This window comes from Pseudopipra pipra, chromosome 22 (genome assembly GCF_036250125.1).
Source record: "Pseudopipra pipra isolate bDixPip1 chromosome 22, bDixPip1.hap1, whole genome shotgun sequence".
NCBI classification, from domain to species: Eukaryota; Metazoa; Chordata; class Aves; order Passeriformes; family Pipridae; genus Pseudopipra; species Pseudopipra pipra.
The window spans coordinates 3,915,030-3,969,581 of NC_087570.1; the positions used below are offsets into that span (position 1 = coordinate 3,915,030).

At 44.1% G+C, this 54,552-nt stretch overlaps 2 protein-coding genes across 7 annotated transcripts; both read right to left on the reverse strand.

Moving 5' to 3' along the window:
* Positions 1-7,010: 7,010 nt before the first annotated feature.
* On the reverse strand, positions 7,011-19,873 carry CTNNBIP1 (catenin beta interacting protein 1). The gene is made up of 3 exons (XM_064678529.1): positions 19,762-19,873; positions 19,214-19,304; positions 7,011-8,677 (listed from the first exon to the last, which is right to left on the reverse strand). The coding sequence occupies exons 1-3, from the start codon at positions 19,855-19,857 to the stop codon at positions 8,619-8,621; spliced, it is 246 nt and encodes an 81-aa protein (XP_064534599.1). The 5' UTR covers positions 19,858-19,873; the 3' UTR covers positions 7,011-8,618.
* A 3,096-nt stretch (positions 19,874-22,969) lies between these two features.
* LZIC (leucine zipper and CTNNBIP1 domain containing) lies at positions 22,970-54,119 on the reverse strand. 6 transcript variants are annotated; one of them, XM_064678522.1, is made up of 8 exons: positions 54,021-54,119; positions 53,215-53,358; positions 52,511-52,646; positions 51,398-51,496; positions 50,652-50,747; positions 48,797-48,878; positions 43,224-43,299; positions 42,694-42,821 (listed from the first exon to the last, which is right to left on the reverse strand). In XM_064678522.1, exons 2-8 carry the CDS (start codon positions 53,313-53,315, stop codon positions 42,800-42,802), a joined length of 612 nt encoding a protein of 203 aa, XP_064534592.1. In that variant the 5' UTR covers positions 53,316-53,358; positions 54,021-54,119; the 3' UTR covers positions 42,694-42,799. The 6 variants fall into 6 exon arrangements, with proteins under 6 accessions (XP_064534597.1, XP_064534592.1, XP_064534593.1 ...); XM_064678523.1 differs by lacking the exon at positions 54,021-54,119 and adding an exon at positions 53,473-53,804; XM_064678526.1 differs by lacking the exons at positions 42,694-42,821; positions 43,224-43,299 and adding an exon at positions 44,004-47,427 and having other exon boundaries at positions 54,021-54,117.
* Positions 54,120-54,552: the final 433 nt, after the last annotated feature.

Genomic DNA, 54,552 nt, shown 5'->3' on the forward strand with positions numbered 1-54,552 from the left:
GCAGCTGGAATTCCAGAGGCTCTGCAGCGACTGAGGAGTCCTCAAACTGAGCAAGATGCACAGAAGCTTGTCTGTCTGCAACTGAGTAAACAGGATAAACCTCTCCCATTCGTTAAAGCCATGATTTATGTACAAGATTATCATATGCCATTCTACAGTCCTAATCCTAGACCTTGAAGTAGCAGCACAGATTAGAGCTTCTGACTGTTTTCTAAAGTAATGTCACTAGTAACCAGTGAGACATCTCAGACAGAAGAGATGCCTAAGAAATGAAGGAGAAAAACACCTTAAATATCTGTAGAATAGCCTTTTTTTTTTCTTTGGAGTGAAAGGCACACATCACACACTAGATATGCACGAGAGAATTCAGCGTTAGAACATTTTCATACCCTTTTCCCTCAAGCATCTCTGCTCCCTTTGCTGCCCAGCTCTCATTCTGCCTGACAGCTCCTTAATCACAGTATCTGTGTCACACACATAAAATATTATTTAACCTCCAGCACAGAGGAAAATGCATTTATAACCTACTGGGTTTTCCCCTTTAATCTCTTTCTTTTTCCCTTTACTGCTCCCCCCTCTTTTTAGTAGCTCTAAGCAAGAATGGTGCTAACAACCTTCACAAAGACTTACTCAGGTCCAGACAGAACCAACTCTCTGCACTCTGTCAAGACAGGAGACTAAAAGAAACAACACACATGACCTCTTCTTTCTACCCAGGTGGCAGAACACACTCTCCATCAGATCACTAAAGCAGTGTGGCCTCTCCTGCAAAGATGTCAGTAAATGTCATTTTAGAATTACAGAACCAATTTAAGCTCAACTCAGCCATGACCTAATCCTGCAGATTGAATGTTGCTTATGATCCCTCAGTGATATCTAACAGTACTTGTGTTTCAAAGGTATTTTTGTGGCTTTGCTCTGCAGCAACCTGACACAGCTGAATTTCTTGTTCCTTCTGTCTGAGCAGAATTCAAGGTGTTGACTTTGAGCTGTGAGCACTACCAGGTCTGGGATCTTACTATGCCAAAGATCTCGTTCTCTGTGATCCATCTCACCAGTACTTAAGGTGCTGCTCCTGACAAATTCTCTATTTAAAACTCCAAGAACAGAGGAGAGGATGTTCTCTGCAGAAGGGTATGAGCTGGGAATCTTTGCATACACAGTGCCCAGACTACTATTTACTAGAGCAGCTCTGCTGGTTGTGGTGTCTGCAAAACCCTTAGGAAGCCTTTCCTGTTTGTTAGTGGGATGTAGTTCATTTAAACACTTCTCAGTTACCCAGGTCAGAAGGAGGGAAGCAAGACAATGGCATGGCAAGTAAAAAGATTTCATTTAAATTCCTGCACTGCTCCAATCCTCTGACATCTACACTTTGCTACATTTAGAGAGAAAGCAAACAAAAAAAATCAGGTAAAAATGCTCCCGTGGCTCCACCAGCCAGGGTGAGTCCACATGCCCCATTTAGTTTCAGGAGACTGTGACCTCGAGGTCAAGGTCAGACTAAAACAAAAGGCCCCACAGTAGGCACATATGGTGTGAGCAGCTCAGCATGTACAGAACCAGCACATGGCACAGCTCCTTTTAGAGGGAGGCTCTGAAGTCTGGTGCTGCTGGCGAGGCAAGGCAAAAGCTTAAGATTCTGTCTGGTTTAATTACCATCTTTCTGCAGGCTCAAAGAGGCTTATGAGAACACAACAGCCAGGCAGAGCTGTCCCCCTGTGCTTCCACCTACAGAAACTCATCCCTTCCTGCCCTGCCCCATCTCCCTCCTCACACCCCCCCGAGATTCAGCAGAATCAAGGCATTAAAAAACACCCCCTGAGTGCAGACTCTGCTGGGAACTGCTCTCCTTGCAGGAGCCCAGGCCTGGCTGTGCCCAGGCAGAGGCACACACTGGAGCTGCTCACATCCATCAGGACACACAGGCAGTGTCTGGCTGCTCCAGGCACTCGAGGTACAGGACAAAAGGCTGAAGGGAAATGCTTGGCTACCACTGTCCATTCCAATCACGTTCGGTGCAATCTACACCGTGCCCTGTGATTAGGAGGTCACAGGCAGAGCTGAGCAGGGATTACAGTGCACAGTCAGCAGCAGCACCACGAGCTCCTGTGTCATTCCTTCATCAGGTAACTCCCTGCACTCTCCTATTTCATGGGCCAAACGTGTGTACACAGTAATAACATCCCAAGCCGCTCTCTTCTGGAGCAGCATCCTTCCTCTGAAGGCATGGAAACCTTCCATCCCTTCACAGTTAAACAACACCAAACCCCAAAACCATCAGTGTGGCCACACTCTTACTCTACAGTTCCAGTGCCACTTCCTTGCTACTGCAGCTGAACACAGGGCTCCTGTTTGCAACCCAGGCACTATTCAGCTCTGTCTCAGTTCCAGTCACAAGTTGCTCTGCAGCCTTGGACCACAATTATGCCTTGAGCTTCTCTGAAAGAACAGACTAAGGGCAGGAAACAAGAGGAACTGCTGAGCTCCTCTGGCAGCTTAAAACAATCCCCCTCCCCCAGGTAGAACAGCAGGGTTTGGAGCCACACCCTTGGTCAGGTGAGTCTCTGCATCCAGCCTTGATGTGAATTTATATAATACATGCTCATCTCACAGAATTCCCCTCATCTGGGGAAAGGTATCTGCAGAACAGTCAACCTTGTTCCTGCCATCACTTCAAACATTGCAAGCACCAGGAGAGTACTGAGTTATGCCCTGTCTGAGTGGGAAAATTACTTTCACCTCACTGGGAAGTGGGAATGTGTTATGTGACAACACATGGGCTGTGGTGCAAACCCCACATGCTTGTACAGCTTAATGATGATTTGTGTCTCCCAAAATTTGAAATTAGCTGTGCAGAAGAGGTGTGCAGTGCAAATGAGACACGGGGAACTAACCCTCCACCTGGGGCTAAAACCCCAGCAGTTAAGCCCAGAACACTATTAAATACCCATTCAAACATAAATCTAACTGAAGAGGTCCCTAATATTGTAAGAGCCTCAACTCAGTACGCAGATGTAACCTTAGGATTCAGCTGAACCAAGTTAAGTACCAAGGTTAATCTGACATATTTCACAACCTTGGGGGGGGGGGAATAGTTGTTAACCACCTGTGTTACTCAGAGAGTGGGTAAAGGGCCTTTTTTCTCTGGGGGTGGGCAAAGAGCTCATCAGGTGTCTGTCAGAGACAGGCACAGCACATGGGGAGAGGTGCTCCAGTATCTCCAGCTCCAGCCAAGGGTCCAGCCAGGACCCTCTGCTGACCCTGGGGGGATTGCTGCACTTGTAACTGCACCAGAGAAGGGCAGCAGTAACCAGTAGCAGCTAAAAACTAAAGTATAGATGCATCAGTCCACGTCTGGGTTGGAGTTAGTGCTGTAATTGCTAAACAAAGGCTGAAAGTTTATTTCCTGCTCTCACAGGCCTCTGGTCACAGACCAGCATCAAACAGCAAGGAGAGTTAACCTGGAAAACGTCAAGGCAGCAAAAAGCTCAGAGCACAGAACATCAGAACTGCTTCATGCTGATACATGAGGCAACTTGTAAGCAGGCCAGGCTATAAAGCATCAAAAACCCCCAACTTTTTCTCCTTTCCAAAATAAACAATCCCCAAAATTGAAGTGCTTTAGGCTACAAGGGAAACCAGCCAGGTTGTTTACAAGGTACTGCAGGAATCCTGCTCAGGGCAAATCAGCTGCAGAGCAAATGAAAGCAGAGCTCAGAAGGCAGGAGGTGATCTCTTCTCTGTCTTTGGATGGGAACCCACCTCTGTCTGACAGGGAACAGATCCAAGTTCCTACTCTGGTAAGTAACAACAGTGCTGTTGTACAGCACTGCTGTACTTGTAAAACTGGGAAAAGCAGCAGTAACAGGGAGCTTGAAGGGAAACTGCAGTGCAAAGTGTCTGTAAATACAGCAAGTCCAAGGCAGGCCTGGAAGAGCCACCACGGCAGCCAGTGACCTATTTACTGACTGCTCCAGAATTCACAGATACACAGGGAACAGACTTTGCAGGATGCAAATCACTGATCACCTGAGGCTGCAAGAAAAAGTCTGTCCACCCATCACCCATCAGTGCTGTGCCTGGCTCCTGATTACAGACATCTGACATTTTAACACCCTTAAAAGCTAGTTTTGTGTGAGGCCACTTATACTGCCTAACTTTACTGAAATAAGTCATCCAGGCCTAACTGTCAGGATCTATAAGAATACTGTTAGAAATAAAACAACTGCCAGAAGATGAAATAAAACAAACCAAAAAATTTCACCTCAAAGAAATTAAGCAATAAATGTCATTTCCTGTGGATGCTGCGAGCAGGGATTTGCCCTGCACAGAACCTGCACCTCTGACTGCAGCACTGGGCAACAAACAGGTCCAGACCCACTGGATGTGGAGCAGGAGGAGGATGAGGATGATGCTGGATGTACCACACTGCTGTCAGCTGGGTTAAAAATCAGCTGCCTTCAGCAAATATCCCACCAGGCAGCAACTGTGCAGCACTTTAGTGCTCCTGTTACACCTAAAACAACTATTGTGCAGCTTTAACAAAGCTTCTTAAAAGCTCTTTATTAACAACTGAGCTTTGGAACACTTTGTTACTGGTGGGTTACAGTGAGGAAGAGATGCTACTCACTAAGGACTCTTTGTGTTGGAGACACTGAATACAACTCAAGATTTCTTAAAATTCCAGAAGCTGTTCTTCCTGCACTCCTGGTTCCTGCTGCTCCCAGTGCCCTGCAGCCTTTTGTGCTGCCAGCTCTGCCACAGTCCTTGAGGAGGCAAGAAACCAAAAGAAAGCTGAAGGACTGATCTTAAAGGAATCCAAATCATATCTTCCCCTCCCTGCCCAGGGACTCCGTATCCTTCATAAAATAATTTCTAACACATTATATATATATATGTATCTGATTCAAAGCTTTTAACCTCTGGCCCTTTTTCCCCCTTGCAATATAAATATAAAATAATATAAAACACTGGTAACTTCAGACATGGCACTGCTCTGTTCTTGTAAGGGACTCTCAATAACCATAGAAATTTATCCCACATATGACCCTGAGGTCTTATTTAGGATGATTTCTGCTACAGGTGATGGCTCTTTGCATTCCATGGGCCATTTAATCCTCAGCCTTCACCAGAACTATTTGGGCTGCTGGTGAATTAGAAACACAGACTTTATGGAACTGAACCAGATTTAATGGTAAAGCTTTAGAAACTTTCACACAGGCCACTGACCAGCCAAGAGGATACAACTTCCAGTAGCTACTTACCTTAGGGAGGAACAGGAACAAAAAATCTGAAGGGCTTATTTTATTTTCTTAGTGGTCCAAGCTTCTTCCAGGCAGTACCTCCTCCCAAAGCCTTGCTGTGCCTCCAGCTCACACATTCTGTTCCTCCAGGCTTTGTTTTAGGAGCTGGGAGAATCAAACTCAAGGTCTGTGTGAATGGTGAAGTCTCATTTTCATTTACAAGGGGCCAAGCTCAGCCACAACAAGCCACAAACAGCAACTGCTGCCCATGTGGGGAGAGAGGAGGGTTCTGGTTCAGCTCTGAACCTTCTCCTCAAGCTCTGGGAAACTGTTGGGAGAGGTCCATGATCAGCTTGGCAAGAGAAGCAGAACAACAGCACATTTTGAGTATCTAAAGGAACATGTCTCCCAAAAAGACCACCCAAAGAGTGTTTTTTGGAAGATGCCTCTGAAGCTTTTACACTCCCTTGCTGAATATGCCTGAAGCACTATTTGGTTGGTAGTGGCTACAAAGCCTTTTCTACTCACAAACACATTTCAAATTAGATCTGTGCTCCCCTCTGACCTCTAAACCACTGCAGTTCTTAGTTTTATTAGTAATGATTTGCTTGAAAAAAGGCAAAACACAAAGGCCAAGCTTGAAAAATCTGTACAAGCAACAAGCAAGTCCACCACACTCATGTTCTGTGGGGGGGTTTCTCCACCTCCCAGCTAATCCAGATTCCACAGCTGGAATGGGGATTTTGTTTTCATAGAAGAAATCAAGAAGATAAATGCTTAGAAATATAATTCAAAGGGAATGCTGGAAAGCCCTCTTTGTCACTGCTTTCTCCCTGATTTATATGTGAGTTCTTTATTATAGATCTTCAGCTCTGGTTGAAAGTTAAGGAATCACCAGTGGGGAAGGGGCAGAGCACAGATATTCTCAAGAGACTACAACTCCTCCAGTGTCTGAATTCCATATCATGTGATTATAAAAATGTTGGCTTCTTTCAGAATATCCTTCTCAACATAATTACTCAAGACCCCAAGTTTGGAGTGTCTGTGGAAGTCCTTCACAAAGGTGAAGCACTTTTTCATTGGGCAGTTCAACATTGTAATAAATCAATATGAAACAAGAGTAGCTATTAAAAACTGTATTTCTCCCCTCCCTCCCCAACAGTAACATTTTTAGTGAAAAGATTAAACCACATAAACACTTTGCTTTTCTTCTTGAAAAGATTTACCAGCTCAGGAATGCCACAGATACACATGGAGGATTCATTTTAGGCCCATCCCTTCCAGCCAGAAACACCCCCACCCCCCTAAATTAACCCTTTAAGGGCTGCCCCCCTTTGCACCAAAAGTTAACATTAAAGTGCCTCTTAGGCAACCAGGTCAAAATTTAAAGAATCTTTTGGGCTCATTCCTGGTTTATTTTAATAAAGAAATTTCTCATTCGGCCCCAATGAACAGGGGAGAGAGATTTACCTTCACATTGAACTTGACAAAGCTGCAACTGAATTAAAAGGACTGTTTTCATAAATAGATGTACAGTTGCTCTCATTACACAGGATTTATTTGCTCAAGATAATTTCCTCCTTCTGCTCACAAGTCCATTCTTCCACTTGCACACAGTCCATGGTTTTCTCCAGCTTTTCCCCTGTTTTGCTGCCAGAACAGCATCCTGTCAGCAGAACCTCCTGCCACAAAAATGGTCATGTTGTCACAGTCAGGTTCTAGAATTGTCACTGTGAGTAATTAACAACCATAGCAAAGGAACCAGGGTCAGGTGAATGGAGTTCAGCTTTAATAGATTCTGAAACATCTCAAAGTCAGTGCAACCCACAGCAAAATCCAGAAGTTTTGTAAAAACCACCTGCACACACATGAGAGAGAATGAAGTGCTTGGTTTTAGGCAGCAGTGCTAAAGACCATGTGCAGATTCCTGGACAGTCAGTGCACTTCAGGAATTCCACTGCAGGTTTTTCAGTCTGTAAATGTGTGTTTGTGTGTGTGTGTTTTAAGGCCCTGCAGCTACAAGGAGAGTAAACCTGAGAGTGTCACCTGTACACTCAGTGTTGGACAGCTTAATGCAGCTCCTGCCTCTTGGAATAGTGCCTGAAGAAAATGGGATTATCTTGGGATCCACAGCATTTCCCTATCACCAAACAGCTGCAAGGAGGCAAACCAGGTACAATTTTTCAAGCGACCAGAAACTCAGTTTATTAAACCCCAGTGCAAGCTGGATTTAAGTTAATGATCATTAATTTTTCCTAATGTGAGAGCTAGTCTTGTGCAGCAATTAAAGGGTTAAAGTGGAACTCTCTGTACTGTTTTAAACAAGTTCACATATCCTCTATACAAATTTGGCAAATTCATGTCACAGCCATAGATCTCACTCTTGCAATTCCTGCAAAACATCTACAGCTCCTCTGTCAGAAGCAAAGGGAGAAGCCACCTGAGCAGCCAGGTGTGCCAGGAGCTCATGGCACAGCCCAGGAGGGCTGGGAATCTCCATGTTCCAGCCTAAACAGGTGGATTTATTGAACCAAATCTGCTTTTCGACACATGCTCCCAAAAAGAGCTCGAGGCCACAGAGCAGCTGAGTGTGGAAAAACTGATTGCATCAGAAACACTGCAGCCAAAAGGAAATCAAAAAACATGACTCCAAAGCCAATCAAAAAAAAAAAAAACCAAAACCAAAAAACCAAAACAACCCCCCAAAAGCAAGCCTTTATATGTGTGTAGGTGTAATAAATATTGCAAAGCACATTTGTCTCCTTCCCCCCCACCCCCCTCTGCAAGTCAGTGAGTGTAAAGAAATAACCAATGCACCAAAACATCAGCTTCCTGCAATGAAAATGTTGGGAGTCAGCAAAATACCTGCAAGCCAACTGAAGGGAAAGCATTTGCATTGTCACCCAATCACAAGTTGCTTCCAGTTCTATGCAGCCAAATCAAACCCTCTTCAAGTTCACAAGTTTGACCTAAATAAGCACCACAGCATGAAAAGCTTCTTTAGAAGTAGGATGTCGAGAGAGTTTTCTTTAAAATACAAAATAAAACGTGAGATAAAAGGTTTTCCATTGGTCAAGTTTGAAAAAATTGCCTTCCTTTAGCCAACCACTGCCTGTCCCTCTGAGCCAACCAAAACCACCCCTCTGGGTCTGTCCTTAATGAACACAGCCTGGCTGAGGAGCAAAATCTGACAGGAATGGATGGCTGGGAGATGCATCCTGAGGGTTGGGCAAAGGGAAACAACATTACAAAGGAGAAGGAATACCAAGGAACAATTAGGGTGGGCAAAGGAACTTATTAATGCTCAGCCATCCTCCTCTATCTTCAGGGGTCTCACTGTCCTCTCCAGCTCTGTGTTGTTCAGGTGTCCTGTAGTTACTGCCTTCTGTCTTCTGTCTCTGATCTGGAAAATGCCATCACCACGTCCTCAGCACCTGCAACAACAAAGGGCACAGGAAAACACACCAGAATTACTTCCTTCAAAGGTGCAGTGCCCAAACTGTCACTCCAACACATCCATAAAATCCACAGGAAAGCAAAAAAGAGGAGAGAAAGAAGAGAAAGCTGCATTTTCTTTTTTTTTTGGGGGGGAGGGACTGGCATTTAAAGTCATCTAAACATTTCAGCAGTGGATTTAAAGTGCTCTTCCTTTGCAAGCCTAAGGAAATCAGTTTGGTTTTAAAGAAAACCAAGAATTCCTTGCTTTCACACATTTCTAAGAAGCAAGACTTAAAGTGTTCAGAGGATTGTCACCACAGGCATGTTGAGATACTTTTTTTTTTTGCCTTGTAAACTCCAGCACTGCATAAGAAATTTACTGAGCTTCTCTGAAGCACAAGGACCTTGACTGCTCAATAACATTTGTACTTCCCAATGCATCACTGCCCTTTTTAAGTGACATTTAGGCATTCTTTACTGTATCTTTACACAGATACTCATTACTCTTTGCTTTTAAGGAACAAAAAATTGTTTTAATAGCCCAGCTGAAAGGTTTTTTGCTATTTTTCCCCCCACTAAAAATCACTTAAACATCCTTTATAAACTAAGATGTCTTGAAAATGTTCCTAACAGAAGTGCAGTATGTTTGTCACACTGAAGGCTTTCATTTGCCCAGGAAGGAGGAGATCCAGCTTTGCTAAGCAGTGCTTTCATCCCCAGCCTGCAGAAATCTTTTTCCAGAAGAATTCAGTGCGTGGACTTCCTCAGTTATTGGATTTCTATTTTTAATGGAGGCCATCAACTCTGTGTAATCACCATCCAAACTCTTGTCCCTAAGCACAGAAAGAGGTTAATTACCTTCCCAGAACCATCTCCAAGTCTTTGCAAACCTGTGTGGCCTTTCAAGTGGGTACTGACAGCAGAAAGACCTGAATGGCTCGAGAAACACATCTGACAAAAGCTGGTAAAAACACTCCATGCTGAGCTCTCCTCCTTCCAAAAAGATGCCCCCAGATCTTCAGAAGAGAAATCTGCTCTCTGGACTTCCCAGCTCTGGAGTGTGGCCCAGCAGGCAATTAAAGGGAAATGTCTCCAGGACAATATGGAAATAAAAGTACATCACACAGCAGTGTCAAAGCAGTGGATTAAATCAGTATATTCAGTCTAGACAAGACCTGGAAAACAACCCCTGAAGGGCTGAGTGCAGTATTTTTAATTTTTCTGGTAAAAATTTGATCCCCAAGAAAGTCAGATAAAAGGAAAAGCTTTCTTTCATCTGTAGATCCTCTCACAGCATTTATCTGATTAGAAAACATGATGAATCCTCCAGTCAGTGGCCATGTAATTTCTAAAAATTATGTCCTCTCTTCAAGGGATCCCAAGTGTTTAAGGGCAACAAGGACCACTCTGACCTTCATTAACTAGTTTGGTCTGCTTGGGATAATTTTACTTAGGAAGTTTTTCTTCAAAGCTTCTCTGAAGGGATTAGGGGACAAACCAGGAAATGCCCAAAGCACCCCAGCCTGCCCATCCCAGCCAGGTAACTGCTCAGCTCCACAGAATCCTCCTACAGGGCTCTGCAAAGTTCAAATTCAACTCAGGAGGAGCATCAGCACCTAAAATTCCTCCAGCCTTTTTTACTTGAAGCATATCAAGAAGCAGATCTCAGCTTGGTGCCCCAAGCAACTTCTCCCTATACACCTGCATAAAGGGGGAAAAAAAGACTAATAAAAATTCCTCATCTGTTTTAGTTACATGGATTCCATTTCCCAGTTATCTGATCTGCTCTTTAGTTGCAATACAGCAGGAAAAGTGGCCAAAAATGGTTGTAAATTCCCCTTGCTAATGTCCTTAAAAGCTAAATCAATGCTCAGGAAATGCAGCCACACTTACTTGTATACACTTCACAATTTATTTGTTACATGTACTCAAAGGAGGAAATATTAAGGACCAAAGAGTAGTTTGTTTTTCATATGTAGGACCCTTATCTTATATAAAACTACATCAAAAACTGCTCTGATGCACCCTCCTGCCAGCACTCAGAAGCCCTGCAGTCATCTCCCTTTTCATCTCCTCCACAAACTGTTTTTTTTCCCTGATCAAAACATAAATGATATATAGCAGCAGGATCCAGCTCGGAATTAAAAAGCTGCCTCGCTGATTTTTAAAACGCACCAGAACCACCAGCCCTCTAAAAAAATAATAATAATAATAATAATTAAAAAAAAATAAAAAAAGGATTTTATTTGCCAGGATTCTGAAAAACACCTCTCTGCTGAAAGAGGAGGAACGTTTAAGAACTCAGGGGCAGATAAAGCCCAGCCCGTGGTGTGTTTTCCATGGATCCCTCTCCGGAGAGGAGGAGGCTGGAGCAGCTGGAGTCGCCTGGCAACCACAAAATCACACATGACGTCAGGCCAGCCCAGGGATGAGCTGGATTATTCAACAGATGTTGATTGTTTTCCTGGGGTCTCCCCTTTCTGGTGTCTAAATCCTTCCAAGTGCCCCCACCGTTCCCGATAATCACGCCATAAACAGGGTCTGAATTCCCGCCTGCCCCCAAATCCCAGCTCCCAGCCCCGTTCCCAGGCACAGCACAGCCCTTTCAAACACATGAGGAGCAGAAATAGCTCTGGGCACAGGGGATGCCGGGAATGCTGCCGGGAATGCTGCTGCTCAGTTTGGCTTTCACGGCCCAAACAGCCCCTGCTGGGAGCAGGGTCACCCTCAGCCCCCCCTTCCCATTCCCATTCCCATTCCCATTCCCATTCCCATTCCCTGGGCACACCTGGCACAGCCTCAACACCAGTGTCACTGTCAACGTGAACTTCTGACACTGGGACATTTCCCTCGACTTCCAATGGGAAAAGAGAAAGGAGTACAAAAAAAAATCCAGGAGCAGTGAAAAAGCCAAATTTTAAAGCCTTGTTCTGTTTGGAAGACAAAGCACAAGCACAACAAAGAACAGTGTAAAAGTATGGGAAATGCTTGAATATCTATAGGATTACTGGATTATCCTAAAGGAAGTAGAATAGTGGATGGAGAGTGGGTCTGGAATTCAAGATTTCAGCCTTTCACAGCCAGAGCAAACCACACTCAGTTTTACCACCAATGGAATTACAATGACTACAGGTTGTACCTGAATTCATGAATTCACTGCACAGGTGTTTTTTTAAACCACAGCATCATCAAAAACTGCTCCCTCTCTGATGGGTCTCCAGCACTTTATAACACAGAGCTTCCCACGTGGTACTTTTTAAATTATAAAGGGCAATCTCAATCAAGGACCAAGGCGGGTAAACAATTCGTTAAGGAAAGGTCAGGGATTGTGTTTGAAAGGAAAATCGTTGGGACAAAAGGGATTACAACTGTACTTTCTCAATGCTTGGCGCCTTTGCAACAATTCTACTTCTTACTTTCACAAATGAGCCCAGAACAGAAGAGTAAATCATGAACTAATGAAAGCTGATGGCAACACAAAGCTGGAAAGTTCTGCCAAAACGCCAGGGAGCAGTGAAACAATGCCCAGGAAGGAACAGGAGAGCAGTGAGGACCAGGGGTGGCAGAAGGGGCTTAGCTGTTCATCTCAGAAAGGAAGAAAAAGATTAGAAGTTATGGATTTCTGTGTCTCTTGGTACAGTTTTAAGCAGGATGAGTAAAGAACGGATTTTGTACCCAATTCTGGATATTTTATTTCCCGTCCCCTCCTCGGTTGCTTTTGTTATTTGGTAGAACCACCAATGTTTTCATCTGCAGGAATCACGTGCAACTCAGCATTTGCAAGAGCCTCAGGCAACTGCCTTTAAAAACACAATTTGGTCTATCATATAGAAGATAATAATATCTTCCAGGTAGACAGGTAAGTGGGTGGGTAACCCGAGGGCACAACACCCAACAGAAAACATCTTGCAGTAAAGACTCAAGCCTGTGCTCAGTTCTTTTATTCCCACATTAAAGATCAAATTTTACCCTTGGTGAGGTGATAATTTTTACACAGGGGAAGACAAACTTTGGCCAAACAACAGCAGCCACACAGAAAGTTCCTGCAGGCTGGCAGAGCTGGTGGGGCCACGGGCAGCGGGGTCAGGGAGCAGGGTGGGAATGCCATGGACACCCCCCAGTGCTCCCAACCTCCCAAAAGCCACTGAGGGAGCAGGGTTATGTCTCGAGATGTCCTGGAGCAAAAGAACCTGGGTGACATTTGTCCACAGAAACGTCCTCCACATTTCTCAGCACAAAAGCAGGTTTTGTTCCAGCCCAGTCCTACAACCCCAACTCCCCAGAGCTAAATGAAACCAAGCTAACGAGGTGCTCATTAAGCAATTCTCCAGTGCCTGTGCTCATGTACAAACACAAACACTGGCAGAGAAGGGGCTGGGGCTTCTGGGTGCTCAAAGGAAAGCAGGGATTAAAGTACCAGTGAACAGAGCTGCTCCTGCAGTCCCACTTGGCTCCAACAACGGATGTTTTCCTGCTAATCAAGTAAGATAAATGTAAAAAGCAGAGCACAGGTTATAAAGTTAAGCTGCACATTGCCAAGAGCCTGTGGCTGAGACAATAGGACGGTGAACCAGGTTTACTTTTAGCACATCCTTCACTTCCAGTAATTAATGTATAGAACAATGACGAAGGCCCACTTATACCTGACCTCCTGCACCTCCACAGCTTCTCTCTCCACAGCTGCCCCTTTTCTGGGCACACATTTCCACACTGAAATAGAGACTTACACATAAACCCAATTAAATATTCTCTGCCTTCTTTCATGAGCAAAGCATTAATTGCCACAAACTTTCAGACATGCAAATAGTTCTCCCACTTCTTCTGCCTTTCCCACTTTCCCACCCTCCTCCTTCCTAGAAATTACCAATAATTAGCTGGCAGCACATGTCCTGTCTTGGAAGGCAATAGTGCCAGTCCTACCCCACTAACTTCCAAAAAAACCCTGCTGTGATTATGTTCCCACTGCAGTTGCTGGGATTGCTGAATTCAAGAGTTCTTTTACACCACCTGGACTTCAGTCTTGGCAAGCCAAGATGAGCTGAAGGTCAAACGGTTTTGCTGCACAGCAGAGAAGACCAGAGACATCCACTGAGCTCAGTGTGTTCAACTGCTCATCAGCTCCCCTGAATTCCAGAAAATTGCACCAGGATGACTGACACTGATGCTTTCCCAGCAGGTACCTGGGAACAGGGACATCAAGCCAGGAGGACACAAGCTGGATTAAAACCACGCTGCCTTAACACAAAGGAAGATGCTGACACATCTACAGCTGCTGTTTCCAAGTGCTCTCTGAATGATAAATAGACACCTGATTTGTTTGTAGTCACCTGCAGAATTAATTAAGCCCCAAAAGCCTTTAAGAGATCAGAAGGTTTAGCCTGTTGTGAATTTTTAAAGGCTGCCAAATTAAAAAAAGAAATTCTTCACTTCCCCCAAGATCCCTGTACACACACATTCCTTCAACCACCTTCAAGCAACAACCTTCTAAACATTAACTCTTCCCTGAAATTCCCTGTGTTGGCATCCTAGTCTGGCATGCTAAAAATACACCCTGCACTGCTGAGAGGAGCAGCACATTAAAACAAGCCTCGTGCTCAACAGAATAAACCCACGCTGATGAGAAGAGCTTGATCTCCACTCCTCCAGCCCCCTCTGCCATTCCATGAGCAGGCTCCCCTCCTCACTCCACAGCCAGCCTGGGGTGGGTTTTGGTGCCCCAGCACCCAGCAGGGCACGTGTTTGCAGCTCAGCCTTGCCCTCCCTCCCCAAGGGAGCAGCTTCCTCCAAGAGCCAGCACCACACTCCTGTTGCTATAGGAACACCAGAGCTGCAATCACCCAGGTCTCAGCATAATTCCCATCTCCTGCTTCCAAACTGCACTGCTTCCATTTCCAGACCTGCCAGAGCCCAGTGCCAGCCCACCCTTCAGGAATGGAAGGAATTGGGGAACGGGAAACGTGGCTTTTATGCAGGAGATGCCCCTGAGCAGAAAACTTCCTGAGAGGTGCTTTGCTTGTCCTCAAAAACATGTGAGAAAGCCTTAATTTCACCATTTTGAGCTGGAGAAACCTAAGGAGTGTGAGCTGCCTTAGCTGTTGCTGCAATGCAGGCAAGACCAATATGTTAATATCCCAAAACAACTCCTGATTCCAGCCCCTCTCTAGCACACACACTGGTTGAACAGAGATGCCTCTGGGTTCCTCAGTTATTCCTGCTGCCCTAAAAACAAAGCAACAAACAACCCACAGATGCCAGATAAAAAGCTCCCCAAGGAAAGAAAAGCACCCTGTATTTTACACTTCCCTAAAGGTATTAACAACACTGCAGCAATGACTGAACACTAAAATGGTTATAAAAAAATGCGAGCATGGCATTAATGTCAGACTCTTGATTAATACTACATTTAAGCATTAAATATCTCATGTTGGAGTTTTATAACTGTTGTTTTAGAGTTTTATAACTGTTGTTTTAGAGTTTTATAACTGCTGTTCAAGCTTTGCTGGGTTACTGAGAGCTCATCCCCTCTGCTACCAGTTCACCTTGCAGTGGATAATAAAGTATTTTTAATACATCAGATAAGCCTTCTCTAGAGAAGACTATCAAAGTCAACACACTGAGGGACTCAGCACTTCCTGAGAGTCTGGAATACACTGAAAAGAAAGGGCAAATAGAGTTGGAATTGGAAAGAAAGGGGAAAAAAAAAGACTATTTTCAGACTGGAGTACACTTTCTGGCCATTCAAAATCCCTTCACGGATCTGTTGCTCCAATACATGTTGCAGCACTAAATGTGAAGAGTTTAGAACACAAATTAGAAAGATTTGCACTGATTTCCACTTGATATCTGCTCCAACACCTTAGAAAGGCTGGGATATATCTGATTACTACCTGATTTACATAAAGATACTCTGAATATTTGAGCTGCCTGTCAGGAAAACAAGATTCACTCCAAGAGCAGGCAATTCTTCAGGAGTGGAGGTGTTCCAGATGTAAAGGGAAATCTGTAAACACCTGAACAGATGAATTCCTTTTGAAAGCAAGATAAGAAGTAAAGAGATAAATAATATAAATTTCTTCTCTTCCAGTAAAAATAACCACAAACTCAAGGAGAGGCTTAGCCTTCAGGCTCACTTAGCAATTACAGAGGTATTCTAAGATGCTTCTTGATCAAAATTAGCCATTAACTTCCACTGCTGGCCCCTAAGACAGCAAGCAGAGTATCAGGGAGGAACTTCAAGTATCAGAGATATTGTTATTAACAGTGGCTCACTGAGGGTTTATGGCACAAGCCTGAATTCAGCAGGGACAGAGGCAACTTCTTTCTTCAAGGCACTGGCACATCCCTGCAAAAATGGACACAGAGGCTGCAGTGACTCCCTGTGGTCAAACAGGCTCTCACAGAGGACTGGTAGATCTGTATCAGAAATCCTGCTGGGCAGCACCATCCCCTGCCAAGCTCAGCAGCCTCAGGTCACTGCTGGGAGGCCACCAGCCAGCCCTTCTGAGCCAGCACTGCATGGATGCACAACAAAGAAAAGCATCAAAACTGTAAGAGAGGCTGTGAGACACTTAAAAAATTCGAGACTATCCATCTTCTATACTCTTGTCAAAAAAAAAAGCAAAAACCAAACCAAACCAATCCCAAACAACCTTCCTGTAACTCTGGAGCCAGACTCCAGCATTTTGGAGCTGAAACCTGCAGGTGCATAACAAAGCTCTCAGAGTGCTAATGGCAAGGATGTCGTTCCTTTTTTTTTGGGGGAACAAAATGAGGATGTGAAGTCAGCTCAGTGTCTTTTGTGCCTGCTGGAGAAAAGTGGCTCTAAAGATAGGTCTGGGACAAGTCAGGCTGTGGAACAAAGGGTCGTGAAACCCTCTGAGGGCCAACTCCTTGGAAGTTACTCCTTAAATAACACACCTTTTGTTGTTAAGGCAAGTTGCATTAAAAAAAAACCACAAAAATCCACAGGAGATTCAGTGGAAACAGCAGAAAAGCAGGGAAGAAAATTCCTGTGAGCAACCCTGGAGCACACGGAGCAGTCGGTGTGAGGACTCACATGGGTTTTCAGCACAAGATAATGCCATCTAGTGGAGATGGAATCTCCCTCAGGGTGGAAAACTGGACACTCCTGTGACTGTATTCCTGATTTCCAGTCATTTCACAGTGGACCCTCCCTGTGTCACCGAGCCCAGGATGCAGCAGAAGGGACAGACAGACAGACTGAGATTGCTGCTGTGGAGCCCCCACGCCCCAGAGCAAAGGGCAGCAGCAGCACTGGCTGAGAGGAACCTGGAGAGATTTCTGAGGAAATCCAAGTGCTGAGCAATAAATTGCAGCTGCAGCTTTGTCTTTCTCCGAAAGTATTTGGTTATGTTTCCTCAATTCCATTTGTACTCCATGCTTTTCTCTCCTTCATTTGGAGAGATGGCCCCTCTGAACATGAAAAGAACCAACATCCTTTCCCACTTCTCTAAATATTTAACTATTTTCTTCCTTTGTTGTTTTCCCCCCACCATCAAGAAAAATCTTAATGGTCAGGCCAACAGTTTAATTATAATTTGGGAAGACTGAAGGTAGATTGTGGGGTCAAATCTCCCAGGAAAGACATGAGAGTCTCAGATTAGATCCAAGCAAGCATCCCCAGGGAGGGCTTCACTTCCCTATGGACAAAGTTTTAAGAATCTTCAAGGACTTCATGAAAATGATGACAGAGGAATCAGTTGCCAACTGTTCAAATATGGGACAAAGACCATTTTTTGAACAGCATGTGAAGCTCTTACATTTCCTGCATTGCCTGATTAGTGAGTTGAGCAGCAGATTAAGGAACTCTTGGTCTTTCTTTCAGTAACATTTTAAAAGTCACATCAAAATTCAATTTTTTCAGTCTGCAAGGTGGGAAAAATATAATTTCACAGACAGTAAAATGAGACAGTTTAGACAGTGACTTGGATCAAGGTGTGCAGGAGCAGAGCTGTTGGAAGGACCTGTGTCCCCTGGCTGGAGTTCTCTCATCTTTGCCAAAGTGCAGGTAATTCCACGTGGATTTGCACTGAAAATGAAACTTTTTTTAAGGACAACACTGAAAAATGCCAACTGCAGCTAAGGCAAATCTCTCTTAACTGAATGTGTCTACCTCAGTTCTTGACAAGAAACTGCCAGATTTCCCCTTTACACTGGCAGGAGAGTTGAGGAATCCTGAGCCAAAACATTCAAGTGTATCTACCTCCCCCAACCCCCAGCTATGTGAGGAATGAACACACAGGCTGAAAACAGAACAGCAAGTTTGTGCAGGTTGTGTTTCTAATGCATTTCTAAATGTCTCAGATCTATATTAAGTTTCTGCTCAGCTCAGTTCTGGCATTGGAGTCTCACAATCTTCCTTCAGTAGCAAAGTGTGCATTATGAACGTGATCTGGCACCAGGCCTGGGCAGGGGAGGGAAATAAATTCAGTGAGAAACATTCAGGTCCACAAGAGATTAGTGGAACTCACAGCAGCTCCACACAGTTGTTTACCAAGACTTCTGCAAAGAATTAACAAAACCAGCACGTAGTTCATCCCCTTAATGGGAATCTAAATAAACCAAAGCAGATTTGCAAACTTATTACGTGTCTGCTGCCCCTGTCTGGGAATTAATTACGTTGTGCAAATTAAAGAAACGCAATGGGAAACAAATTCCTCCTATTGTCAATCTTTCCCTCTCACTCTGCTGAAATAGTAACATTGCACTTCACTTTCACACTCATGGAAATGTGAAAAAGCAAAGATGTTGTCAGATGATTCCATTTTATTTTGTGACAATAGAGTTATCAAGCAACTGGAGTCACAGTAACTAAATTACCACACGCCTAACACATGCTGTTGTACCTTAGAAATCTGTATTTACTTTGCATTTTATTTTGTTATGAAACTTCCAGTTTGAAGATTACAAAGAAAGTGCTTGCAAACCACCCCCAGCCTTGTTCCTTTTTAAGCACAGATGTCCAGTGTAAGAATAAATATAAAAACTCAGATGATCTACATCTTATGCAGAGGGTCTATACTGAATAGATTAAGAACTAGAGGGACCTTTGCATAACCGAATTTTCCTGCACACACAGAAAAAGAATCAAGTTATGAGATTAAAATCTATTTCTATTTAATATATTAGACAGGGTAGGAAGCTCTATACATGCATTTACAGCTCACAGGACTTTGGCCATCAGTGTTTTGAGTTATCAGGGTAGGAAGCTCTATACATGCATTTACAGCTCACAGGACTTTGGCCATCAGTGTTTTGAGTTATCATGGAGAATAAGGTGTTTAAAAATGCTCTTCTTCCTAATTAATCTCAGGTTTAATGCAGACTGACTTCACCTGTTAAAATAAAACCATCTCTTGACCAGCTCACTGTCATTCTCTCCCAAAGCCACAGTTTGCATATCCCAGATTGCAGGGGGGGTTAATGCAGAAACACAGGCACCTAAATTTGGTGTTTTATGAGACTGCCCTCACAGATTAAACAAAGCCAAGGCAAGGAAGGTCAGTACTCACCCTGGTCAATGGAGTGCTGGGGAAGTTGGCTGAGCTGGCTGTTCACCACCCCTGCGTACGTGCGCAAGAACTCCTCCTCGCTGGCCGTCAGCTGGGGGAACAGGCAGTCAGCAAAGGGGAAACCAGGACACAGCATCTCCCACTCCCCAAGAAAACATCACAGCTGCCTCTATTCTCCTTCCAGCACTTTAATCACCTGTTTTTTGTGCAGCTCTGCCCTCAGCAAACTGAGATGTTGTGAATTCGTGGGCAGACTCAAAGTCACCTTAAAACGGTCACTTTGCTTTGCTGTTTTTCCCAGTGAGGAAAAGCTTTAAATCTAAACATCTGATCATTTATCCATACATGGCAGTTTCAGGCATCACAAGTCTCATAATATTTAAGCAAAAATCAATTGTGTTTAACTGCAGATAATGGTTAAATCAACAATGGCTAAAACAATTCTGTGTAAAACCAGACCCTCACCTGCCCATCTCTACAAGCACTATCCCAGTTACTACAAAAATGTCTGGAAGGCCATAAAATATGGGCTATGAAGTGCATCTTACATTTGATCCCATCTTCCTCAGCATGAGTAGAACTCTCACTTTCTGCTGGATGTACATCTCCTCCGGACTCTTTCCGGGGACGCCCTCACGGTTCATTCCCCTCCTGCCAGCTCCTGGATTTCCTGAGGATCACAAGAAGACAAACTAAAATAGTTAGTGGGGCATAAAAGGAAGAGAAGTTTAATTTACCTGTTTTTCACCAGTTGGCAGATCACTGAATATCCTGGGAGAACAAGGAATCACATCCTTCATCGGAGAAATCCTTAAAACTGTGAACAGCTAAATCGGGCCTTACATATGCAAACGTTCACTGAGGCTGATGTTCACATCCCCAGCAGCTCATTATCTGTGGTTACCTTACTGCCTGAGCAGAAGAAGAATTCTAACAACCAGATGAAAGGTTCACCCTGACAGAAGAGACCATGGTTTAGGGTGTTTTCCATAAATAAGCACAACCAGAATGAAAACAGGATGCAGAAAGCACAGCCATCGAGCCTGCAATAGCTTAACAAAAGCTGTGTGAAATCTAAGCTCTTAAGTCTTCCTCCTCTCTGTTTTTATTTTTTCCTTTATATATCATGTAAAAAAGGCCACTGCACTTCTGTAAAAGCTACTAAAATTTATGAAATGGTTTTGGAGAGAAAGAAGAGCCAAGAAGAGCAGGCAAGGAGTAGAGTTTATCATCCTTTCTCCTATCATTTCAAACGTGAACTTTTGCTTTTTTTATTTTAATAAAAAATAATGATGTTATGGAATAAACAGCCTGTGCTATCTGAATTCTATAGCACAAAGCATGATTATACTTTGTTATGTATCTGGTCATTATTTAAGTTCCACAACAGGGTGTTTACAGAGACAAAAAAAAACAACAAACAAAACCAACAGAGATACTCTTCAGCTGCTCTTAAAAATGATCCTGAAGTTTATTAAGTCAACAATAGCAAAAACATAAACTGAAATTCAGAAAATAACACACTCAAATAACACACTTTTAGAGCAGCATCACAAACTGAACTAAACTCTTACAGGTGCTGTGGGTTGGGGAAATGTAACCCCTGCCAGGACCTGGAGGGAGATGGAGAGAGACTGTTTACAATCCTGGAGTGCCAGGACAAGGGGGAATGGCTTCCCACTGAGAGAGAGGAGGTTTAGATGGGATATAGGGAAGAAATTCTTCCCTGTGAGGGTGGGGAGGCCCTGGCACATGTTGCCCAGAGAAGCTGTGGCTGCCCCAGCCCTGGAAGTGTCCAAGGCCAGGCTGGATGGGGCTTGGAGCAACCTGGGACAGTGGAAGGTGTCCCTGCCCATGGCAGGGGGTGGAATGGGATGGTCTTTAAAGTCTTTTCCCACCCAAACCATCCTGTGATTCCATGACTGTGGATGGAGGTGTGAGCCAGCCCCTCCTGCACCACACACAGCTCACAGAAGTGGCTCCAGAGCAGGTCTCCAATTGGTTTTCATCCCCAGAACTGGGTCTGGTCCCACACCAAGCCATAAATCTGACTTCCTGAACCTCAGTAACCAAGGGAATACACTACCCAAGGCTGCCTTAGTGAAGGCTCTACCCCAGCAGGTTCAAACACTGTTTTCCCTGTAATGTTTTCCTGCAGTCATTACCAACCTCTCCCCTCACTTCATTTTCATTATGGCTTTTAAGGGAAAGTAATCTGGGTGTGGAAACAGTTTAAAATTACACATAGGCCCTCCTGAGTGAGTCAGAAGCAATGCAAACTTCAGCAGCAGCTGCTGGGATAGGCTTTGCCACCCACATTACTGAGCATGGAGATAACAGCAGTAAAAAGTGAGAAAGATCCATCACAGCCCTTCCTGAACGAGTTTCAGTGGGAAGACCTTCATGAAGCTGATTTGCTGTTGATGGTTCTGCCTGGAAACTTGCAGCCTGTACATGTGCAAGGTGATTTTTTGATTTTTTTTTGCCATAATCAGCAAACTGCTCTCTGAAGGAAGAATAAAACAATCCCCTATTTCTGTGTAGTGTCAACTCAAATAAGTAAATTGGATGATGTTACTGAGCACATACTCCACAGTGCAATTTACTGAGGATGCCACCAGTAAGACAATGAACAAAACCAGGGCAAGAGACACTAAGTTATGTTTATCCAGAGACTGATAAAAAAATAAACATTTATCAAGATAACAAGTCAGGCTGAAAGGTTGTGACTGGTTCTTAATATTATAAATATTTTTTTTTTAAAATATTGTTACTTGAAAAGGGAAGGTGCTGTACTAGTAACCAATCAACTCAGGAAAGAAAAACCATGACAGCAAAACCCTGAAATGCAGTTACACATCTGTGGTTTAAAAATGAAACAAAACATATGGGATATCAATAGGTGGCACCATCCACAAGCACCAAGAAAATGCCCTGGCTGCCCCTGTGCCAGCGAGGAAGACCCGTCCACTTCAACACTCCTCTACACATCAGACACTGTGCAGCCTGTACATGTTATTATTCATTGTTTCCCATCATAGTTATATTCCAGTTGTTTATTAATTCTCAAACTTTAAAAAGGGGGTGATGGAAATTCCTGTCTAAACCTGCTTTTTCTAAAGGAACCTTCAGCCAAAATGGATTTGTCACGAACCCACCTATTTAACAGGAAGGGTTAAGATCCTGAAGCCTGAATGCTCCACATGGTGAGCAACATGGGGGAAAAAAGCACTCAATATGGCCCAAAATATATATATAAAGAGATTAAATTAAGCTGCTTTTCATTCACCACACAATCATTTTGGTCAACAGCCTCAACCATCACAGGTCTTCATATTTGGTGACATCAGAGTGGAAAGAAAAGAGTCTTTAAACAGCACTGAGACCCCAGCATGAAAAATTTGAACATCTCTCTGCTCCTGTTACATAAAGCTTTCATAAGACAGGGTTTAGGCTGACAATAGCACCCAGCAGATATTACATCAGAGTTCCAAACCCACGTACAGAGCTGCTCCATGCCCAGACAACAACACGCTCCATCTTTACAAAGGACGGACTGAAAAATCTTATCAAAAATCTTATCAAAGTACTTCTCAGCTTTGTTTTCTCAAGAAAGCTACATTAATATGCTCTACATAACGAAACATTACTCAAGCAGCATTTCCCTGCCCCTACAATCCTTTCTGGCACGTGGATGAAGTCGTTGTTGCCCCATCCCCAACCAACAAAACCAGCAGATTTCCCTGCCAACGTACCTGCTTCTAAAAACCACAGCAGATGAGATAACCCACGTGTTCAGTCCTGATTAGTGACTGGGGCTGGGAAAAATGTATGAGGAAACTGCCCTGTGAAAACAAATGAGCAAAGCATTACAGAAATATCCACAGCTGAACCCCATAAAGACCCTTCATTCCATAAGCCCTGAAATCTCAGTCTGCTTCAGAACACGGCCTAGGTAAAACTCATACAACTGCTGCTTGTCTGGAGCCTGGAGACCCTTTTTTCTTTTTAAAGAGTAAGTTTTTAAAAATTCAAGCCATTCTTCATCTGCAGGATTTCCACCCTGACCATACCAATGACGTTCCCAACCCTTTGAGAACTAAATAAATGCATTCAAGCTTTGCATTCTTTAGGAAGATTTCAGCATAAAACCCAATCCCTTGGAAAAACCAACAGACATTGTGACATGGAGTTTCTTCTAGTAAAAACCCCAAAAGAGGCATATCTCACCAAGGATTTGAGGAGAACTAGGGAGAAATGTAAAGCATGCTGATTTTGACCAAAATTATTGTTTTCAACTCTGCCTGTGTCATCTGAATACAGCAATTCCAGAGACTGGCACTGGAAAGCTGGGCTGGAAAACCCTTTGCACAGAGTTTTTCAGATCAACTTCACTGTTCAGTCCCCAACAGCCAGAAGCAGTTATTTACTTCTAGTTTTCAGACTTGTGACATATTTCTGAACATATTTTACAACTGGGTCTCAGGGCATGGTAAGAATTCAGTACTTCCTACCCACCCCATCAGCCTCTAAGACAAGCAGCTCAATGTCACAACTGAAGTGACAGTTCAAACCCTCTGTAACAGGCAATGGAACAAGAAGTGCCACCACCCAGGACAGCATCACAGCCAGAACCACGTAAAAAATGGCATAAATTGCTGTATTTAATGAAAGGTTTCTGATTAGGGTAGATATGCACACCTGATATGGTAGATATGGTCACCATTTGTTAATGAAGTCCAGATGAAATGTAGCAAACACATTCTCCCTTTTTTATCATTCTTCCCCCTCCTTTCTGTGGTCACCAAGCGAAGGCTGATCTACACTAATTCCATTTTTCCATGGCTGTTCAGCACTCCATGCAGATGCCATCAGCAGCAGGGAAGCAAGACAGGAGTAGCCAGAGCTACTCCACTGTTCTGTACTCCAGAGAAAAGCTGAATCCAAGATCCTGCTGGAGCTTCACCTGGAGGTTCTCTGCAGTGTCTCTCAGGAAAAGGTGTTGGGAGCACCTGAGCTTTATCAATGGCTTAAAAGAAGCATTTCACCTCTCCAGAGGAGAGGAACTGCCTGCTCTGAAAGGATTATTGAAGCCAGACCTCACTAATTAGTTCCCAGTGTTCTTGCCCTCTAAATACAGGGTCCCAGGAAAGATTATCTCCAGCACTGACAATGGGACCTATTCCAGTGACTAATTGCTGCTCCCACTTCTATGGACTTCAAAGACCCACCCACCACCACCACCACTGCACAAATATCACAACTGTGTGAGCTCCTTCCTAAAGGAGGGGATTAGGGCATGGGAAGCACTGGGAACTTGCCAGGTTTGTCCCCAGCTGAACTCACCTCACCACTGACACCACACACGTGGGTGGGACATCAACCTTGCACCCCAGAATTTGGGAACTCCTCTGTTAAACCACAGGGCACATCCCCTGAAGAACAAGCACCTTTACTGCTAAAGGCTCCAAAAATAACTGGAGTAAATAAAATTAGGCTTCGTTACTTTTTCTTAAGTAAGAGAACAAAATAAGAATAAAGGTTCTTCCACCAACTTGTTCCCATCTGTTCTAAACAGCAGCTCACACTTCCAGCGTTTTCAACTGCACACCAGCATTTCCACATTCATCTCTAACAAACCCTAAGAAATAAGATCTAAAAGTATTTCACAACTGTGTATTTTTGGGGGGTGGGAGGGAAGAAGTGCAAAATAGGAGAGAGAGTTTAGCAAGACAGCTGAGGAGCAGCTGAATCACTGCTGGCACGAGCTCTGCTCCCCATCCTAAGAGTCCTGATAGACCCGAGGCCTCAACGATCCATCCTTAAGAATCTCCCAGGTCAGGCAGTGCTTGGCTTCAGTTGCAATTCCCAGCTCTGAATTCCTCTTCTTTGCTCACCTCTATCCCCTTTCTAATCCTGCAAGGTCAGAACATTGTTTACTTTTGGCTTCTTTTAAGCCATTGATAAAGCTCAGCTGCTCCCAACACCTTTTCCTGAGAGACACTGCAGAGAACCTCCAGGTGAAGCTCCAGCAGGGTCTTGGATTCAGCTTTTCTCTGGAGTACAGAACAGTGGAGTAGCTCTGGCTACTCCTGTCTTGCTTCCCTGCTGCTGATGGCATCTGCATGGAGTGCTGAACAGCCATGGAAAAATGGAATTAGTGTAGATCAGCCTTCGCTTGGTGACCACAGAAAGGAGGGGGAAAAAAGGATAAAAAAGGGAGAGTGTGTTTGCTGCATTTCATCTGGACTTCATTAATACTCAGTTCCCAATTTTTGTCACTGTCTAAACAAGGGTCAGCTGCTCCCTTTACCTTCTAATTCTGCCAGATCCAGGTGGGGCTGAGCATCACTGTCTGCAGCTGCTTGGGCTCAGCCCACTGATCAGCACTTCCCCCATGATTCACAAGATTCAGATTTTGTCCTGGTCACGGGATTCTGTCAAAGCTTAACTCCCACCACGTACTCCCAGGAGCAGGAGAAAAGAAATAACTGAACCCTTTCCAACTCAGGCATCACTAGAATACAAAACATTTCTCAAATGACAATCAAAGCTGCTCTTGCCCCAATGGGCTTACTTTCCTAGACTGGATTTAAGAAGAGATAAAACCATGCAAGGCTCTTTACCATGGAAATGAAATGTAAAAAACTATTTTAAGCACAAAGACCCCAGATTCAATTCATGCTTATCCTTCCATCCTAAATAATTCTACTTCTTTACAATGGTTTACACTTGGGCCAGAGACTGCTACAGAGGGTATTTAACTTACAGAAAAATTTAAAAGCAGAGAAATAATAACTACAGGTTCAGAGATGTTGGGAGATGGACAAAGGTCAAAGTGTCAGCTTAAGTGCTGTCACTTAAGAGACCACGATGCTTCCCCACATTGTGAGGATAAAGGAGTTTTTAGGCTAAAATATAAGGCACAATCACTGAAAAGAAACATGTTTTTAAAGTACATGTCACTGAATTACAACAGCACAAGGAAAGTGAGCTGGCACCGGGGTGCCAAGGGCTGGATGCTGGGAGTGGAATGTCAGCTGATCAGCAAAGATAAAGACTGATTTTGCACATCCCACCCATCACCAACAGACTCATCAACAGCACTAATGAATCCTACTGTGTACAGTTAAAATACACAGTTAATTTATTTACCTATTCTTGTTCAGGCATCTTATATTGCACATGAGAAACAGTCGCTGAAAATCAACATTTCAATCTGTATTTTCAGCACAAAAAGCCAGACAGGGAGATAGAAAAACAAGAACTGCTGTGTACTGGACTGAAGGAATCTCCACAGCATCAACAGAGCTCAACTGGAAAACTGTTCATCCAAGGGAATGAACAGGCAAAGCAATTCCAAAGCCCAGTGACACGTTCACTGATATGTACTGGCCTAACAAAGAAATCCTGGGGTCTCAGCTGAATTTCTGGGAATCATATGCAGGATTATTAGCACTGAAGGAAGAGATGCCAAAGGCTGGTGAAGCCATAGGGAATTCACTGCTCTGTCAGCTCTGGAACTGGTCTCTCCAGGTGAGGGGGAGGCAGATGTGCAGAGCCAACAGGAAAGTTTGGGCTGCCAGGACTTCCCTATTGCAGCCAAACGTGGCTCTACTCCCCTGTGCCACTTTTCAATTCCCTTCTCATAAAAAGGATTAACCTGTGCCTTTCAAAAGCTGCAGTTTGAGTCTGAAACTACAACATTCTTCACTAAACTGTGTTAAAAGACTAAATCCTTCAAGCTTGTCCTGCTGCATCCAACACACTGCAAATGGACATAATTGGGTCACCTCATTCTCCCTTGTTTGCCAGGCACAGGCAACGAAACTTAGTTCTCATTTATTTTTCAGATGATTCACACGACAGAATAATAAACAACAACGATCTAAATATTACAGCCCAAACTGCCAGCCCAGCTCTGCCCAAGCAATACATCTGAATTTGCAAACATTCCCTCCCTTTCCCAGGCAGGGAAGGAGGTTGGTCGGCCAACAGCTGGGAAAGCTGTGCTGGTGTTCAGTCCCTCCCCACACTCCTGCAGTGGGCTGGGTGAGGATCCCAGGAATTCCTTCTGCTCTGCAAGGCCCAACATGTGGAGTGGGCAGAGCCAAGCACGCCTGACATCCCCACGTGCCCGCTGCCAAACCCATCTCCTGGGCTCTGGGGAGGGGATGTGCAATTCTGGGCTCTGGGAAGGGGATGTTGAATTCTGGGCTCTGGGGAGGGGATGTTGAATTCTGGGCTCTGGGAAGGGGATGTGCAGTCCTGGGCTCTGGGAAGGGATGTGCAATCCTGGGTTCTGGGAAGGGGATGTGCAGTCCTGGGTTCTGGGAAGGGGATGTTGAATCCTGGGTTCTGGGAAGGGGATGTGCAATCCTGGGCTCTGGGAAGGGATGTGCAATCCTGGGTTCTGGGAAGGGGATGTGCAGTCCTGGGTTCTGGGAAGGGGATGTTGAATCCTGGGCTCTGGGAAGGGGATGTTGAATCCTGGGCTCTGGGAAGGGGATGTTGAATCCTGGGCTCTGGGAAGGGGATGTGCAGTCCTGGGCTCTGGGAAGGGGATGTTGAATTCTGGGCTCTGGGAAGGGGATGTGCAATCCTGGGCTCTGGGAAGGGGATGTTGAATCCTGGGTTCTGGGAAGGGGATGTTGAATCCTGGGCTCTGGGAAGGGGATGTTGAATCCTGGGCTCTGGGAAGGGGATGTGCAGTCCTGGGCTCTGGGAAGGGGATGTGCAATCCTGGGCTCTGGGAAGGGGATGTTGAATTCTGGGCTCTGGGAAGGGGATGTGCAATCCTGGGCTCTGGGAAGGGGATGTTGAATTCTGGGCTCTGGGAAGGGGATGTTGAATTCTGGGCTCTGGGAAGGGGATGTTGAATTCTGGGCTCTGGGAAGGGGATGTTGAATTCTGGGCTCTGGGAAGGGGATGTGCAGTCCTGGGCTCTGGGAAGGGGATGTTGAATCCTGGGCTCTGGGAAGGGGATGTTGAATTCTGGGCTCTGGGGAGGGGATGTGAAATCCTGGCCCCCTGGCAAAAGGAGCTCTGAGCATCACCTGCATCCAAACCACTCCTGGTTGAAGCTACACTTTCTAGCAAGGCAGGAAAAGATGAGAGTAAAGCAAATGTGCATTTGGAAGCAGGAGATGCAGGTACTTCACTGAAAACCACCTGGGATGCTTTACAGTTATATTACCCATGTAGAAGTGGATTCAGTATTTTTAACTAGCCCTGAGATGCTTCCCTACCTCTCCACGTTGTTACTTGTCCCCAAAAGGCTTTAATGAAAATACAATATATTCCTCCCCAAAAGTGAACTGAAAGACTGCAGGGGCTTTCTCTTCAATTACTGACCCCGGACACAGCAATAAATCATGAAAAAACACTGCAATTGCCATTAGCTGCCCCTTTTATTTTTTTTTCCTGCCTAGATTTAGAACATCAGTGGGTTTTCACTTTATAAAAATGTAGACAGGAGAAATCTGCACTCCATCTCAGTTTAACTGGTCTGTTTTACCAACAGATGGAAACGGCTCCTCAGGAAACTCAAGCTCAGCAGCAAGAACTGTTTTGACTGAACCTTCAGCAGAGGATTCCAACACACAGCAACTGAAAATTACAGATTTGTAACTATATCTCCCTCACTTCCACCCACATTCATATGAATTCAGAACCTGGATGGGATTCTTTAATGGACAAGGCCACAGATGGGTTCATAATACAGAACTTCTAAATTACTCTGACTCTCTCTCTTTAAACAAATAAAGAAATATTTCACATCCCAACAGAAAAAAAAAAAAGGCACATTACAAAAATGTGGGCTTATAAATTTTGCATAAGGGAAACCACTTAAGCATCCCATTCAATTTTAAAGACATGCTTCTTTAATGCAATGAGAAAGCAACATGAGCTTTTGTTCCTTCAAATTCCATATTCCCCCCACACACACTGCAGTCCTCTGTAATGCTGAAAATCCTAACAACCACATTTGACTGGTTTGGGAAAAAAACAAAGTGAAACTGAGGAATCTGCACAGCCTACATTAAGGGGGGAAAAATAAAAAGGCAGTAAGCTGTCAGAAAATGTAACATTTTACATATTCAGCCTTAATAATTTAGGGTACTTAGAGCAGCCATCTGGCAAGCTCTTTCAAATGTAACTCAGCTGACTACCTCTTTAATATCTTCTGGCATTTCCAGTTATAGCCAAAAGAAACCCAACAGGAGTCGGGTTCAGCTACAATTTATTTTTCTTTTCCTTGAACCCGACTGGTTCTGTTCAAGGCAGTTAAAAACCTCAATTAACGGGATAGGATTATGAAAGCTCAGATAAGGAGTTGTGGAGAATAAACCCAAGCCCTGCAGGTTCCCTTTGCACTGCACAAATGGAGTTAAGAGCCAGCATGAGGGGTCCCCTCAGCCCTGTGATATCATTATCCAAGGTTAAGCCATTCCCTTCCACAGTTCCACCACGGAGCACTTCAGTGCTTAAAGCAGGGACACACTGGGAAGCTTTAAGTGCAAGGGGATGCTGCCCCTAATTTAAGCCTTGTTAATTTTCAAATGGCATTTTTACAGAGAACAGCCAGAGCCCGAAAAACCTTCCAAGCTGGAGCCTGAAACCTGAAGTCAGGAACCAGTGTCTGCAAAATCCTGCTACAGATTTTCTTCTAATTCATTCTGACTGGTGACCTTCAGTCACAGGCAGCTGGAGACTGGATTAATTCCCATCTCCAGAGGGACACAATGAAGAATTCATAACAGCTACCTATTTATAGGTGAACAGTAAGAGTTGAAATATTTAATAGGTTTTTTTTTTTTTCCTGTCTTCCTTTCTATGTTCAGTACTGCCTTTTAGCTGACTTCAGAATCTGAACCCCAGTGTCAGATTCAGGTCAATTTACTGCTGGAACTCCCGTGGTAGGTTTGCATCTCTGAAATGTTAGATTTAAATTTTTAACGAAACTTTCTTGGAGAGGGACAGGAGCCAACCCCAAACGCTGCCATCTACTCATGAAACATCTCTGAACACAAGCAGGGGGTTTTTCTCCCCAGTGCTGCATCACTTTTCAGAGCTTCAGTATGGACTTCAAAAGTAGTAATGAAGTGCATTCAGTAAAGCTTCCCAATATATCAAAACAGCTCTTACATCAATGCTCAAGCTCATTTAAAAATAAATAAAAAAATCCTACCATTGTAACCACTTTTATGAAATTAATATTTGCCTCCTGACCTTCAAGCACACACAAAGCAGATGATTTTCCCCCTTCTTTCAAGGAGAAGGCACCTATCACACCTCATCCAGTTAAAAAAAGGCAGCACAGGTTTTTAGGTAGTTCACGTCAGTCAACCTGAAGCCTCTGAAATTAAATGTAGTAACAGCAACAAAACCTGAAAAAAGCCTTTCATTTCCCCAAGGTACTCACACTTCAAAGATGAACGTGTCAAAAATTCTTCATAAAGTGACAACACTCTCTGCAGCACTTTATACACAAATCTATCCCAGCCACAGAAACAATTCCAGAAGAATGTTACAGTACTTTATTCCAGAGGGTCCTCACCAGCTGGATGGAGGAGTGCTGCTCTTGTCCTGGCCACGGGCATCTTTCACTGAGGCTCAGGCACCTCTCCCCCTATTTATAACAAAGCTGCAAATCTCTCAGGCAGGAAATTGGGCACTAATGACAGATAGCCAATGATTTAACTACCGGGTGTCCCACGCTGAAGAATTACTGCTGTAAAAACAGTGTTACACATCCATCATCAAAACAAAGCTGGGCAGCAGAGCCCTGTGTGGAGCCATCTGTAAATATTTTGTATTTTCAGAAACAGAAAACGAAGTTTGCAGCACAAACCTGAGATGCCTTTTCTTGTCCCCTTTTTATTTTCATAGCTGGGTTTTAACTTGAAACACAGAACAGTGAAAAAAACGGAGCACCAATAATGGGTAAAAATTATCAGCCACTTACAAGAATCAAATTCTTTTCAATGCATCCATCCCATTTTATGTGGTTGGCATGCCACACACTGCCCAGATATGCACCCAGGTAACACCTCCACCTGTGAGGTATGGTGCTTTTGACTATTAATTATTGACCCCAATGACAGAGTCATTAATTGGGGTCGCTTCATTCCCTGGTCACGTCAATCAGCTCTCTGACCAAAGTCACGTTTCCAAAGGAGCTCTGCAAGAAGAGGCAACACTGGACTCACAATCCTCTGAGGGTTTAGGGATCATTAGTATTAAATCTGGGGTTTGCTGAAGGCTTTTTATATTACAAAAAATGAAGTTAACAGGCTGAAAAATAACTTAATACGTGGGACATAAACACCCCAGGCTCATGAAACATGAACACTGATAAAGAATGAGCTGACTGGAGAAGCAAGAAATTGGTTCAGTCTTCAGAATAAACCCAAAATGGGCCTCCCCAGCAGAGCCAATGCCCAAACTGATGCAGGTGTGGGGATATGCCCACGGTGCAGGATGTTTTTTCTGCCTCTTCAGCGATTCTCAAGTGGCTCAGAATGGAACAGGAAACAGAAACATGAGCAAGGACAGATGTTGGTGTTCCCAGTACATCAATATTTGGGGTGTTTCCACCCAAACACTTCATTAATATTGTATATGTGTGCAGATTTTTGAAATTAAGCTGTGTCTAGCACAAAAATTTGATGTTTCGGGCAACTTTAACAAAAAGGCAGGTGGCACTGAACCAACCAGGAACATTCCAGAACAGTCTGAAACCACAGAACTGCAAAATGGGTGAGCTTGGAAGGGACCACAGTGGGATCATCTGGAAACCCCTCCAGCAGGGTCATCCCAGAGCACAAATCCCTAACCAGAGCAGGCAAAACCCTAATTGACAACAGGTAGAATTCCAGTAAGTATCTGCAAGCAGTTAAAACAACAATAACATTGAATTTCAATTCACAGTCACACAGTAAAAGCCTCCAAAAAGCTGAAGTGCCACTTTGGGAGTCAAAACTCCCTGTGGTGCAGTGACCAAATTCTCACAGTGCTGGGTGCATTTAACCATAGAAATCATGATCATGAGCAGTGCCACCAAAAGGATCTCTCTCCACTGTATGTATATATATTTATATATGTATTTATAGGCATTTCTCTGGTACTCAGCAACACAGGATCTCCAGATACCCAGGTATTAGCAAGAGCTTTCAATTTAAAACGTGCCCTGTGCTGCCCTGTAATTTTTACTGACATCTGAACATCATTATTGCCAGGTCACAGACATTTCACACTGAAAATGCCTACGAATCTCTTATAGGAGAGAGATTAGGGCTAACTGGATTTTTTTTAAGGCAATTAAATGTGAGCTGTTATTAGGCCAGTGACTACTTGGTATTTTAGTATTTTGCAATACTCTATCAAAGCACAGTGCTAGGACCAGAGGCTCTTAGATTAATAGTTCCTGGCTACCAAAATTGCACAACTGTTGGACAACAACATCAAATGTCGTTCTGGCCTCACACATCAATAAAATCAGCTGTAAAATGTGATAAACACACCCCTTTATGTCACCTACTTATCTTGCCTCTTTAGAGAAAAATAAATAAATATTTATTTATTTGGATAACCAAAAAAGCAAAGAAGTGGTTTCAGTTCTGAACCAGTGGAAGGTTTAATTTTTAAAGCCATTTAAAGAGATATTTTATTAATGGCTCTTGCTGAGAATTGAACTATGAATCACTGGCTGTTTGTCTAAAATGAATATATTCCTTGATCACCTCTTTGGTACTAACAGAACACAAAGCCTTTGCCTCCCCAGTGATCTGTGAGCTTCAGGAATGTTACTGGATAATATGGCCAAGAGACTCTGCTCCTAGGACCTTCCCAAAATAATATTCCTTGGGAGCTTTCCTGGAGAGTGTTCCACACATTGGTCTGAGTATCTCTTTTAATTACATGTGCAAAAGTATGCCAGCTCCTCTCTCCTCTGAAGGACTTATTAACAACAAAAAGCACAAGGAAAGAATTTCTTTTCACCTTCTTGAGGTCACCAAACCATGATACAAAGATGTCTGATGGAGAGAGGAGGGAGGAAAAAAAAAATCCCTGTCCATTCTAAGAGAGGAGTTTCACTGCTCACAAGTTTAAAACAAATCCCTCATTATACACTGATTTTACCATGGACACTTTGCTATCTGTATTTTTTGGTAAAATAGGATGACAAGGAAGGAAATCTTGCCTTCCAGAGACTTCCTATTTCTCAGGAACAGGGATGCAATTTCCTTCCTCCCTCGCCACGATTCTGAATGTCACCTGAATTCCACTGGCCTTGAACTGGGACACAGACCTGGATGAGGTCAGTGGTTTGACAGCTGGAATCTCCCTTTAGCACCACTGTGCAAACACTCATGGGCTGGAGAGGAATAAACCACAGGCTGCAGGGTTTAAGGGTTAGGATCAAGTCCCCACCAGTGCTGGGACTGATGAATTTCTGCTGCAGGAATCACAGGCAAGACAGAGAACACACAAAAGGTAAAGGCAACCAGGCAGAGCTGCTGGAAAACTGTGTGTGGAATTGTGTGGCGAGTTGGATTTATTCAGAGATCAACACTAATTAAGTGATTAAAACTGGCTGTTTCAAGATCTCCTATACATGTAAAATTCACAGGATAAATGGTGATTGCTTCCCTAAGAACTGGGGCATGGTGAGGTCACAGAATCATGGAATTGTTAAGGCTGGAAAAGACCTTTAGGATCATCAAATCCAATCAGCAGCTCAGCACCACCAGGATGTTCACCACTACACCGTATCCTGAAGTGCCAGACATACCCACATGGTTTTTTGAACACTTCCAGGGGTGGTGGTTTCCCTGGGCAGCCTGTTCCAATGCCTTACAACCCTCTCCATGAAGAAATTCTCCCTGAGATTCAACCTAAACCTCCCCTGGTACAATCTGAGGCCGTTCCCTCTCATCCTGTCACTTGTCACCAGGGAGAAGAGACCGACCCTCAGCTCACATATGAAGCAATACTTATTTAGATCAATCCTACTCCAATACTGAGATCACTTCAGGAATTTTCCACAAGCAGGATTTGCATCCAACCACCACCAATTTAAGGTAGAATGGGCAAAGGGAATGACTGGAAGTGCAGCCAGATTTCTGCACCTCCCAAACTGCTGTACAATTACAGAACACCTCTGTTAGAGCTTCTCAGCAAAAGGAAGGAGCTGAGAGCACTTATGGCTAAACTTGCAGCTACCAAGAAAAGGGCAATGAAATGAACGTATGAAAAACAAACTGGGCCAAAACTGGAGCTCCTCACACGCTGCTTCACATATAGAATTTTCTTTAAGGCTTAAAACATGTTTTGTAAAAGTTTGTGAACTAAGAACTTGACAGAGGAACAGCAAAAGAACAGCTGCAAACAGTTTAACGTGAACTGTGAAAGGTTTATTTCACCAAGTTCATTGTAGGTGCTGACCAACCTTCCAGTGATAAAGTTCTGCTTAGCAAAAACCTGATGTTTCTGACCTCTGAAGTTAAGCAAAACCTTTCACGAATTCCACATAAACCAAAGAGTATGATTTGGCATCCACAGGCATTCCTGGGGAAAAAAAAGCAGCTAAGAAGCTGTGAATGCTCCTATTTTTCTCCATTTGGCATCAGCTCTTAACGTTAATTATATTTTAAGTGTTATTGCTGATGGTTTCTGCATAAACATTCGGTTAACTGTGTTTATCTTGAAGTCTGATATTGCCTCCTCTGCCCAGCTGAGAAAGCTGCCAAGGCACACAGAAATTTCCAGTTTTCCATACAAGATCCAGCACACCCAAAGTTGGGAGACCCCACTAAAATGACCTCAGTATGGCAGCAGGCACAGAGGTCCCTGCAGCTGCACCACCCCCTTCCTAGGGCCACAAAAAGCCTCCCACCAGGAGTTTACCTTAAGCTGCTTCAGGATTTATTTTGCCCCTTCACAGCAACTCTGCTGCAAAAATTTAGGTCACAATTCCTTCAAGGGTACACGTACGTGGGCACTTATTTAAAGCTCAAGGAAATTAATTAAAAGCTCCTCACTGACTTCAATGTGCATTGAATCAGGACCTGGATGAGTTCAGAGGCAAAACAATTACACTTTAATTAAACATCTTCACCTTCCTGTGAAGTAGTCAACTAATTTTATAGAAGCATAAACTGAGTCAGAAGGTTTCAGAGCTTGGTTGTGGTCATAAACAGAGTTGATTACTTAAGTTGCTTCCTTACTTGTGAGCTGCCCTTGGAACACCGAGAAAATGGACTTGCTGAAAATATCAAATAAATTCCTGGACTGTGTATTTGCAGGAAATAAAAGAGAACATCCTGACACAAGTGGAATGGTTGTACAAATCTATTGGCTCCATCTCTGTTCCCCAATTAGTAGCTAATTTAGTCAGTCACAGGAATCCCAATCATGCAAGAAGTTGAAATTATTAGGGGTTTTTTCATGGCAGTTTATCTTCAACTGAGAATTTCAGGCTGGTTTCTTTCGGTTTGTTTTTAAAACAGCATTATAATTACATCTTCTTTTTTTAAAAAAGACTAGGCTTGGCAGATTTGATAGTCTGTAAAACCTTGGGAGTACTTATTGAAAAGTAAGAAGTATGACCACACTCCCTGAATTCAGACTGACACTGAAACCACACATGAGCTCTGTAACGTTCTGTCACATCACCAAGAGTGAGCAGAAACAAAAATTAGCATTCCTCACTTTTCTGAGGATTTGTTACATAATGCTTCCCCAACACTTAGGCTGAAAATAAATCCCAGAGTCAGAGGAGTGTTCTCAAGTCCCCACTAACGTGTTTTTTGGTTATTTTGCTGATCTTTGGTTTGTTCTCACCTATGGTTTTGCCCATCCTGCTCTATCTGCTCTGTGATGCCAATGGAAGCTCATGGACAGGTCACAGCTCTTCAAAGGGAAAAAGATCTGTGAGTGTCCTCCATTCTCTGAGGTAAAACAACACTGAACAAAGTGGTTTAGGGGTTTTTTTACCTTGAGAGAAATTAAGTTAGTTGGTAGAAGTTTTCAGCACATTTAAAATCTATTTATGTGTCGTTTCTCCCTCATACTGAGAAGCCAGACCCTCGTTTGCCAACATTGCTTAGGACATGGAGTAGGTGGCAAAATGTTTTCATTCCAATAATTTACATTTTTAGTGCACATCAGCATCAAAACTGGGACTATTCGTACCTTTGTACACATGCAGTAGTTTTGCTGGAATTAAATTAATGGATACTATTACTTTTCCAGCAAATCAGAACTCTCAAATGGAACAACAACAAAAAATATCTCTAATATCCGTGGTGCAGAGTTATTTGAAAAGAATCTTTTTAAAGGAATTGTGAATGTGACTCATGTATGGTTTCTGGTTATCTGGTTTAACACAGGAGACAAAAAACCTGCTACCCACACCCTTTCAGTGAGAATCCTACATGACATGACTGACTTCAGTCAGTCTGTTGGAAAAACAGGACTAAGTGGCTTTTTAAGGAGGGCTCGATTAAAACTACTGAACACTGTGATTTTTTGACATCTTTCTTGTGACAAATCAAGGTTTGTTTTTGGTTGAATAGCCCACCACACTGTTCCAGAAGTACCACACTGATAGTTTAAATAAAGGACACGACTGACCAGCTTTACCATCGTGACCATTAACATATCTGGAAACACAGAAACAAAGTCATTTACCCTCACTATCTGGACACTGAATTATAAGCACCTTCCAGCTCTAACACTTATGCCAGCTCCCAGAATATAAGCAATTGGCATATTCCTTAGGATTGCACTTTTTCCCACCCCTTCTGCACTGCACCCCCATGGTGTGGTGCAGCTGTAACAGCTGCCTCTGTCCCTGCTGCATTTCAGCAGGAAACCCAATCTGATGACAGCTTGCAACAAAAAGAAATACAGTTTTGCCTCTGCATGCATAGAAATATTTCTGATACCCAATCCTTCTTTTTTGGAAAAAACTCTCCTGGAAGTTTTTCCCAGCAAAGCCAAGAGCAGCCTCCAAAAGCCCGTTGCCTCTCTGGGTGCATTTTTGATGCTTCAAACTAGGTCAGATGCTCAGGAGGGGATGCTTTGTAGTCAACAACCAACCTAGGAATTGAAATACTTAGTAAAAATCATAAATGTTTATGCTGGTTACAGATGACAAACGTTTTGGAGGGGAAAAAAGCTCATATTAAACGTGTATAAATAGATCTATTTCTCACAAGTTGTTTCCCAGCATCAACCTTTAAGAGCTTCACCCCATCAAACCCCTTCAGGTGTTACCTCTGTTTGCCCATATGAAACTGCAGGATGGTTTTTAAATTTTGGCAAGAGACATCACAAGTCAATGTCAGCAATTAGAAAATCTAGGTTTTGTTTCCGTTCACTTCTGGTTTTGTTTAGAAAACACCACAAGTTGTTTTGGAAACGTGTCTCTCTTCTCGCAAAGTTAAATCCTCTCAAACTGTGGATGAGGGAAGGAGGGAAAAGGCAGGGAGCAGAAATTGGTACAGCTACAGATTTCCTGTAAAATTGGGACTCAGAACTTGCCTTCTGTGCAGCCCAAACACTCGTCATGATGATGTTTTATGTCTGGTGAGATTTATGAGCATTAACTAATTCTTGTTAGCAGACAGAAGCTTCGGTTCATATGGTGAGAGCCCTCCCTGCCCACACCCTGCACTGCCTGTGCAGCACACACAGCTCCAGCAGGGCAAGCACATAAATCCCACAAGGATTTATTCCCAGGACTCCTGGCAGGCTCTGGGATCACTGCCCTGCTGAAGATTTCACTACCACTTGGACACCAAAAAGAATCCTGAAAGCACTTTTGTGTCCTCCACAACTTTTCCATAACTTGTTGCAATGCTTAAAATGAGCTAAAAGAGAAAATTGCTTTGAAGAGACTTTGGGTCCAAAAGTTAATTACCAGTTAATTGTCCAAAGTGCCCTTTGCTCCTGCATTTGTTAAATTCTACACCCTTCTCTGGAGATTTCTATGCACCCCAACAATTAAGAGAGCACACAAATCCACTTACCAACAACTCCACATCACCCTGAGGGAGCTGCCAGTGTCTACCAAGATGCCAGAGATACAAAAACTGATGATGTTTTTCAGCTAAGGCAAAGTGAAGGAACTCCAATGTGTCTGAGTTACACCTGTCACCATTTTCCAGCAGAATCTGTTTGTCAAGGCAAAAGTAGCTTTTAGACTGGCAAGAAAATAAGACTGTATTTTTAGAAGTAGTACTTTAGATGTAGCTTTCTGTACACCCCCTCACCTTGAATACCTGTACTTTCAAAATAAACCCCCCTGAAGTACATGTTTAGCCTCATTTTTCATCATTTACGTAGTGGTTCTCCTTCAGCAGCTATTTCACATCACTCATGAGCTCCAGAAATAACAAGGGCAAAAGAAGTTGAAAGCCTGCAAGTTCAGCAGCCAAAAAAAAACTAAATATAACAAGATTTTGTAAATGTATTTAAAAGTATGTTCTTAAATACTCACTAAACATGCCTCTCACCACACCACAGCCAGCTCCCACCAGAACACTGAACAAGCACACCTAACCCGTCTCCAAAGTCTGCTGGAGTTTGGTGCCTTGGTTTGTTTTTAAATCCCTACATCTGCAGAATGTCTCCCAGTCATCTCACAGAGCATCAAAGCCCATCCTGTTCAACGTGCCAAGATGAGGGATGGACAAATAAACGATGATATACAACAGAGCAAAACAGTCTTTTCTTGAAGAGAAGGCAAATGTGAGTCTAAAAGGCAAATGTGCCCTGATGAAGCACATCTGGCTGCTGAGCAGAAAGGAGGATCATCCCTCATCTGTGCCCTGGAGCACTAATGCACTGAGCCGGGCAGCGATGCTGTCCCTCCCTCCCGTACCTCCCGACACACACACAACTGCACCGCGCCGACAAATCCTGCCCATCTGGGCTCAAAGTTAGGGAGCGCTGCCCCAGAGGCTCTGGAAACACAATTTTTAGCCAAGGCAGGAATTACCCGCGAGGGACTCACTGTCCGAGAGGCGTTTTCCCACGGAGGGCCGGGATGCCGAGAGCATCGCAGGCAGAGGGGGCTGCCCCGACACGGACACGGGGCCGTGCCCTGAGCCCCCCGCGGGGGAATGACTTCACCTGCCACACCACTGCGGCCATGGCCGGGACACGGCGCGACCGGGAGCCTCGTGACGTGCGGGGATGATGCCACAAAATCCGAGAGGCACCTCCCGTACCTGCGCCGCGGGGCCACGGCCTGGCAGGGGCCGGGCCGGGCAGGGCGAGCGGAGCCGGCCCCGGCGGGGCGGCCGCGGGCAGCGGGGAGGCCCCGGGCGGGCGGAGCGGAGCCCCCGGGCCGGGCGGGCGCCTTTGTTGGGGCCGCGCACAAAGGGCAGGGCGCTCACCTGGTGCGGGGCCGGGCGGCCCCGGCGCTGCTGCGGCTCGGGCGGCGGGCGCTGGGCACGGGCGAGCGGAGCGGAGCCGAGCCGAGCCGAGCCTTCTCCTCCTCCTCCGCCGTGACTCACCGCGGCGGCCCGAGGGAGGTGCCTGGGCGGCTCCGGGGGAGGGACCCGGCGCGTCCCGGCGCCCAGGGCAGCGGCGGCGCCGCAGGCAGCACCCGAGAGCCGGCCGGGAGGAAGGGGCGGGGACGGCGGGGAAGGGCCGGGGAAGGGGCGGGCAGGGCCGGGGAAGGGGCGCGACCACGCGGAGCCGCTCCGGGGGCTCGGCCGGCCCGACCCCGCCCCGCCATCCCCGGGGGCCGCTCTGGGGCAGAGCCCGTCCCTGCGGACGGGGGACGGTGCCGGGGGTGGGCCACGGGCTCACCTCGAGAAACATCCTCCGGGCTGAGGCGGTGCCGAGCCTCCCGCAGCTCCGCTCTGCCCTCCCGGTCCTGGTCGGCGGGGCCCGGCTGTGTCAGAGAGCTCACAGCCACCGAGCCGCGTGGGAGAGATCGCAGCTCCGTTAGGACAGGCTGCTGCTCGATAGCACTGTGCTGAGAAAGTTAAAGATGCTGCAAAATTCAGTACAGCTTAACTAAAGCTAATTCAGGCAAATACAGAAAATGCCGACCTCCGACTAGAACTAGCGCTCGAAAATAATGAATCGCCATTTGGTCATTGAAGCACTCAAAAATAAAGCAGTGAATTCCCATTTGGTCACTGAAGCCATCGAAAATAAGGTGATCCTTCACCTAGCTAGACTGAAGCAGAGTAAAACCCCAGTGGACACAGAGAGGGATTAATTAAAAATAATAATAATAAAAAAAAAACATGACAGAAGCCACCTAAGGTTCCTCACCCTGCCCCATCACTCACCTGCACTGTGGTTTCCCACTAGGTTAACAGTTACTCTGCTTCCCTGCAGTGTGCACTGGTGGGGCCAGAAAGGTAAGTACAAAATTCCTGGAGATAAAAATGCTTTGTGTACCAAGTGTTATTTAGTAAAATGCATCTGTTTTCTACTCGGTGTTTAACTTAATTGCATAAAAATAGTCACAGTAATGAAATAGGTGGCACTTCCTTTAACAGCTTGCTACTTAATGACATCAAAGCCCGATGCCACTGAAATCCAAACCCCACTGCCAGCTAATGAAGGGCTTAACATGAAAGCCTCTGCAAAGAGCAAACCCAAGCTGCTGACAGGAACAGGAATGGTGCAAATGTGCTGGGATCTGAGATCACTGGCACATACCCACAGCACAGCAGGCAGTAATGATTATTAATTATTTAAGAAAAGAACATAAGAGCTCCAGCGTAAGCTGAAAAAAATATGCAGAAGCATTGCTCTGGGATCCTCCAGTTGGATTACTGTTAATTAGCACAGTACATGAGTCTGAGGGAAAGATCTAAAAGCATCTTATGCTGGTAGGAGCGTATAATTAAGCCATCATTTGCATCTTTGCAATAGTATGAATTTCCTTACTGATAACATCATGGCACAACACCATCTTATGAGTAAGTACTGTCTAGCTCTCCTGTTCCAATTCAGCTGGCTGACTGTACAGCAGTGCAATGCAATCTCATAGAGCATCAATTTAACATCCTGCCTTTATTTAGAAAGGGTTTTAGCAGGGAGAGATACCATAAGGCTTCCTCTACCCTGGGAGGATTTGAGGTTTCTTTTCTTAGAACTGAGCTCCTGCCCCACCTTAGTTTGTTCCCCTCCAGCTTACCGAGGGGTTGAGCTACCAAGCAAAGTGACATCTTGCCACGGGGCTCTTGTATCATCACAAGACAGGACAGATGCTCAAGAGGCCTCTTAACTCTGCTAGTTCTGCAACACATTTAGTAGAATTTTGTTCATGTCTCCTGGGACTACACAGACCTTCCCAAGGCAAACACAGGATAGAGCTGCACTTGCTCAAATCCATCACCTCACCCATCCCCACCCCGCTTGCCCCAACCACATTCCCTCAGCAGGGGAATGTTTGGAAGATTAAATATCTGAAGGTTAAGTCTTTCTAACATTTTTACAAGTATTGTGTAAAGGCTTGATATTGTTTTATAAAAATCTATCAGATTACATGGATTTTTCTTTTCAGTCACTCCTAATCTCTCGTTTAATGAGGCTGTTGTTTGTTCTAGTAAGCCAAAACTCCATGAAACCTTCTCTGAATCCCTGCTTGACTTAGAAAAATTCTCTCAACTCACCCTGTCCCTCCTGATCTCCAATGCTTTCTTAATCAGCTCTGAAAATCACTGAGGATTCCTTCACAGCACAGCTGCTTCCACCCTCCAGGTCCCCCTGTACTTGTTGGCATGTCCCCCTCATTATGGGCTTCCAGCAGCATCTGCACACACAGGCCCTGCTCTCATTATCCCTGATCCAGCCACACACAACTACAAGAAAGACTCTTTCTCTCCAAGGTGTGTGTGGTACCCAATGAGGGACTTGTTTTTAGTCTGGAATCTCTTTTTCTTTTGTTAATCTCTTATATTTTAGACTTAGCCTGACAATTCCCACCCATCAAAATCAAGCTCTGATGCAGAAATATTGCAGTGTTTCCTCAAAATTAAATGCAGTTCAACCATTCAACCCTGTGTACTTTTGGGACACTAAGAAATAGTGGAGGGCACAGCAGTCAGGTGAACTTTCCATGACTAGGGGCAAACAAAACTTGTGTAGATTAGAGAGATTATACTAAAAAAAAAATGAAAGAAATGGTTCAGCTGCCTTCATTACAATATTTTATGATTCTACATGGGCTGTGCAGTGAGGAGGTATGCAGAGAGATTTTTCAAGGCATGAACAAAAAAGCCCTTTACTGTAAGAAAGCCTATGACAATCATCTTTTTGTTAATCCAGGCTTAGTTTGTGTGGCAAGAAACCTTCTCAGCTGCGTGTTTTATTCAAAACCAGAAGTGTTCCCAGATTAAATTTGGTATTTACAAAGTTGCAAAACACACTCTTTTACAATAACACTACAGAACTTAATTTCCATCTCCACCTTAGAAGGATAAAGAAAAGCTGTTTACCCAGACATTACACCTCTGTCCACAGGATCTGCAGGTGGATCTGATGGTTTCCAGCACATCTCAATTATTACTGACCCAGTTTTGGAGGCACGTTCAAAACATCATCCTAAATGTTATCAAGCAGCAAACTATTGTGATAGCAAGATAAAAAAAATGTCCCGTGATTAGTACTTGTTTAAATGAGAAATCTGCTATTAAATATAACATTTACACATGAGTGAGTTAAATTATAGTAGCTATTTTGGTGCATGATACAGCAATGCTGTATCCACCAACCTTGTGTCTGTATTTCCTCTTTGGAGACCTTATTTCAGGGACTACTTATTCTGAAACATTTTTATTTATCCTGTCAGATGGTGGCAGGTACTTTGGGCCACCCTTACAGATGCTCTGAACATCAGCACCTCCCGTTTCACTGGGGTGTTTAAAAGGAAGAGCAGAAAAATCTTGGGCAACATCAACTCCAGTAATTCTCCCCTCACCCTCACAGGCATAAACCCCTTTGAAGGTAAAGTTAAAAAAACTACAACCTCATAGCAAGACCAGGTGGCACATTTTCCACGACTCCTAAAGAAAAACTCCAGTGTGAGCACTGCCATTCCTCTCCTGTGGGCAGACAGAATTTAAATAAGAGTTACATCCTTCCCCAGAACTCAGTGAGGATAATTTTAAAATGATGGAGGTGGGGAAACTAAAAAGGTGCCTGCAGGCTGACTCCTATTTCTTTACAATGTAAAAATCCTATTTGTCCTTCTGTGGGGAGGGAATTGCCACACTGGAAACAAACCCAAATGGTTCTATGTGAATTTGCCTCCCATTTCAGCCACTAATGACAGAGCCTTCACTGCCTGGTCAGTAGGGTATCATTAACACAGAGTTCTCTATCAAAATGAATTTGACTTTTACAGGCAAGGTAACACAAGGAACTAAGGGATCTCTCAAGAAATCTTGTATTTTTCCTTCAAGACAAAGATAACTTGCTACTTTTCCATTCAAGATCAAAGAAGGGAAATAATACAAGGAGACAAAGACAGAAGAAAGAGAGACAGAGCATTTGAAGCTTCAATTTTCTCTCAAATGCTTTTCCTTTCAGATCAGTACAATCACCGAATTCACTCTATAGAAAAAGAAGATTAAAAAAGGGAGGTTACATATGGCCAAAAAAAAGGACTCTGGGAACTTTGCTGATGTGTTTAAAGCTACTGTACTTTACAATTCTTACTTCAGAAATAAAATGATAAACAAAAAACAAAGCACATTTTAATCTTCAAAGCAATGTATGATCAATAACAACTTCACAGCACTCGATATTCAAGGATCATAATCTGTATTTTACTCCAGGAAAGATGTGTACAGAATGAGTGATCTGCCAGGGTCTAACACTGAACTGGGGATGGAACTCACACATCACAAGCTTGTTTGTTAAACAACAAATCCATGCTTTCATTTAGCAGTTGTTCTTTTGTTACCAGTTTTTATTTGAGAAAATGATTATGATAATAAATAAATAATGGATTTTTTCCCCAGCTCCTGCAGAAACATTTCAGACAGTGGTGGAGGTACATCCCAGGATTATTTATCAAAATATTTAGCACAACACACCAGTTAACTTACTATGACTCTGAAATCAACCTAACACTTCAAGCAGGCCACTAAACTATTTGTGAGGGTCAACACATGAACAGCTTCACACCAGCAACAGCTTCCTTTTAAAATCACATTTATGGTCAGGGCCTCCTGCAGGACTCAGCCAGTCTCTGATTTCTGACCCTGCACAGCTTTGGAGGAGGGAATTCTGCCCTGGCCACTGAATCTTCCAGTACTGGTCACTGATCTCATTCTCCACCTTTGTCCATCTCAATCACCAGAGAACTTTCCAAGAGCAGAAGCAGCACAACTTTGAAAAGATGTTCAGTCAAGGATGAATTTAATAGGAATGTTCCAACTGCCTGCAGTACAGAAGCTTTGCAAAAATCCTGAAATATTTACAAATCATTAAAAAAAAAAAGAGTTTCTCCTGGAAACATAAACCTCTCAAAGGAAGAGGAAGAAGATTTCCATAGCACTGGGCTGTAAACTCACTGTTGGAGTGCTGAGAGATTTCATTTACATCCTAATGCTGCAAGGCAGGCTGGGGGGTGGGGGGAGAGAGTTCCTTAGCACCAGTAATGAGCAGCAGGGAAGAGGAGGCAGCTCCAGTCCCCATGGACTGTTTTGTTTGCAATAATTTCAGACTCTCTAATAACGCCTTTTAATAAGCTGCTCTCAGCTCTGGAGCTGCAATGAGCCTTTGTCAGAGAGCACAATACTGCCCCAGACAGGAAAATAGTTCTGACAGAATGGACAAAAGGCCCCAGTCTAAATAAAGGCTTCTTTAAAAAAAGGCAGGGAAAAGTTCCACCAGTGAAAAACAGAAATTATGCTGGTCTGTACCACGTGTCCTTTCATTTCTAAAATGCTACATTTCCAAAAGGTATCTATTAAAGCAAAATACAGGCAAGCAACACATTTTCTAGTCTACTCCTCCTAGTTTACACTTAGACAAACTTGCTTATTTATAGGGTATTTATGCCCTGTAAGTGCACATGGACTGACCATGTTCATGTTCTGTTTATAATCCATGCCATTCACTTAGTCTCCAAGTGACTGCTGCAGGATACTGAGGTTAACACTGCAACAAGCTGTCCAAATTTAACACCATTTCCACTCACTCAATTTAATGGCACTTCCCACTGAAGCTCATTTCTAGCTGTACAAGCCAAAGACATCTATATGATAGGCAAAGCACGATGTTCTACTCCATTAAACACTGACAAACACAGGTCCAAAAACAGTCACACCACCATAAACTGGAACCAAACTCACCCTACACTTGGGTTTAAAAGCTGTTTTATAAACCATTACTAATTCTAAAATAACTCAGTGTCATCCTTTTAGTACATTTACTTCTCCATTTTTATAATTCCAAGCACTAACAAAATCACTTGTTTTTTTTCCCTAGGAATTCTTCTCATTTTTTGAATATTATCACCCATCCTTTTCTTTCCAGCAACAGACCTACTGTGATGGCAGTCACACATTTTACAGCTCAGAAACTGCCTGAAACTTAAATAAGACACATTGCCCCAAAAAAAACCCAGTTCACTAAAACCAGCCCAGAATCTGCCCTGGATACACTGATCACCTTCATACAGGTGGAGATCTCATAACATTTCCCCTCCTTTGGAAGATCTCTAAAGAAAGGAAGTGCCAACTCCCTGTTAAAACACATAGTCCAGAGAACCCCCAAATTGCTGATGTTTGAACTCTTTGTGCACAAAAATAAAGCTACTTTTTTGCCTAATTTTTTTTTTCAAATAGAAGCTTTATACTTTTCTCTAGTTACTGGTAAAATAGGGGAACAGGTATGAAATTAAGATAAGAAATGCCCTTGGTGTGGTTTTGTTGTTGTCAGTATTGTTAGTTCAGCACTTGAACATATGGTAGAGCAGACCTTAAAATGTACATTTCTCGAGCTGAAAAACTTCAGGGAAATCCAGGCTTCCAACCAGCTCTTGACAAAATGCAAACAAGCACTTAACTGAAGTGTGAGGGAGTCAAAACTTAGGGAATTAGGTCCCCAGCAGTGATTTTACAAAATACAGTTTGTCAGGAAGTTAAGCACACATCCAGAGTAGTTTCTCCACCCTCTGAGCTAAAGGTTCAACAATATGAGATCTTAAATCCTCCTACACTGAGTTTATTCAGGATTCCAAGTCCTAAGGGAGGCACAGCCCCTCCCCTCTCCACAGCACCTGATCAATACACTGAGCAACACTTGCACTGATCACATAATGGGAGTTTTCCTCCCTTTTAAAACCCGTTTGTACTTGCAAGTTATTTCCTGGCACCTCTGCAACCCCGGGAAATCGGGGCAGTGTGTGGCTGGACACCAGAGCTGAAGGGAGAGGTCACAGAAAGAGCCTCTCGTTGCCATTTCCTATCAGTTCCCTGTCGTTTCCATACCCAAGGTTAAATTACTCCCCACAGGGCTGCCATTGTCTGTGTCCCAGGGCTGGGACACAAAGTGCTCATTCATGTGCACGGCAAACAAGCAGCCAAGGGCCAGTGATCAGCATCCAGGCTCCTCTGGGGTCTTCTGCAAACAGTTTGTAGGAAGATGGCATTCCAAATAAACCAAGTCCATTTTCAAAGCTTCAGTGCTGTCCTAGTACAAACTACTTAGTGGGGAATCCAGACAAAAAATTAAGACAATGTGAAGAATCACCCAAAAAACCACTCACCGGGACTGCTCCTGGAAAAGATCTGCTTGCCACAACCACATGCAAAAAGATGAAGTTTTTAATAGTTAGAGAAATACACATTCAGAAAAATTCCAAACAGCTGATTCTTTCCCAAGACAGACATACCATGCTTTTGTTTCTAGAGTTCCACTCAGTGTTCAGCCTCAGAGCTTGTATTACTTAAGGGGTACAGACACCAAGGTTCCAAAGTGCACTTAAGGCTGTTTACTTCATATCTTCTGGTTAAGAACCCAAGAGGTTTTAGGATTTGGAGTTTTTTTGTTTTGCTTTGCTTTTTTTTTACAACATGTTGGAAATAGAAAACCCAAATGCAGTGTGACAGAAGTCCAATGCTGTTGATAACTGGAGAGACACAAGCCTCACACACCCCTTCATTGCTTTGCCTTTTCTACTTCAACACTTGCTAGAGCAAAGACTTTGTCTCCTGATCCTATGAGGAGGGGAAAAAAACATTTTCAGTAAGTATTAGTAGAAATTGTGAATGTCCTTATGTACGATTTAAATCAAGCAGAACATTTGAGATGAAAAGAAATCAAACCTACATTGTGAAAACCAGAACACTTGAGCTAATGTAGAAAAATAAAAGGGACTGACTTGGCAGGTGTAAAGCAGGCACGGGCCTGGCTGGGATGGATGTTCCCTTTCCCCCAGGAGCTCTTGGAGAGCTGGGATTTGGGGTTCCAGCTGGAATGGTGTTGGGAACACAGCAAGGTTTGGGCTCCTGCTGAGCAGTGCTGGCCCAGCAGCGAGGCTGTCACCCCCCCAAAGTCCCTGGGCTGGGGTGGGCAGGAGGGGACATGGCCAGGACAGCTGAGGGGCCATTCCATGGCACAGCACACTCACAGTGAAAGCCAGGAGAAAGGACAAGGTGGGGAATTTATTGAGGAGACATTTGTCCTCTGAAGGAACTGTTACACACCGAGGCCCCACGCCCCAGAAGGTGGCTGGACATCACCTGCTGCTGGCAAGTAGAGGATTAATCTTTGTTTTCCTTTGCTTCTGTGCACAGCCCTTGCTTTTATTAAATTCCTTTATCTCAACCCATGAGTTTTTAATTCTGTTTTCTCCACATCCTGCTGAGGAGGGGGAATGAGAGAGTGGCTTGGTGGGCAGCTGGTGGCCAGCCAAGGGCAACCCAGCACACCCAGAGCTCCTCCCAAAGTCCCCTTCTGAACAAAAGGGTTCTCACCTCACTGACACTCTCAGGAAGAGGAGTGCTGAAAGCTAAGTCAGAGACACTTTATTTGCACCCTGACCTAGTCTGGCACGTTCCTGCCATTCACAGTTCTTTCATCCCAGTTCTGACTGCAATGCCAGAATGAACTGTCGTGCTGATTTAATGCACTTTATAACTGAACTTTTGATCCTGTCAATATGGTTAGAGGTGTGACAATCACAGCAAGAAGCTGCTTTAAAGCTGTATTTTGACAACGTGCCAATAGTTGCCAAATTCTCTGCAGCAAGCAGAGGAAAAGGCTCTCCTGAGGAAAGTCATTAATGCCAAAAAGATCAGTGTTTAAATGGAAGAGCAGCACCTCTGCTTCAGACAGACCATTCAAGCATTCAGGTGATGGGCAACACTTGGCATTTTGTGGGCATTTGGCCCTGGATTTACCTGCTGTGTTACTTTTTCCTCATGGATAGTGTACCAGAGCTTCATTGTTAAGAAAATGTACACCAACATTTAATGGCATGAATGTTTGGTTCACATTTTCTCTTTCACAGGAAACCAGAGGTATTTCTATTAATCATAGTTCAGTGAGGAAAAGAAATTGGAAGTTCTGAGAATGAAAACTTACCAAGGTCAGTGGAGACTCTCTCAAACTGGCTCAGGGCTGTACCAGCATTTGCTGACAAGAACATCTCATCATCCCCAGTGAGCTAAATCAAAAAAGGCCACAACTGTGAACTTCAAACCTTAACTGTGCACATTCCCACCATCTCCATGGGCATGGACATGAACTCTGACAGGTTACAGCATCTGTCCATTTGCAGTTTTTAAGTGGCAGTGTTACCTAACACAAAACTAAAACCTAAAGATACAACCTACTTCCCCTGCCACTGAATTTTCCCTCCATGGCTCCTGCCAGCCCAGGCAGGACAGGATGTGCAGTGCCAGAAGTGCCTCCACATGCACCATAAAGTTTCCAGCTGACCTCCAGTGATCATTTGTGATGGAAAGGTCACACTGTACCTGAGCACCTGAACTGTGCAGAGGATGGCAACAACTTTGTTGTCATGTGGTCAGTACAGTACTGAACTGAGCTCTAAGCTCACTTCCTATCACCTACTGAGGAAAGCAAAAACATGCCAGCTTTGACCATGTTAAGGACCAATGACCTAGAAATGGTTCTCTGCCTTTAAAGTGACATTTGCACGTGTATATTTTGCTTTTATGTATGTGCTCTGATGCCTTGTGACAGATGCCCATAAAATATTTACAGTAATGAAGCAGTAACCTACATTTGGAAGGTTCAGATATTCTAAGTTAAAAGTCACTCATTTAATTAGCCTCAGATACACATCCTTATTAAAGCAAAGCATAAGGGTGTCAAACTGTTCACAGTGTTTGCATCAGTTTATTAGTTAGAAATATAAAAGTCAGGTACAGGCATTCAGGATGGTGTTGGAATGAAGGAAAACATATTAGTTACCTGCCTTTGCTGAGCTTTGTGAGCAAGCATCCAACTACTTAAAATTTTGCAGTATTGTGCAGACAAACCTGTAATTTTTACTCTCATGGTTCACATCTAGAACAGATGTGAAACTACTGCCCTAGCAAGTCCTGTGTGCAGTAGGTTGCTGATCATTTTAAAAGATTCAGAGGTTAGGTCAGAGCGTGGTAAAGTGGCTCCATGTGGTGATCTGAGGAACTCATGCCAGGAGGGTTAGGTGTCTTCATGCATTCAGTTCACAATCTTAACTAGACTTTTATGTATCTCCAAAACATGCTTTTTTATCTCTGACAGTCAAGCAATAAAAATATTCTGAGGGAAAGCCTTTGCTTTGGAATCTACCTGAACTGCAGCTCCTTTAAGCACTGCACTTCATCTTTTCCATTACATTCCTTCATTTCCTAAGAAACCTTAAGCACAGAGACACACAGCAACTCATTTTTTTCATATATACCAGCCACAAAGAGAAATAACAACTTCTCTTCCTCCCTCTGGTGGCAAACCCAGGGCTTGTTCTGCTACTTATGGATCACTGGGGCAACAATCCCCTTATCCCTCATCTCTCCAGTTCCTTTACCTCACACCAAGAGGTAAAGAATATTGTATTATATTGTATTATCAACAGTATAAAAATAAGTGAAGCTGGATGTGTGTCAAAAGCTTTGGATAGTTCCTGGTAAATAGTTGGGAGCTTTTATAAACATGATCCTCTTGTGATTCATTTATATGGCCCAAAGAAAGCATTTTAAAAGTAGAAACAGCCTTATATAAATGTACAAAACTATTTGATACATGTTCAGCAGTGAGTGCTTCAGAAAGCCTGGCATTAAAAGGGAAGGACATTTATATACCACAAAAACGAGTTGCATTTTACCCTTTGCTCATAAAAGTCGTAATTTCTTATTTTAAGTATTTCAAATTCCTCTTAAATATACAGACAGAGAACTCTATCCACCTGAGTTTCACACCACCACCTTACCTTCTCACCAAGCTTCCTGAGGGCAGTCAGGATTTCCACTTTCTGTTGGGTGTACAGGTCTCGTGCCAACTTCCCAACCATTAAGTCTCTGTCCATCTGCACATCAGGGGGGGAAATAAGTCAAAATATATAATCTTCCCATTATTTCACTCAACACAACAGCATGAGAAATGCAACAGCCTAAAAATATCCTCAGTAAGCACAGACCCACAGCAGGAAGGGACAGAGCTATCTATGATTTAAAAGATGGTTGTTAAGTTTTTCTGAATGTTCTGCAAATACTCTTTACACCTGACCTTGGCTTACTTGATTTCTCCAAATTTGAATCTTTTTCATCAAAGACTGATAATCACTCAAAATTATGGATTCACACATCACTGGCACATGGAGCAATCACTTTTCATTTCACTTTATCTGCATCCTCAGTTCAGTCAGATCTCTGAGTGCACTCTCCAGCCCTCAGTACAACCCCAGATTTTCTATTTGCAGTTTACTCACTTCATTCTCAATGTCAATCCCATTGTTGTTTGGAAGCAAGGAAGGTAATTCAAGAAATACACATTGTTGTCCCTGTTACTTCAATGAACATTTAAAACTGAACACATTCTGAAAGAGACCTTCTCCACCTCTTTATGATGCTGACACCAAGTTTTCCAGCACACTCGGTGCTCTCCTTGCAATCATTCCACACTTGAACCAGTCTGGCTCAAATAAACAGATTTTGCAGTAAAACAAAAAGCCTTCACCTCTGCCAACCTCGTCCTCAATTGCCTGGGCTGCTTCTTTGCAAACATTCTAATCACTTCTGGGGTTTTAAAGGCTTGGCTGATGGCTGCTTGTATTGCCTGCAAGGAAAAGAGCAAGAATGAGCAGGACTAACTCACAATCAGCAGCTGAAGACAAGATGAAGGAGAGCTGGAGAGCATTATTAGCACCCTCTGCAGCATTTGATACAGAGCTCTTCTTTTTTCTGTATAACCATGGAAGTAAGATGAAAAAAAATACAGGGCCTTTATGCAGGGCTTGAAGAATCCACTCATTAGTGCAACTACACTAAGAAAGAGCTGTGAAATTTTTCATTACAGTCCAGGTCTTACTTTCTAATAATTTCCAGCACTTTCCTGATATTAGCACAGTTTTCATGCCAACACTGATGATTACAGCTCTTCCATGGATAAGCATAATGTAAATGATGAATCCACAAAATCCTTTGTGGATTATCAAAATTATCATTATTAGATCTCCCCACAGTTATCTTTGGACAAGTCATGATCTCTCTGGAAACAAAATCCTAAAACACAGGGCTTAGAAGGAACAAATTATGCTCTAATTAAACACTGAAAAGAGAGAAAATAGATCAGAAGTTTGGAAGTCAGCATAAGATCAATAACATAATATAAATATTAAATATATAAATATATAATAATAACAACTTAAAGTCACACAGTCATTCCTACAGCCTTTTCATTTGGACTGGTAGGAATCTGACACAAGTCAGCAAGAAGAGCACAGGAAGTGCTGATGCTTTCTAACAAACAGGCATGAATTGTATTTCTCATGATATATATTAGCCTGGACTGTCCATTAGAGCTTTCATATTAAATTTCTATTATTTTATGTTATTTTTTCATATATTTAGTCCCTGCAATTACCCAGTATTGTGGTTATAAGTCTTCAATATTTTTTCCCTTTTAAAATGAAGAGACCTATGCAAGTTTTTACATGTATTAAATAATAAAAACATCAGTTACATAGATCTAGGTTTCACACAAAAATTACAGTGAACCACTTGGATCTATTTTCTATTTCATCAACTCCAGGAAAAATACAAACCATTTTTAGCAGCCCATCATCCTTACCAGTTGCATCCCACTGAGCTCGTCCACCAAAGTCATATCTCCAGACATGATCTTCTTCAGGGAGTCATTGAACTCACTCAGCTGCTCCAGAGTTTCTTTTTTGGTCTCCTCATACTCATCTGCATCCAGCTCCTCTCTAAAGAGGATCCAAGAAGACACATTAATTCACAAGGTTTAACCTGAGGTGTCATATGGAGAAAAGGGCACTGGGGAGTATCACAGAGCTCAACTCCTCAGGCAGCAATGAATTCAATTTTATTAGCCCACAGAAAACTAATATAAAATCACATTAGTTTGTCTAACTTTTCATGTTATTTGTGCTAAAAAAACCCCAAACATCCATAATTATTAGACAATCCAAAACAGACACAAAAGCTATTTGCTAACTGGTATTAAAAAAGCCCACAAGGAAGTTGTGAGTTATGTGAACAGGTATTAGAAGCTAATAAGTCACACTGAGATATAAAGAAACCATTGAGTATTTCTGCCTGCATTTTCTTCAGATGAGAAATAAAATTATCTTTTATTTTTAGATATAATTTTTACTACCTAACACAAACATCCTACCTAATTAAAAAAATATAAAGCCACAAGAAAACACAAAAAAAACCCCAGAAAACCCACAAGATTTTTGAAAAGTACCCCTTTCTTCTGCCAACCAGTTAAGAAAATTATTACCATATATAAGCAGCTATTTTTATTACCTGCATTCTTCCAGATCTTGAAGCTGCTGCATTAATCTGTCCAACTGCTCCTCCAAGTTTTGTTTTAGTTTGCTGGTCTCTGTTGTTCCTCTTGAAGCCATTTTCTGTTTTCACATGAAAGTTTTCACTTGTTACGTGACACTCCTAGGAGAAAGTACATTTTATTGTTTGTATCAACAACTATCAACCTATTTAAAATGCTCCAAATAGCGAGAAAACGATGCAGTATCTTGCTGATGGAATGCCTAACCACAACACCTAGAGATCCTTGGAGTGGAAACACAGAAATGCCAGGCTGTGTGTACGGGATTATCTTCGCGGCAAGAGGCGGTTCACCAGGGTAATAACTCAGCCACAGCACATACAACCAAACGAGGGTCAAACCAAGTAGCAATTACTGAGATGCAGAGGCCCCGCTATGTCAAACAGCAGATTCGCCTCTCCCACGGCCCCCCGAGCACCGTTCAGGAGACACCGCGGCCGCAGGTGTCCCAGGGGCGGGAACGCCTCCGGCAGCAGCGGGAGGGACGCGGGGCACTCCCGAGGAAGGCCGGGGGTCAGGCGGGAGCGGGCACAGAGCCCGCGGTCAGCGGGGCATCCCCGGCGGTGAGGGGCTGCACCACCGCCGGCGGCCGACGAGGGAACGCGACCCTCCCGCCGGCAAGCGGCGAACGGGCCTGCGGGGAGGAGACCCGGGCAGGAGGAGCGAGATGGCGGAGCTCGACATTACGCGGGTGCCGCCCGGCCCCGAGGCTCCGGCCCGGCTCTCCCTCACCCGCCCGGCCCCGCTTCCCCTCTCCCCTCACCCGGCCAGGCCTCGGCGGGGCGGGCCCGGACCGTCCCCCCGGCGCCGCTTCCGCCGCGCCCGGGCCAATGAGCGCGGGCGGTGCCGGGCCCGGCGAGCGGGCGGACGGCGGGGACGGGGCGCGGGGGCCGCGCGGTGAGTGCGGGATCGGGGCGGGGAGTGCTGGGGCCAGGAGGGCAGTGCTGGGGCCAGGAGGGCAGTGCTGGGGCCAGGAGGGCAGTGCGGGATCCTCGAAGGCAGTGCGGGATCCTCGAGGGCAGTGCGGGCTCCTCGAGGGCAGTGCTGGGGCCAGGAGGGCAGTGCGGGCTCCTCGAGAGGAGTGCGGGCTCCGGGCGGGCAGTGCGGGCTCCTCGAGGGGAATGCGGGCTCCGGGCGGGTGGTGCGGGCTCCGGGGCCCGCCGGCGCTGGGGGGGACTCGCTGGGACTCGCTGTGCGGGGTCGAAGCCTCCGCACCACCCCCGTGCAGACCCCCGCGGGCCGGTGTTGCTGAAGCGTCCAGCGATGCCCACGTGTCGTGAATGTTTAGCGGTGGT

Coding starts and splice junctions, on each gene's coding strand:
- LZIC (XM_064678522.1), bottom strand. CDS start 53,315: ATGGCTTCAAGAGGAACAACAGAGACCAGCAAACTAAAACAAAACTTG. Junction 50,748..51,397: donor TGAGGACGAGGTTGGCAGAG/GTGAAGGCTTTT, acceptor CCTGATGTGCAG/ATGGACAGAGACTTAATGGT. Junction 43,300..48,796: donor GAGAGTCTCCACTGACCTTG/GTAAGTTTTCAT, acceptor GTCTGCCCACAG/GAGAGGAATGGCAGTGCTCA.
- CTNNBIP1 (XM_064678529.1), bottom strand. CDS start 19,857: ATGAACCGTGAGGGCGTCCCCGGAAAGAGTCCGGAGGAGATGTACATC. Junction 19,305..19,761: donor TGAGGAAGATGGGATCAAAT/GTAAGATGCACT, acceptor CTGTTCCCCCAG/CTGACGGCCAGCGAGGAGGA. Junction 8,678..19,213: donor CCAGCACTCCATTGACCAGG/GTGAGTACTGAC, acceptor TTGTTGTTGCAG/GTGCTGAGGACGTGGTGATG.